Raw genomic sequence first — 72089 nt, 5'->3', positions numbered from 1 at the left:
AATAAAATTGATAAACCCCTGGTCAATTTTATTTAAAAAAAAAGAAAGAAGAAAACCAAATTGCTAGTATCATAAATGAAAAACATGAACTCACCACCAATGAGGAGGAAATTAAATTAATAATCTGAAATTATTTTCCCCAACTCTATGACAATAAATTTGATAATCTAAGTGAAATTGATGAATATTTACAAAAATATAAGTTGGCCAGGTTAAATGAAGAAGAGATTAAATACCTAAACTACCCTATGTCAGAAAAAGAAATTCAACAAGCCATCATTGAAATCCCCAAGAAAAAATCTCCAGGGCCTGATGGATTCACAAGTGAATTCTACCAAACATTTAAGGAACAATTGGTTCCAATTCTATATAAACTTTTTGGAAAAATAGGGAAAGATGGAACTCTGCCTAACTCTTTCTATGAAACCAATATGGTGCTGTTACCTAAACCAGGAAAAGTTATAACAGAAAAAGAAAATTATAGACCTATCTCCCTGATGAATATAGATGCAAAAATCTTAAATAAAATCTTAGCAAAACAATTACAACAAGTTATCACTAGGATAATACATTATGATCAAGTAGGATTTATCCCAGCAATGCAGGGTTGGTTCAATATTAGGAAAACTGTTAGTATCCTCAATCATATCAACACAAACCTATCAGAAATTAAATGATCATATCAATAGATGATGAAAAAGCTTTTGACAAAATACAACATCCATTCCTACTAAAAACACTAGAGAATGTAGGAATAAATAGACTGTTCCTTACAATAATAAGTATCTATCTGAAACCATCAACAAGCATTATATTCAATGGGGAGAGTCTAGAGGCATTCCCAATAAGATCAGGGGTGAAACAATGGTGCCCATTAGCACCACTGCTATTCAGTATTGTATTAGAAATGTTACCTTCAGCAATTAGAGAAGAAAAAGAAATTGAAGGAATTAGAATTGAGAAGGAAGAGACAAAACTCTCACTCTTTGCAGATGGCATGATGGTCTACCTAGAGAATCCCAATAAATCATCCAAAAAACTGCTGGAAACAATTAGCAATTTTAGCAAAGTTGCAGGTTATAAAATAAACCTTCAAAAATCCTCAACTTTTCTATATATGTCTAGTAAGATACAGCAGGAAGAGCTAGAAAGTGAAATCCCATTCAAAGTAACCTCAGACAATATAAAATATCTGGGAGTATATTTTCCAAGACAGACTCAGAATCTTTTTGAAAACAATTATAAAACACTACTCACACAAATTAAATCAGATTTAAATAACTGGGCAAATATCAACTGCTCATGGATAGGTAGAGCTAATATAATAAAAATGACAATTCTACCTAAACTAAAGTACCTGTTTAGTGCCCTACCAATTAAAATTACAAAAAATTACTTTAATGAGTTAGAAAAAATTGTAAGTAAATTCATATGGAAAAATAAAAAGTCAAGAATTGCCAGGAGCTTAATGAAAAAAAATGCAAAAGAAGGTGGTCTAGCCCTACCTGATCTAAAATTATATTATAAAGCATCAGTCATCAAAACTGTTTGCTACTGGCTAAGAAATAGAGTGGTGCACCAGTGGAATAGACTAGGTGCAAAAGCAGGAGACAATTAAAGTAATCTGCTGTTTGATAAACCCAAAGAGTCTGGCTATTGGGATAAAAACTCCCTCTTTGATAAAAACTGCTGGGATAATTGGAAGTTAGTATGGAAGAAACTTAAATTAGACCAACATCTAATACCCTTTACCAAGATAAGATGCAAATGGTTACAGGATTCTATAAACAAATTCTAAGATCAAGGACTAGTTTACCTGTCAGATCTATGGAAAGTGGAGCAGTTTATGACTAAGGAAGAGTCAGAGAACATCACCAAAAACCAACTAGATGATTTCGATTACATTAAATTAAAAAGCTTTTGCATAGATAAAAACCACTGTAACCAAGATCAAAAGAAATGTAATAAATTGGGAAACAATCTTTACAACTAATGATTCTGACAAAGGACTCATTTCTAAAATATACAGAGAACTGATTCATATTTTTAAAACAAAATGCCATTCCCCAAATGACAAATGATCAAAGGATATGCAAAGGCAGTTTACAGATGAGGAAATAGAAGCAATCCATAGCCATATGAAAAAATGCTCTAAATCATTAATTATTAGAGAAATGCAAATTAAAATTTCTCTGAGGTACCGCCTCACACCTCTCAGATTGGCCAATATGACCAGAAAGGATAATGATCATTGTTGGAAGGGTTGTGGGAAATCTGGGACACTATTACACTGTTGGTGGAGATGTGAACTCATCCAGCCCTGTTTGTTGTGGCAAATAATTGGAAATCAAGTAAATGTCCTGCAATTGGGGAATGGCTTAGCAAACTGTGTCATGGAACATATGTCATGGAACACTATTGTTCTATTAGAAACCAGGAGGAAAGGGATTTTAGGGAAGCCTGGAGGGATTTACATGAATTGATGCTGAGTGAGATGAGCAGAACCAGAAAAACATGTACACCCTAACAGAAACATGGGGGTGATGTTCAACCCTGAAGGATTTGCTCATTCCATCAGTGCAACAATCACAAAAAAATTTTGGGCTGTCTGCAAAGTAGAGTGCCATCTGGATCCAGATAAAGAGCCATGGAGTTTGAACAAAGTTCAAGGACTATTCCCTTTAATTTAGAAAAAAATCTGGATATTTTATTGTTTGATCATGTTACCTCTTAGACTTCTTGTCTCTTCCTTAAGGATATGAGTTCTCTCTCATCACACTGAATTTGCATCAATGTACAACATGGAAACAAAGTAAAGACTGACAGATTGCTCTCCATGGGGAGGTAGGAGGAGGGAAGTAAGATTGGGGGGAAAATTGTAAAACTCAAATATATCTTTAATAAAAAAAAATTTTTAATGTACATCTTTTACCCTGGAAGAGTAGGCTTAGCTTTGCTGGGTAGTGGGATTTCTAATCTCCCTTGTTCTTTGGAATATCTCATTCCATGTCCTTCAATTGCTTAATGTTGATGCAGCCAGGTCCTGCATAATCCTTGCTGTGGTTCCTTGATATTTATATTGTTTCTTTCTAGCTGCTTGCAGGATTTTCTCTTTTATGTGATGGTTCTGGAATTTGGCCACCACATTCCTTGGTCTTTTCATTTTAGTATCTCTTTCTGGAGGGGATTGATGTATTCTTTCAATAATTATTTTGCCCTCTGGTTCCATGATATTAGAGCAAGTTTCCATCACTAAATCCTGTAATATTAAATCTAGGCTTTTTTTTCTCTTCAATGTTTTCAGGAAGACCTATAATTTTCAGGTTTTCCCTTCTTGATCTATTCTCAAGGTCAGTGGTTTTGCTGATGAGGTATTTTACATTTTCTTCTATTTTTTTCTATTTTTTGGTTTTAACAGGCTCTTGCTGTCTCATAAAGTCATTAATTTCCACAGACTCCATTCAATTTTAGTGAAGAATTTTCTTCATTTACCTTTTGAAACTCGTTTTCCAACTGATCAATTCTATTTTTGAAAGAGTTTTCCATTTGACCAATTGAGGTTTTGAGAGAATTATTTTCTTTATGCATTCATCCAATTATATTTTCCAATGATTTGTTTTCTTGTTGCAAGGTGTTAATCTTCTCTTATGTTTCTTTTCCCAAATTTTCCAACTGATTTTTAAACTCCTTCCTTATTTCTTCAAGTAGGTCTTTCTGTGCTTGGGGAAAAGATCATATTCTCCTCAGAAGTTCTAGATCTCTCTTAATTAGGGTCTTTGCCTTCCAAGAATTTTTCTATGGACCCTCCTTTCCAATGATTTTTTTCATTTTATGAAGACCTTGTGTTGAGGAGGGTCTGGTTCACAGAGGTTTGGTGTTGGAATCCCCTAGAGGCTTTACTCATTGAATATAATATCTCCAGATAATCAGTAGGGGGTTGCTAGAGGATTTTCTCAGTGAGTGTAATATCTCCATCTGGCCAGTAAGGGGTGCTAGATGTTTTGCTCATTTAGTAAAATATCTCTAGCTGGCCAGTAGGGGGTGATGGTTGCTTTCTCTGGAGTGTCTGTGACCTTTATTGAGACCCTCTCCCTTGGCATAGAGGGAGTGGTTGAAACTGTTAAATACCTTTGTCTTTGATCAATGGTGGGCTTTACCCTGTGGTGAGGTCATCACTCTCCCTTTTGTCAGCTGTGGTGGTTCTGAAGCTCACACACCTGTGCCTGGGGCAGAAGTGGTCTGTAATTGTGTTTGTTCTGAGAAGAGGCCTCAGCTTAAATGGAGGCATGGATTCTGAGTTCCTCCTGACCAGAGGAACCTATGTATAGATGTCTGCAGCTCTCCAGCACTGGAACTCTCCCTTTAGCTCTGCAGGCAAGCTCCAGACAGTCAGGGCCACCAGCAATGCCTCTGCTCTGTAGTTGACCCAAGCCCCTGTGGTTGACCATACTGTAGCCCCAACATTGATCAATCCAGGCTCCTTCTCAGACCCTCAGGCTCCTGAGCTAATCCATGGCTAATGCAGACTCCTAGGCTTTCACTGGCCCCATGGTCCCAGCATAGTCCATCCTCTGTGCCCAGACTCATCCACAATTGCGGAACACAAATCCTGAGGTAGATGTTCTTCTCCTGGCTTTTCTTTCTGGATTTTGTTGATCCTATTTCTTTTAAGAGGTTTGTTTCATATTATTTGTGAGGGAAGATCAGGAGACTTTAGAACTGTACCTGTCTTCTCTCTGCCATCTCTTTTGGAAGTCAAGCCACTAAATCATTTTTTAAAAGAAGAGAACCAAATTATCAGTATCAAAAAATGAAATAAGTACATTCACAACCACTGAAAAAATTTCAAAATTTGACACTATTTTGCCTAATTAAATGACAGCAAAACTGTATTCTAAATGAAATAGAGGAATATTGATCAGAATATAAATTATTCAGCTTGATGAAACAGAAAACAGAGGACATAAATAGTTCAGTCTTAAAAGAATAAATTGATCAAGGTATATATGAACTCCCAAAGGAAAAACTATAATCCAGAACTAGATGAATTTACAAATTAATACTATCAAACTTATAAAGAACTAACAATTCCAGTAGAGGGATAAGATATAGGTACTGTCTTCTAGGTCACATGAGTAACAAGATGGCAGACTAGATATTTTCTCTTTTATCCCTGCCCTCTCAAATCTCTCCAAAACATAAAATATGTACCAAAGATAAAGCATCTTCAATTACTTCTATTAGACACAAAGAATTCAAAAGAAGCTATTTGAAAAAAATAATAAACAAGAATCAATGCTTACTAATCCTGAGTTCTTTTTTGTACCCCTTTATCACTTCTCATGTTCCTTGTCATAGGGTTGCATTAGCAGAACCAAGGACATAATAGGCTTTACATCAAACCCATCCCAAACCCCATTACCCTCTTCCTCTTTAAAGTACTATAGAGATCCTGTATTAAGGCTGCAAAAATTTGCTTAGACCTTTAAAGCCAGCTTGGTTAATGGCTTTAAGGAGCAAAAGCTTGCCAAGCACAGCAGCCCAGAAGCCCCAGTGCGCTGCAAAGCCCTAAAATGAAATATTGGTACCATGGAAACAGAATCTGAAATTCCAGTACTGGAGAAAGTAAGTTCTGAGTTGCCACTGATAGCCTGAAAACTGGGAAATGGAGTATGGGGGTTGGAGCAACAGAACACTTACATGAGGTGGGGGGGGGGGGGGGACACTGTGTAGCATAATCCAAAGAGTGCTGGAGAATGCAGAATTTAATTGGAGTTAGTTCTGGCTGCCCAAAAGTCAGCTAGGGCAAAGACCCAGGACAGTGAAGTTTCATTTCTAAGCTATATATGGAACTGATTCAAGTTAATAAAAACTAAAGCCATTGCCCATTTGATAAATGATTGGAAGATATTAATAGATTTTTCAGAGAAATCCTCGAAGATCTCAACAACCATATAAAAATGCTCTAAATCAGTCTCCAATTTAAAATGGAAAGAAATCCTTGGGGACATATTGATTTAGAAAACCACATTACTTATGCTGTATTTTATTTGTATTTATTTCACTGAACAATTCTCAATCACAATAAAAAACCTATCAGAAATCATATGATTATATCAATAGATGTTGAAAAAGCTTTTTGACAAAATACAGTGCCCATTCCTACTAAATACTCTAGAGAGTGTAGGAATAAATGGATTGTTCCTTAGAATAATAAACAGTATCTATCTGGAACCATCAATGAGCATTATATGCAATGGGGAAAGGCTAGAGGCATTCCCAATAAGATCAGTGGTGATATGAGATTGTCCATTATCACCACTATTACTCAATATTGTATTAAAAGAAAAAGTAACTGAAGAATTAGAATTGGGAAGAAAGAGCCAAAACTCTCACTCTTTGAAGATGACATTATGGTATATCTAGAGAATTCAAAAAAAGTCTTCTAAAAAACTGCTAGAAATAATTAGCAACTTTAGAAAAGTCACAGTATATAAAATAAACATTCATCAGTCCTCAGCATTTCTATATATGACTAGCAAGATAGAGGAGGAAGAGCTAGAAAGAGAAATCCCATTCAAAGTAACCTCAGACAAAATAAAATACCTGGGAGTCTACCTGCCAAGGCATTCTCAAAAACTTTTTGAAAATAATGGCAAAACACTTCTCACACAAATAAAATCAGACTTAAATAACTGGGCAAACATCAACTGTTCATGGATAGGTCAAGCTATTATAGTAAAAATGACAATTCTACCAAAGCTAAACTACTTGTTTTAGTGCCCTACCAATCAAAATTCCAAAAAAATTACCTTAATGAGTTAGAAAAAAATTGTAAGTTAATTCATATGGAGAAATAAAAAAGTCAAGAATTTCCAGGGATTCAATAAAAAAAGTCAAAAGAAGGAGATTTAACCTAAGCAAATCTAAAATTAAATTTTAAAGCATCAGTCATCAAAACTGGTACTGACAAAGAAACAGAGTGGTAGATCAGTGGAATAGACTAGGTGCAATAGCAGGAAATGATTATAGTGATCTGCTGTTTGATAAACCCAAAGAGTCCAGCTATTAAGATAAAAACTCTCTCTTCGATAAACCTGTTGAGAAAATTGGAAGTTAGTATGGAAGAAACTTGGATTAGACCAACACTTCACACCCTATACCAAGATAAGATAAAAATGGATACAGGATTTAGACATAAAAACAATATTAGAAGATCCAGGAATAGTATGCCTGTCAGAGCTATGTAAAGGGAAGCAGCTAATGACCAAGGAAGAAATAGAGAGCATCATTATAAACAAACTAGATAATCTTGATTACATTAAGTTAAAAAACGTTTGCACAGACAAAACTACTGCAACCAAGATGAAAAGAAATGTAGTAAATTAGGAAACAATTTTTACAACTAGTATTTCTGACAAAGGAGCCATTTCTAAAATATACAGAGAACTCAGTCATATTTTTAAAACAAAAAGCCATTCCCCAATTGACAAATGGTCAAAGGATATGCAAAGGCAATTTACAAATGAGGAACTCAAAGCAATCCATAGTCATTTGAAAAATTGCTCTAAATCACTACTTATTAAAGAAATGCAAATTAAAGCATCTCTGAGGTATCACCTCATACCTCTCAGATTGGTCAATATGACCAGAAAGAACAATAAGCAATATTGGAAAGGATGTGAGAAATCTGGGACACTAATGCATTGTCAGTGGAGTTGTTATCTCCTCCAACCTTTCTGGAGCACATTTTGGAATTATGCCCAAAGGGCAACAAAAATGTGCATACCCTTTGATCCAGCAATACCACTACTGGGTCTATACCCTGACGAGATTATGAAACAGGGTAAAAACATCACTTTTTACAAAAATATTCATAGCAGCCCTGTTTATGGTGCAAAGCATTGGAAATTAAATGTATGTCCTTCATTTGGAGTATGGCTCAACAAACTGTGGGTATATGTATGTCATGAAACACTATTGTTCTTTTAGAAACCAGGAGGGATGGGAATTCAGAGAAACCTGGAAGGATTTGCATGAACTGATGCTGAGTGAAATGAGCAGAACCAGAAAAACATTGTACTCCCTAACAGCAACATCGGCATGATGTTCAACCTTTATGGACTTGCTCATTCCATCAGTGTATCAATCAAGGACAATTTTGGGATATCTGTGATGGAGAATACCATCTGTATCCAGAGAAAGAATTGTGGAGTTTGAACAAAGACCAAAGACTATTACCTTCAATTTTGGAAAAACAAACTGTTATCTTATTATGTAATTTTTCTATCTCTTATACTTTACTTTTCTTCCTTAAGGATATGATTTCTCTCTCATCACATTCAACTGAGAACAGTGGAAACCATGGAAACAATGTAAAGACTAATAGACTGACATCTGTGGGGGGTAGGGGTAGGGAATCAAGAATAGGGGGGAAATTGCAAAACTCAAAATAAATAAAATCTTTCTTTTTTAAAAAAAGAATATTAGAACCCATCAAATCAGTATATACTAGCTGTGATAAAAATCATGGAAGAAACTCTAGGTTGTGATAACTTCTGGAAACTAAATGAAAATGCCTGCCATAATATAATAATTTGCTACTCAAGCAAAATGAGAGAAAGTTAGGAGATGGTGCTAATGTTTCCTTTTCTTAAAAGGAAGTTAACAAACATGAAGCATAGCATTAGAAAATTTTGTGAACTGGGCCACTGAAAAATGGAATCTTCTTTGAAATGCATAATATGTTTGCAATCACAAAGGATCACTAAGAAACAATTTTATTTTGCAAGGAAATTTAGAAATACAATGTGTTGCTATGTTTCAGTCATGCTGGTCACCTGTGGACTGTTAAATAGCAAACAGAGAATGTTCCAGCATAGACTACTTAACAACAAAGAAGTTTTTCTTATTTAAAATACTTTTGGGAAAGAAAATTATACCAAGGCATTATTACATATTACATGTAATTATCAAACTTGATTTCTTGATATATGACAATTGTTGGTATAATTCACCACAGAAATTTTATCCATTTTGTTATTAACCATGATTATTGTGATTGAAAATGAATAAACTTAACATTATGATTATTCATGCAGTTCTGGTCCCCTCTTTATCAGGATCAACAGAAATTCAGATGTCATTCTTGGCATATCTCAAAGAGTAATAGATTGGGGTAGATCCAGTATTCATAAAGATGGGCTTAAATTGCTTGTGGTTCACTTGAAATATCATAAAGGGTATTGGGAGACCCTAGCATAGTCAGAAAACACTTAAAAACAAATTATGCTAAATGACTGCTGAAAATCATATTCAGGAGTCATGAAGGAGAACATTTTCACAAGCTATGTGCATAAAATATGACTTTAGGAGGCTATAGTCTACTAACATTTTTAGTCATAAGAGTAATTATAAGCATATTACAAACTCTTTCAAAGAAGATATGGAAAGCTTGAGCATAATGAATAAATTGGCAGCACCATTGATTAATGAGTTTTTGTGAAAGAAAGAAATATTGTCTTGACATTTCTTTCCAGCCATGAATGAATACTTTTAGGCACCATTAGTGAGAAACATTAATACTTGTTAAGTTTCTTTGTGAGAAAGCTACTGAAATTTCCATTACCAGTAATGGGTCAGGAAAAAGAAATGGAAGCTACTATCAAAAGGAAGAATTCAATTGACCAAACATTTATTAAGCACTTATTATTTGCAAGTCCCTGAAGATACAAAGAGAGAAAGAAATGAAAGAGTTGTTCTCTGTAAGAGAGAGGGGAAGGATACATTGAGAAATATAGGTGATAAAATATAAGATATCAATAAAATGCATTTAAAATACAAAAAGTAACAAATGGAAGCAACTGAGAAGAAAGAATACAAGTAGAAAAATAATGTGGGTAAAAATAGAAGTCAAGAAAGGTGAGGTAGATTAACTATGGAAAGATTTCATAATATTAATGAATATTGATTCAAAAAATTATTTTGTATAATGTTATTGAATAAACTTTAGAAATTTATCAGAGAAATCATTCATGATGACCATGTTAGATTTAATCAGGGATGCAATAAAGGTACAAAAATAGGACAATAACATTAACAAAACAAAAACATCATAGCTTAATAGGTGCTCAATAAATTCTGCAAAAGTCTTTGATAAAATACTATAATCATTTATAATACAAATACAAAGCACAGGCAAAAGAGGATCTTTTTAATATCATAAAAACAATTACCTAAAACAAAAAGCAGTCTTCAAATCCAGTGGAAATACACTAGAAGCTTTCTCAATAAACAAAGGAATAAAGCAAGGATTCTGTTTACCCCCTTCCCTTTATTTTCTATAATTCTAGAAATGCTAGCAATGGCAATAATACAAGAGAAAGGAAAAAAAGATATCCTACCAAACTCTCAAGGCTCCTCTAAGAAGGCTTCCCTAACTTTTTCAGCAATCACTGATCTTCTAAATTTCCCAGATTCAATGAGAAATATTTCTTGAGTAGCTATGTGAAACATGCCATGGTAAATTGGGTAGAATGGAGGAATGAACATGAAGAAACCTGGGTTCAAATTTATCTTCTTTGAAAATGGCTAGGGCAAGTCATTAATTTGATTCTCATATTTTCTCAACTATAAAATGAAGGTAATAATACTTATGGTACAGGGTGTTAGTATTGTTAGGAAATTCAACTGAGCTAATGATGTAAGGCATTTTGAAAGCTTCATCCATGTATATAATGACTATTTTTTAAAAAGCAGAAAGAGAAGCAAAAGCCAAAACTATCCTTATTTGCTTGTAATACTAATTTGCTTGAATGTCATAGGAAAAATAATAGAGACAACTAAGAACTTCAGTAAAACAGTAAAAATTCAACATTTCTATTAGGTAGTAAGAAAATTCAAGAGATAATAGCAATCAAATCCCAATCAAAATAACTCTAAAATGCTTAAAATATCTGGGGATCAACCTGTCAAAGAATATTCAGTACTTATAAAGAATCAATTATAAAATATTTCTTAAAGAGAAAAAAATATCCTGAGGAGTGCTTATTGTTCATCACTAGATTGTGCTAATATAATAAAAATGGAATTACTATGGAAGTTAATTTACATATTTTTTATTATACCACTCAAACTGCCACAAGACTACTTTATAGTGTCTGATAAAATAAGAAGGAAATTCATTTGGACACGGAGAAGAAAATATATAATAAGACAAATAATAAAGATGGGTTGACCCTAAACAATCATTTGAAGCAACAATGCTCAAAATCATTTAGAATTAGGTGAAAAAAAGAGGAAAGTTGATCAATGAACAGACTAGAAAAGAGAAAAACCAGAAATAATGGAAGTCAATAAATCAATATTTGGCAACCTCAAAATATAAATAACCTAGGAAAGAATTCCCTATTTGATAAGTTCTTCTTAGAAAATCGGAAAGCAGGTTGTAGAAAGTAAATTTATACCAACACCATCTAATTTATTTTAGTGGATTTAAAATAAATAAGCAGCCTGAATGTTAAAGTATAATACCATTATAAATTAGAAGAAAAATCTATTGTATACTTTCTTTTTTTTATTTTTATATCAGTGAGCTTTATTTACAACTTTGGTGGTAAAAAAAAGGCAGAGGGAAAATTTAACAGTTTAAAATTTTTTACATTTTAAAGAGGATGCTCCAGATGATGTTGATAGTTTAAAGAACCTGAATCTTGATATCCATCTGACTAACTCTCCAAAGAAACCCAAAACTGAATCTACATAAGTAGTCTATTTATGAAGTACAGTGCTCTTGTTTTAGTCAGTCTTTTATTTTTTAGGGTTTTTTTTTTTTGCAAGGCAATGGGGTTAAGTGGCTTGCCCAAGACCACACAGCTAGGTAATTATTAAGTGTCTGAGGCTGGATTTGAACTCAGGTACTCCTGACTCCAGGGCCGGTGCTCTATCCACTGTGCCACCTAGCCGCCCCTATGTTTTAGTCAGTTTTATATACACACACATACTTATGCACATACACACATGCATACACATTACCCCCCCCACACACACAGAGGAAATCAAATCACTCATTAAAAAGATATAGCTTTAATAAGAGGTATTTTCAATATGTATGTTGAACTTTGTAATAACATATGCTCTATGAAACTCACAAGTTGGAAAAAAACAATTATACTTCCTACTTCAATTATTTAAAAAATCTTTTCTGTATTGTCCTTTATTTTTCAGGTTACTTATAACTTATTCTGAATTTACTATGATGTAGTCAAGGTTAGAATAAAAGTGATGTGGTTGGAGGAAGGGCTCCCTCCCAAAATCAGTGTGAGGAAAACATAAACATCCTGTTTAAGAATTATAGGCAGGAGAAAAAAAATTAATAGAGTCAATTTCAATTCATGTGAGCTGACAATTTTTTTTAATCTGACTTGTTTGATCATTCCTCTAAAGCAAGTGTGTTTAATGTTTTTAGCTCATTTAAATCCTTTCTAGTAAAAGAGTTTTCATCAGCAGAAGAAGCACCAATAACTATTTTCCTGTTCTCTTTATTATATTCTTCCAAGTCACATTGTTTCCATTTTTGACCCCATCTCCTGAAGTATCACTCAATTTGTTATCATCCTTCTCTACTGGAGTAGATGTACTGAATCTATCAAGAATGAACACAGTAATACCAGTCTCATCCACTTGCTTTGGGATATGCTGGCTCAAATAGGTATCTTTTACTATTTTTTTTTGCAAGGCAATGGGGCTCTTTGCCCATGATCACACAGCTAGGCAATTATTAAGTGTCAGAGGCCTCATTTGAAGGACTTGTGCTCTCTCTCCACTGTGCCACCTAGCTGCCCCTATATCATTTATTCTTACTAGATCTTCAACCTCATGACTACCTGTACCTTCAGTGTAGCATGTATCATTTGATTCTTCACCACCATCACCCACCAGCTCAAAACAAAATTCAAATATTTCATGTCTATTGATCACTAATGGTTTTTCTGCCTTAAAGTCTGCTTTTTCTTCTTTCCATTTCTTGTTCGTGTCTATTGATCCTTTTCTTGGCTTTTTCTTTTCTTTATTGCAAAAAAGGGACTGTAAAGTGATTTTGGTATCATTTGGTCCTAAAACAGAACACTCTCTTCTTATTAGATCATCTAATGAAATTTCATCTTCCTTTTCTTCTTTCTTTTTATATTTTTTAATACAATACCAGAAAGAAGAGCATGAAGGGACATACAATTATCACTACTTGCAGGGCAAACCCCAAACCAGCAATATTTGTTGTTTTCAATAGCAACCTATTTGTTGACCATATTTAACTTGATGAGTCATAGCCTTGATGAACTTATATTGACTTGCTGCTTTCTTATTCTTCAAAGCAAGTTTTATCCTCAATGATTATCTCATTCCTTTTTAGCTCCACCTTCTTGTTGCCCCCAACTGAGCCTGTTTCTTGGGAGGCATGGAGGAGAGGGTCTGAGGAATGGGATATGGGAAGAAGACCACAGCAACCACCACTGCCCAGTCAATCATATAGTCTTCGGTTATGGTTAGAGATTAATACTTAACCGAACAAAAAAATAAAAGCAATTGTAGAAGAACAAGTAGCTATTTTTGATTAAATTGAATTGAAAAGCTGTTGTCTAAACAAAATTAAAGCATCTAGGATAAAAAAGGAAGCTGCCAATTGGGAAAGCACATGGATTCTTAAAAGGTGTTAATTTGACACCAAGTAAAGGAGAAATATAGTTATTCAGGCAAATGAATCATAAAATACAACCAAACTAGATAAATCAGAGTGAATAATTTCATTAATGTTTACTGAGCAAATTAATTACACCTACTCCATTTTGTATTATGCAAATGTAACTGGCATAACAGACAAAATGGATAAAAAACTGGTCTCAGAGTTAGAAGGCTATAACTTCAAATTTCAACTCAAGCACTCATTGTCTTTGTGGCCTCAGACAGTCAGTTCATTAATCAAGCTAAGGCTTGATGTTGCAGAATTGGTGATTATTAACAATGGTTAAGAAAGTTTATGCATCTAGAGTTTTTTTGGACCAATTAAATCACATCAGGGTCAAAAGAAATGCAATCTAAGGCTAAAAACTATTATATCAAAGACAGCCAGAAGGAAAAATTATCAGATAAATATTTTATTTACACATTGATTGTTGCCTTAAATTTTCACTTTTTAGCTACATGGTTTATCAGTACATCTACATAGTTTAAAAACCTGGATCAAAAGTGGAACCCAAAGAATTTTTTTCTACACATAGTGCTTTGAAAGATTTCAAATACAGCTAAAAAGAGCTTTCAAGCATTCAAGAAAGAACTTTTTAAAAATTTAATCAGAATGTGTTATTGTGAGTTTTTGAAACCTATATTTACATTGATATGAGAAATTATTTATATTGCAGTAATGCAAACACCCACAGTTTAGACATATATTAGCTATGTGTTACAACCGAGGGAGAAAGTTTCATCCCTTAGAGAATGTATTAACTTTTTCCAAGCCATTCTTTTTTTTTAACTTTTTTATTAAAGATTTTATTTGAGTTTTACAATTTTTCTCCCAATCTTACCTCCCTTCCCCCACCCCCATGAAAATCAATCTGTCAGTCTTTATTTTGTTTATATGTTGTACATTGATCCAAATTGAGTGTGTAGAGAGAGAAATCATATTGTAGGGTTCTGGTTTTTAATCCACTCTGCTATACATTTACATTTTAAGGGAGAGTTCATCCCATTCACATTCAAAGTTATGATAACTTATTCTTCATTGCCCTACATGTTATCTTCCCTCTGTTTGTATTTCCCCCCCTTTTCCCCTCCCTTTATCCATATTCCCCAGTATTTTGTTTCTGAATATCACCCCCTTTAGTGTATTTGCCCTCCTATATCACTCCCTCCCCTTTCTTTCCCCTTTCCCTTTTCCCTTTCCTTCCTTTTGTTAGTTCCCCTTTCCCCCTCCCCCTCCCTTTCTCCATCCCCACTCCCCTTTTCCCCTTTTAATACTTGAAAGGTTAGATGTTTTTTAAGTTTATTAAGTATGTGTAAGTTGACTTTAAGCCAAGTCTGATGAGAAGATTCATGTGTTTCTCATCTCCTCCCTTCTTCCCATATATAACCATAGGTATTTTGTACCTCTCAATGTAATGAGATCATTCAGTTCTCTCCCTCCTCCCATCTCTTTCCTGTCCCCCTTTTTGGAGGTAATGTTTTTAAAAATCATGCTATCTGAGTCATAGAAAATTCTGAGTATCTGTCACTTCTAGCTAAGTACATTCTATCTAACAGAGTTAAAATGCTTGAGAGTTATTAGGGTCTTTCTCCCAAGTGGGGTTAAAGCTAGTTACATCCCATTGACTAGTGGTGTCATGGATAGGTCATGAATGTCCATCACTTCTGGCTAGGCATATTCTCTCTGTTAGAGTTACAATTCTCAAGATTTATGAGAATCTTTTTCCCCATGCTGGTATACAGCCAATTTCAAGTTGTTGGATAGCAGTTTTTTTTTCTTTTACTTTTACTGCCTCCCCCTTTTTTTTCCTTTTCATGTGTCTCTTGAACCTCCTGTTTGATGCTCAAATTTTCTATTTAGCTCTGGTCTTTTAATCAGGAATTTTTGGAATTCTTCCATTTCATTAAATGTCCATCTTTTTCCCTGGGAGAGAAGGATCAGCTTTGTGGGATAGTGGATTCTTGGCTGCATTTCAAGCTCCCTTGCTCTTCGAAATATCTTGTTCCAGTCCCTTCAATCCCTTAATGTTGATGCAGCCAGGTCCTGCATAATCCTTACAGTGGATCCTTCATATTTAAATTGTTTCTTTCTAGCTGCTTGCAGGATTTTCTCTTTTATCTGATAGTTCTGGAATTTGGCCACAGCATTCCTTGGTATTCTCATTTTAGGATCTTTTTCTGGTGGGGATCGATGTACTCTTTCAATAACTACTTTGCCCTCCAATTCCATGATATCAGGGCAGTTTTCCATCACTAGATCCTATAATATTAAGTCCAGGCTTTTTTTTCTCTTCAATGTTTTTAGGAAGTCCTATAATTTTCAGGTTGCCCCTCCTTGATCTATTCTCGAGGTCAGTGGTTTTGTTGATGAGGTATTTTACATTTGCTTCTATTTTTTCTATTTTTTGATTTTGTTTAACAGACTCTTGCTGTCTCCTGGAGTCATTAGTTTCTGTAGACTCCATTATTTTTGGGGGGGAGGAGTTTTCTTCATTAACCTTTTGCAACTCTTTTTCCAATTGGTCAATTCTACTTTTGAGAGAGCTTTCCATTTGACCAATTGAGGTTTTGAGAGTATTATTTTCTTTTTCCATTTGCCCAATTGAGAATCTGAGAGAATTATTCTCATTTTGTATTTGTCCAATTGTATTTTCAAAGGATTTGTTTTCTTGGGTTTCTTTTGCCAAATTTTCCAATTGATTTTTAAACTCTTTATTTCTTTAAGGGAGTCTTTCTGTGTTGAAGATCAGATCATATTCTCCTCAAAGGTTCTAGGTCTCTCTGAGTTAGGGTCTTTTCCTTCTAAGAATTTTTCTATGGATCCACCTTTCCACTGATCCTTCTTTGTTTTGCTAAGACCTTGATTTGAGAAGGGGCTGATTCACAGGGGTTTGGTGTTGGGATTGCTAGAGGCTTTAATCACTGAGTGCAATTTCTCTGACTGGCCAGTAGGAGGTGCTGGTTGCTTTCTTTGGCGTATCTGTGACCTTGATTGAGGCCTTCTCCCTTAGCTTGAAGGGAGGGGTTGGAGCTATTGAATCCTTTTGCCTTCAGTCAGTGGTGGGCTTTAGTCATCCTTCTCCCTATTGTCAGCTGGGTTGGTTCTTCTGCTCATACACCTGTTCCTGAAGCAGAATTAGTCTGCAATTGTTTGTTCCGGGAAGAGGCCTCAGCCACAATGGAGGAGCAGACTCAGAGTTCCTCAGACCAGAGGAGCCCAGGGATAATGTCTGCAGCTCTCCTGCACTGGAACTCTCCACCCCCAGCCCTATCAACTAGCTGCAGAGAGTCAGCATGCCTCTGCTCCCTAGTTGACTCAAGCCCCCATGATCTAGCCCCACCGCTGATCCAGCAGGTCCATCTCTTGGGCCCTCAGACTCCCTGGCTCCAATTCAGCCACTAATCTGGCTGATCCGGGGTTGATCTGCCCTCTGTGCCCGGACTTGCCCGCCCAAAGCTGCAGAAGACAAATCCTGAGGTAGATGTTTTTTCTTTTGGGTTTTGTGGGTCGGATTTCTGTTAAGAAGTTTGTTTCATACGATAGATGGGGAAAGATCAGGAGACTTTAGAACTGTGCCTGTCTTCTCTCCACCATCTTGGCTGGAAGTCACCTCGAGCCATTCTTTAAGTTGGCATGCTAGACCATAATGTAAGTGAGAGGTAGCCTAAGGCCACAAAAAAATCAAAAGACATAGGTTCAAATCTCAGTCATTTATTCGGCAAGGCCTATGGCAAGTCATATACTCTATGGACTTCAGTTTCCTAATCTGTAAAATGCAAAATTACCTCTAAACTTTCTTATCTATGCCTATGACATTATGATTATTTATGTCATAATCATTTTAGTAAGTAAATAAGGCTGAGTCTGTGTTTTCTCTCCTAAGAAGTGAAGGGTATTTACCAGTAGAGGAAGATGTTCTCTTCCAATACTTTGCTCCAAGTGCTCTGCATTGTCCCTTTCTTTCACATACTCTTCTGGTGGTCCTGTTGTAGCTCTTTTTCCTATTCAAGGTTGCTATCACTCTTCATTTTAACTTGTAGTCACCTAGATATAAATATTGAGAGATAAAGAAAGTGAATATTTTGTTTGATTTGCTCTGAGCTCAAAACCTCTAGGATAACTTTGAATAATGAGCTCTTCTAGCAATGGTCCTAGCATAACATTAGCTAAAATGACAGGTGCCTTTTTTCTCAGACTTTTGTGGGAAAGTTTGAGATAGATGGGGTAGAGCACTCCAAATCTCACTTTTTCACAATTAAAAAATTTGCCCTGTGATTATTCCATTAAAGAATATAATCTCTAAAATATTTATATAGGAAAAAAAAGAGTGTAATCTATGAGATACTTGTGTAGGTAGCAAACTAGATTTTTAATCATAGCCCTCTTTCTAAAGTACCACTTGTGCTTGAAAAACTTAGAGCAAACATGAATCTTCTCTCCCTTGCTCCATGTGTGCAGGTATGGTTTTGTTGTCCTAAATATTCCTCACAAACACAAAGATCTCTGGTGCCTCTGTGTCTTAAGATTTTCACTAAGTTGTAACCTTAAACTATTACTGCTGAGAATAAACCATCCCATCCAAATTTCACTAATAACCCTTCCTTTGATTCTTGTAAGGCAAAATTGAAAGACAATGTAGCATACTAGATGGAAAATGGGCCTTGAAGTTAAGAAACCCTGGTCTTAAGTGTCCCACCCTTAATAGGTATTAGTTCTAAAAGGACAAAGTCTTCCTGTGTTAGCTTGGCAACCTGCCAGTGCCATATGAAGTTCAGTAATATAAGATAAACAGAAGGTACCAATCTATATTAACTGAGGTAGCTTCCTTTCCATGAGTTTACTCTAACAGAAAATCAAAAGTCCCAATAAAAATTGATTATTTACTAAAAATAAGATAATTAAAATTGATTTGTAAATCTTTTGAATTCAAATATTCTTCAATAGGAAAAAAAAGTATGATTTCATAGTTTTTTTGACCTAATAAGTTCATGCTATCTAGCCTTCACAGTAGAAAGGCAATCATTTTATTCCTTCCTAATTGATTCCTTATTTTTCTCTCTCTCTTCAAAAACTCTTCTAGTCTGTCTCTTCTTTCACACACCTTCCAACATTGTCTCAGTTGATAGCCTTTTGTATCTTACCAAGAAAATTAAAATTATTTACCATCTGCTCCCTCTTCTATTCTCTTTATCTCAAAGTTCTTTGACATCATCTTCTACTGTCTTTGCCTTTTGTGGCCCTTCTTACCAAGGTTAATCCTCTATATGTTCCCTTTATTCCATTATATCCTTTTCCAACAAATTTTCCCTCACTTATCCTACCCTTCAGCTACTCCATATCTGCTGATTCCTTCCTTCCTTTCTTCAAACATACATATCTCTCCATCCTTAAAAAACCTTTCTAGCTTTTCTCCTTTTTTAGTTAAACTTAGAAAATCTGTCTTTACATGTTGCTTCTATTCCCTGCCTTTCACTCCTCAACAATCTGGTTTTCAACCTCATTACTCAACCAAAACCCACTCCCTCCAAAGTTACCAGTGGCCTCTTACCAAATATAGTGCTCAATAATTTTTTTCAGACTTCATATTATTTGAATGCTCTGCTGCATTTGACACAGTCTCTCAATTGATATGCTCTCTCTCTAAGATGTCATTGCACTGTTCTATCATGGTTCTTTTATATGTCTGACCATCCTTTCTCAATTTCTTTTACTGAGTCATCACACATATCATATCCTTTATCTTAACTTTTTCCTATGCTATTGGTGACTGCTCCCATGGATTTTATTATTGTTTTTATGCAAATAATGTATAGACCTGTATTCTAAGTTTTCCTCTCCTGAAATTCAATGTCTCCCTATTGGACATTCCAAAATGGATGCCTCACAGACAACAATATGTCTAACATGGAACTTATGTTTCCTCTCAAACTTACAACTATTCTACCAAAAGCATTACCATTCTTATAGTTTTTCAGATTCATAACCTCCACATAATCCATAACTCCTCATTCTTTTTAAAATCATGTTTTATTTGTTGCCATATTTTTTACTTCTGCAACATCTATTTCATCCAACCCCTTCTCTCCACTCCCATAGCTATTACTTAAGTTCAAACCCTCATCACCTCTTGCCTAAATTATTTCAACAGTCTACCAATTGGTCTGAAGGCTCTCCTCACTTCTATCACCCACACCCTTTTCAAATAACACTAACCATGTCATTCTGCTAATTAATAAAGACCATTGACTACATATTGGCTCTAAGAAAACAAATAAACTTCTCTTTTTGGAACTCATATTCTGACCAATCTATTTTTCCAACATTATTGTACATTATTCCCTTCCCATAACCTGCAATTCAACCAAACTGGCATCCAGTCTGTTTCTCATATGATATTTGATTTCCTGTATCAATAATTTGGCATTGCCATTTCCTATGACTGAAATATGCTTTCTCATTCCTCAACTTTGACTCATTGAAATCTTTTCTTTCTTCAAGGTGAAATTTAAGTACCCCCTTCTCCACATTCTTTCCTAATTCTCCCACCCCCAATACTATTATCCTCCTTTGCCCTACCACCCTGCATTTAATCATATTATATTTCTTTGTCTTTTTTTCCTCTTAGCACTTAGTCTGTATATATTTGATAGGTAATTTTTAACCTTATAAGCTTATAAGTTGTTTCATTCTAGGTATTTATATCTTCTATATGTCTAGTACTATTTATGCCTGACTGTAGTGGAGCTTTCCAAGATCATACTGGACATATCAGCCACAGAGGGGTATCAATAATTTCACTGATCTTCTTCAACTATGAAAGACAAATTACAACAACAACAACAACAATTTTTCACTTGGTTGCTTGATGATATTGACCAGAGAGGAAGCTTCTTATATCCCCATATGTATATATATATTTGTGTGTGTGTGTGTATATATATATATATATATATATATATATATACAAATACTTAAATGTATGTATCTCTATCTCAATTCAGTTTGGAAATGCAGGGATGATTCATGAGAGTGGCCCCATTATGATCAACACAGGAGCTTTGACCTGGGGTAGTTCACCTCTCTTTAGGCAACCTGATGGCCCATCTGATCCTAGGCACTCACCATTTTGATGTCAACTTTAGGGTGTATATTTGATTGAATTAACCTACTGAAGTTCAGAATTTTTGAACTTGAGAGATGGCAGATCCAGACTCCTTGATAGCAGGGTTACAAGATTATATCATTAGGTAGGAAGTTTCAAATATTCTGTGCTTTAAAACAAAACCAATACTATTGTCCTCCTTGGAGGACTGGAAAATGCCACTTGTTTCTGCCTTTTTCCACCTTCATCTTCTTCTATCCCTTTGCTCCCTGACTAATAATTTTTTTTGCATTTTAATAGTATTTTATTTTTTCAGTTACCTATGAAGAATTTTCAACATTCATTTCTGTGAGATTTTGAATTCTAAATGTTTCTTCCTCCCTCCAATCTTTCCCCCTCAATAGGTTATACAAATACAGTCATATTAAGCATCTTTCTATATTAGTCATGTTGTGAAAGAACTACTGTTTCCACATCTCTTCTGTCTGCTCAGTTAATCACAGGGGAAGAAAGAATGCTCAGCTCAGGGATCTATGAATTCCCTATGACCTGGCATCAAGATGCAGAAAGTATTAAAGGAATACAATATCTACTCCAGAAAAGGGTCTGTCATGGTCAGTTTTTACTGGTTTTCAGGTCTCTAGATGCAGATTCTAGGTTATAGGTTCATTAACCAGCAAGGAGAGGTGCCTTGCCAAAGGTCACCCAGATAATAAATAGGAGAATCCAAATTTGAATGTAAGTCATTTGGCTACAGATTCATTGTTCTTTCTACTATACCATTTCTATCAATAGCACAATGATTCACCTAATCTGTCATGTTACTTTTCTTGTTTAAAAAAAACTTGGCATTATCTTCGAACCATTCCTTTCTCTTACTTTTTATATCTAATCAGTTATCATTGCTTATGGACCCCCACAGGATCTCTCATTTCCATCTCCCACCTCTTTTCTTACCATACCCTCTTAGACAACTGCAATAACCTCTTAAGAGATCTTAGCCCCCCTCCCCTCAGTGTGTCATCTATTCCATTACTAGAATCATCTTTCATAGGCATTGACCTAAGCTTGTTATTTATGTACTCAAAAATCAAAAACTCTTTAGAGTCCACTAATTCAGTCTCAGACTCCTATGCTTCACTATCAAGAGTTTCCGTCATTTGGAACCAGCAATGAAGAACTTCTGTAATTTGGAACCACTATGCCTTTTTTCTTTTTTGGTCATTTTCAGTTTATTGCAGGTTTTTTTTACATTAAATTGACACATTATCTTCATTTAGTGAATGGTGTTTCATAATAAAGTAACATAGTTAAGAAAAACTAATAATATAGTGACTTCATTTAAAGTTAATGTAACATTTTACATCTTTAATTTTCCCCCAGAGAGGGTTTTTTGCTTATTCCCCATAGCATTAAGAAAAAAGATGATTTTAATAAATTTGCAAAGCCAAGCAAGATAAATCACCCCATGACTATATGCAAAAATATGTATGTATGATACCACACACTAAATCCATTATCACTCTGTCATGAATAGCATGTTTTTTATCAATCCTCTGGAATCATGGATGGATATAAATAAAAACTTTCAACATTGTTTGTTTTTATAATGCCTTTGTCAGTGTATAAATTGTTCTTTTGACTCTGCTCATTTCATTCTTCATTAGTTTAAAAAATTCACCCAAACTATGTACTTTATATTGTAGATAATATAAATTATTCTTTTGGGTCTGTTCACAATGTAACAATTCATTTAAGTCTTTTAAGACCCACCTAAAACCCCACATTCTATAGGAAAATCCTTCCCAATATTTATTTCAAGTGCCTTTCCTCTGTTGATTGTCCAATTTATCCTGCATATGTCTTGTTTGTACATACTTGTTTGCATCTTGTCTCCCCCATTAGAAGGCATGCTACTTGAAAATAGGAACTATGTCTTGTCTTTCTTTGTATCTCAAGTCTATCACATGGTAAGCTCTTTTTATTTTATTTTTTGCAATCACATGCAAAAATAGTTTTCAGTATTCATCCTTTTGTAAGCTTTTGAGTTCCACATTGGTCTAACACCCTCCCTTCCATTCCCCTCCCCATGGAAGCAAGCAATCTGATATAGGTTGTACATATACAATTATGTTTAACACATTTGTATATTAGTCATTTTGTGAAAGAAGAATTAGAATGAAGGGGAAAAACATAAGAAAGAAAAACATAAAAGAAGTTTTAAAAAGTGAACATAGTATTCTTTGCTCTGCATTCAGATTCCATAGTTTGTTTCTCTTCCCTGCCTCAGGTCTTTTAGGATTGTCCTTGATCACTGAATTGCTGAGAGATACTACATTCATCATAGTTGATCATCTCACAATATTGCTGTTAATGTGAACAATGCTCTCCTGGTTCATCAAAAAAAAGCATTGTACACCCTAACAGCAACATGGAGATGATGAACCACCTTGATGGACTTGCTCATTCCATCAGTGCAACAACTAGGGACATTTGGGCTATCTGCAATGGAGAATATCATCTGTATCCAGAGAAAGAATTGTGGACTTTGAACAAAGACCAAAGACCATCAAATTAGAAAAAAAATCCCATTATCTTATTATGTAATTTTGCTATCTCATAATTTATTGTGCTTCCTTAAGGATATGATTTCTCTCTCATCATATTCAACTGAGATCAATGTATACCATGGAAACAGTGTAAAGACTAATAATATCTTCTGTGGGGGTGGGGGGAGGGAAGCAAGAATGGGGGGAAATTGTAAAACTCAAATAAAATATTTCTAAAAAAACTACAAAAAATTGCATACTTAAAAAAAACACACAATGTTCTTCTGGTTCAGGTCACTTCACTCACCTTCAATTCCTGCAAGTCTTTTCAGACTTTTTAAAGTCTGGTAGCTCATGATTTCTTACAGAACAATAGTAATCCATCACATTCATATACCATAATTTGTTCAATCATTCCCCAATTGATAGATATCCCCTCAATTTCCACTTCTTTTTCACTACAAATATTCTTGCTCTGAGCACTTTTGTAGTAGATCTTTTCCCCTTTATTTTATGATTTCTTTGGGATATAGACCTAGTAGTGTATTTTCTGCATCAAACATTATGCAGTTTTACTGACCTTGGGCATAGTTTCAGTTTGCTTTCCAGAATGGTTGGATCAGTTCATAACTCCACCAACAGTGCACTAGTGTCCAAGTTTTCCTACATCCCCTCCAACATTCATGACTTTTTTTACCTCATTTTCATCTTTTAGTCAATCTGATTGGTAAGAAGTGGTACCTTAGAGTTGTTTTAATTTGCATTTCTCTAATCGATAATGATTTGGAGCATTTTTTCCTATGAGTTATCAGATAGCTTAATTTATTCATCTGAAAACTGCCTGTTCACAAATATCCTTCTACCATTAATCAAGTGGAGAATGACTTGAATTCTTAGAATTTTGACTCAGTTCTCTATATACTTCTGACATGAGTCCTTTATAAGAAACACTAGATGTGAAATTCATTTAGCAGCTTTCTGCATTCCTTCTAATCTTGACAACATTGATTTGATTTGTGCAAAACCTTTTTAGTTTAATGTAATCAAGAACATTCATTTTGTTTGGTCAGAACCTCCTCCCCTCTCCATAGATATAAAAATAGACTATTTCTTCTTCTCCTAATTGCTTTATGGTACCACCCTTAGGTCTAAATCATGTACCAATTTCATTGATGTCTTGTGAATGTGAGATATTGGGCTATATGTAGTTTCTGCCCTACTATTTTCCAATTTTCCCAGTAATTTTTGTCAAATGGTGAGTTCTTAGCCCAGAAGCCAGATTACTATAGTCAGTTACTATTATTGTACCTAATGTATTCCACTGATTTACTTCTCTATTTCTTAGTGAGTACTAGAGAGTTTTGATGACTGTTACTTTAAAATACAATTTTAGATCTGGTACAACTAGCCCACCTTCCTTTACATTTCTTGACCTTTTGTTTCTCTAGATAAATTTCATTGCCATTTTTGTAGCTCTGAAAAGGAGATTTTTGATTAGCTTGATTGGTTATGGCACTGAATAAGTAATTTAATTTAGGTAGAATTCTCATTATTTTGTATTAGCTCAATCTGTCCGTGAGGAATTGACGTTTTTCAAATTGTTTAGATCTGACTTTAGTTTCTGAAAAGGTTTTGTGATTGTGTTCATATAGTTTCTGAGTTTGTCCTGAGAGGTTTGTCCACACTTACTTTAAATGGAACTTTTTTTCTATTTTTTGCTATTGTGCTTTGTTGGTAATATATATAGAAATGTCAATGATTTGTGCCTACTTCTTTGCAGTTGTTGTTTCAAATAGTTTTTTAAATTAATTTCTTTGTTCTCTAAGTATATTATTATATAAACTGTAAAGAGTGAGTTTTGTTTCCTCATTGCCTATTCTGATTCATTCAATTTCTTATTCTTATCTTACTGCTAAAGCTAACATTTCTAATACAATATTGAATAATAGTGATGAAAATGGGCATCCATGTTTCACCCCTGAGTTTATTGGGAAATTTTCTATCTTATCCCCATTACATATAATGTTTGCTGAGTTTTAGATAGATACTGCTTATCATTTTAAGGAAAACCCCATTTGTTCCTATCTTCTCTAGTGTTTTTGATAGGAACATCTACATATTTTGTCAAAGGCTTTTTCAACATCTATTGAGAAAATTGTTTGATTTCTGTTAATTTTGCTATTGATGTGGTTAATTATGCTGATTATTTTCCTAATCTTGAACCATTCTTACATTCCTGGTATAAATTCTACTTTATTACAGTGAATTATTCCAGTGATAACTAGCTGCAATCAATTTGCTAATATTTTACTTTAAACTTTTTCAATAATATTCATTAGGGAGATTGTTCTATAATTCATTAATTAGTTCAGTAGTTTTCTTACCTTCAATTTTATTAATTTCTTTGATTTTTCAGAATTTCTAGTTTGGTATTTTATAGGGAATTTTTAATTTGTTCTTTCTCTAGTTTTTTAATGATATGTACAATTCACTGATCTTCTCTTTCTCTATTTTATTTGTATGAGCATTTACAGATATCAAATTCCCCAAATAACTGCTGTGACTACATTCCACAAGTTTTGGTATGATGCTTCATCATTGTAATTATCTGGAATGAAATTGTTAATTATTTCTGTGATATGATATTTGATCCACTCATTCTTTGTATTTAGATTATTTAGTTTCCAATTAATTTTTAGCTTATCTTTCCATGACTCTTTCTTAAATGTAAAGTTTATTGTATAATAATCAGGAAAGGATGCATTTAAAATTTCTGCTTTTCTGTATTTGATTGTGAGATTTTGGGGCCCTAATAAATAGCCAATTTTTGTGTAGGTGCCATATAACACAGAGAAGAAGGTATATTTCTTTCCCCATTCAATTTTCTTTAGAGGTCAATCATGTAACTTTTCTAAAATTCACCTTCTTAATCAAGGTCAGATAGCTAGTAAGTGGCAGAATCAATCGAACTCAGGACCCATGACTTCTTTTTTATTTTGTGACTAGACTTATCTAACTCTAAGAGAGGTAAGTTGAAGTCCCCCATTATTATAGTTTTGCTCTCTGTCTTACTGTAATCTGTTTAGCTTCTCCTCTATGAATTTGGATGCTATACCACTTGGTCAATATGTGGTTAATAAACATATTCCTTTATTGTCTATGGTACCGTTTAGGAAAAAATAGTTTCCTTCCTTTTCTCTTTTAATTAGATCTATTTTTGCTTTGCATGGTAGACTCTTAATGCTGACATATTTTTACATAAAAGATCTTTTCCTCTTTTTTTTGGTTATAGGTCTAACACTGGTACAACTGGATCAAAACTGGATCACACACTGTTTATTAATTATTTGTGTATATTCCAGATTATTTTCCAGAATGATTGCAACTATTCACAAGTACACCAGCAGTTCATCAATGTTTCTGTTTTCCCAAAACCCTTAAAAAAATGTCCAATATTTGAGGAATGATTGCATAAGTTGTGACATGGATGTGTGGTGGAGTACTATTGTACTGTAAGAAATGAGGAGATCATTTTTAAGACATAGGAAAGAGCATTTGAATATTTTTATTATCCTTAGTTCTGCCTTCTCAGGCCAAATAGAACAAATTTATACCTTCCTTCCCCCAAATAATGATCTTTCAAATATTCAGAGACAGATTTCATGTTCTCTCTTTCAATGTTCTTTGCTCAGGTTAAACATCTCTACTTTTTCTAGTTAAACAAACACACACTTTTTTTCTAATTCACATATACACACAAAAACACACACACATATACATACACACAAACACACACACACACACACACACACACACACACACACAGAGCATGGATTCAAGACCCTGCTAGGTAACCATTCACAGGATCCTCTCTCTTCTTTGGTAATAGTCTTCCTACAATGAGATTTCTGGACGCTACTTTGCTAGCTAGACACCATGCTCTAGATGTGTTCTGGCTAGGGCAACTTATCATTTCCTTGCTCTGTGCATGATAGTTCTATTAATGTAGCCCAAAATTGACTTAAGGTTTCTGGTATCCACATGACAGAACTGATTTACATTGATCTTACCTTTTACTAAAACTCCCAAGTGTCTTTCATATGTATTGCTGTCTACTCACATCTCTCCTACTTCCCACTTGGACTTTTAATGACTCATCCTTCAGATGCCTCCTGGGGAGTGAGTGGTCCTTTTTAGAATCTAGATATGTAATAGCAAAATGCTTTACACATACAACTTTAATAAGAATCAATACCCACACACTCTCTGGGAAGAGTCACAAGTCATTAAATGTATTTGGAATGGGGAGTGGGTTGGGGCATATCTACTCTATGGAACCCAGATTATGGTGATCAATTGTGACAATACCATGTGCCTTGATAACAGAGATGCCACTACATAGAGGCAAAATCAGGGACACCAAGAGATTCCAAAGAGATTTGAACAATTCCAAAAGATCTCTCTGCCTCACTGTTATGATAATTGAAATTTCCACCAAGGGAAATCTCAGACTTATCCACAAGTAAAACAATATATGTGCAAGTTAAGCAATGTATGAATATTTTTACCTAGGTTAGGTATGTTACTTGAGAACTAAATAATATGCAAAGAAGGTTACTGCTATATTTGGAACATACCTGACTCCCAAGTTGCTCAGAAACTTATGTCAGCTTGGGGATCCCAAATGTTTTTAGAGAGAATACAGGGAACTCTGTTCAGATCACAGATAAGCATGGTTAGAACTCTGGAGGGGAGAAGAGAGCAAAGAAAAGGAGAGCAAAAAGATTTGATTTATATAGCAAAAGGAAGGGAGGATATAAATAATACCCATGATGGAAATTATATAGTTTTTCTTGACTTCTGCAAAAATTTCTACATGTGGACTATGTCTCACTGCCCTCTGCTGGGTAGATTGGTCTAACTCCTTCATTCTGCATTGGTCTTTGGCATTGAGCTTACTAAGCCACATCAGAACTAACAAGTGAAAAAGCTACTTCTCCAGTTTCTCCCCTTTTGGGATAAAGAAGTTAGCAGAATTAATTCTTCTTGTTAGTTTTCTCTTCCTAATATACCAGAGTCCCAAAGTCCATTGGCCCGGGACTCTCACCTCTCTCCCTCTTGCCCTCTCTACTTGACCCTTCTCACTGATCTTCCCCAATAGGGAGGACAAGGTCCCATACCACTGGGCTCTGGGACATGGTTTTACTCTTAAAGCCTAAGCAGCCGAAAAGCCAAAATTAATTCCTACTCCATCCAAGAGGTCATCCCTGGAATATTCCAGCTCAAGGGATCTCTTCTTTCTTTGGACTTGTATTATATCTAGACTCAGTATTACATATTTTCACACTTAATTAATCTTTAATTGTTCCACATGAGTATCTGGTCTCCTAACTGGACTACTATAGAGAAGAAACCATACATTATATTTTTCTGTTCCCCTTAGCATTTAGGCCACAAAGTAGGTAGTGCTTGACCTCCCTTTCTGAGCTCCTATGCTCAATCCAAGCAACTCCTCTTTACACACATATATGCACATGCACGCAATACACACACACACACACACACACACACACACACAAACACACACCAGGTGATCAGTTTCCAACCCTGCAGTTGCAGAAAGCTTTACAATACAGAGCCTAACCCAAGTATGTTCATCCTAGAGAGTGGTTTATCAAGCAAATAATTCACATATACACACTTGTTTGCACTCACACTCATCTGTCCTTCCCTCAGGGCCAACGATCTCAGTTGGGTATTAGAATATAATCAGTTTTTCATTCTCATATGTAAGAGACTATGCTTTCTTTTGTCCTCATCCCAAGGGTCATTTGTATTTTTAAAAAGAATTTTTGTTAACCTCAATGAATCTCTAATTGCCAAAACTTCATGCTGTGACAGTAAAATGAAAAATCTCAAGTAGTGTGGGTGGAGATATTTTTGGACAGAGAGGGACTTCTTCAGTCACAGGATATGTTATCATCTACTCTGGAGTTATACAAGATCATCCCTGCCTAATACTAGGCATTTTAAAGAAGGCATCAAAATACTTATTGATTGATTGATTTGAAATATCTTTTTGTGAAGATCAGCCTTCTCTGAGGAAATTTAATCACATATCAGATGTTAAAGAGTCAGAGATTTTCTAAAAGTCTCTATATATCCTCCTTTCTAAAATTCTCCTGAAACAATAATTAGTGTCATTCCTATTTATAATAACTGAAAACTTAGTTTCTGATTTTGAAGTAAGCAAAAAGGGAAAAATTGGACTAGAAAGACAGAGGCAAGGCAAGGCAAAAAGTATTTATTAAGTACTATCTGCCTGACACTATGCTAATCATGGGAAACAAAAATACAAGGAAAAATAAAGACAATCTCTGCCCTCAAAGAACTTACATCCTAAAGAGGGAAGACAACAAACTAAAGAAAACTGAAAGGGAACTGAGGGTCTAGGAGGAATTATAGTTCTAGATCTGATGGAGGAGCATCATCTAGTACAATCCCCTTATTCTACAGATTGGGAAACTGAGGCCTAGAAAGGGCAAATTCTCAAGGTCATATAGCTAGTAAGTGGCAGAATGGATCAAACTCAGCACCCATGACTTCAAGTTCATCACTCTCAAATTGCTTTCATATTATGCAGGATCAGCAGCTTTGTATGTATATTTATCTGTATCTATAGCAGATGAAGAATATTACACTAACAAGAATTGTGAATTTTCAGGAAGTTAGAAGATTCTTGAGGGATGAAAAGTATATTTAAGGAATTACCACTTAGTCACTAAGGCATCATGGCTGGCACTGAATCTCCATTACTCATAATAATTCTTATGTAGCTTTGGAGAGTTGTTTCCATTATGGGTAAGTTTTGTAATAAGAAAAAAGCATATGTGTATGTGTATGTGTATAATTGCTAACATGGGGGAACTGGTAGATTTTAAATAACTCAAACCTTAAGTTTAAGATATATCAAAAGAGAATTTAGATAGCAATTAGTCAAAAGAGATATTACAGTCAAAGAATTTGTAATAGTCAGCTTTTGGTGGGGTAGGAGGGAAGGAAGAAAGCAAACTTGTGGGAGCTGTGAAAAATTTAATTAGAACATCCACAGGCATTACTACAATTTTTATCACTTCCATTGAGGAAATGACATGCAGGCCCACTAATATTGCCCTGTTATGCATGCATTATAAGGTTTCAGAGGGAAAAAATAATGCCACAGCAGTGCTCCAACTATTAGGATGTAAGGTGGTCTGTATACATGGCTACTGAAAAATGACAGATATAATGACCAAGCAACTTGTTAGTAATATTTGAAAGGTCATGGATGGTGGAGAGGTACTGTAGGCCTAAAGAAAGTCAAATGTCTTAACTTATAAAAAGAGTCAAAATGTGAATTTTGGGCTTTCAATTCCTGGAAAGATTCTAGAATATGTTATTAAAGAGGTGGTTTTTGAAGATCCAAAGAAGAAAATAAAATCACAAAAAGAAAGATGGACTTCATCTAGAAACAAGCTAAATCAGACTCACCCTTCTTTGACTGGGTTATTGTAAATATTGTTTACATAAATTTTGGTAGATAATTCAATAAATTCTCTAGGCCATTCTTTTGGAAACGGAGAGATGAGACTAAATGATACAATAATTGGATTTTATTGAATTAAAAGTTGACTAAAAGAAAGATGACATAAGGACCTGGTTACTAGGTTGATGTCCATGTAGAAAGAGGTCTATATTAACATTTAACAGTTTGATCAACATTTTACATAAAGATATAGGTAGAGTGCTTATTAACATTTCCAATTACACAAAATTAAAAGGAATAACTAAAATGTTGTTTGATAGAACTCAAAAAGATCTTGAGAGGCTAGAATGTTGGGTATGATTTAATAAAAGGTTTAATACTAACAAGATTTTATTATTTATATTAATAAAATTTAGTAATAAATCTAGGACACCTGGGCTATGCAGTGGATAGAGTACCAGATCTGGAATCAAGAAGACTCATCTTTATGAGTTCAAATCCTACCTCAGATAATTACTAGTTGTGTGATCCTGGGAAAGTCACTTAACCCTATTTGTCTCAGTTTCCTCATCTCTAAAATGAGCTAGAGAAGGAAATGGCAAAACACCAGTATTTTTGCCAAGAAAACCCCAAATGGGGACACAAAGAATTGAAAACAACTAAAGTAATTGAACAATAAATAATAAATCTAGCAATGTATGCATGTTTACAGAATTAACAAATATAGGTTTGATGTTTCTCCAGCTCATTTTATAGATGAGAAAATTAAGACAAATAGCACTGAATGACTTGACCAGGATCACTCAGTAAGTATGAAGTCAGGATTTGAACTCAGGAAGATGAATCTTCCTGAAATCCAAGCTTAGGGCTCTATCCACTGCTAGATGAAGTACTATATCCAAAGAAATGCCAGATCCTCTGATGCTCTGATTCTAAAAACCCATCCCCTATATGGCCCCATATACCTAAACACAAGCACTGACAAATAATCAGGTAATATAATGAGTAAAACACTGGAATTAGAATCAAGAAATCCTGTTCCTCTTGGTTTAATTGTCAACTGCTTCTGCTTCTAACTCATTGGTCTTGGATAAAATCCCTTCCTCATTTCTTAGTTTAAGTGCCCTATTGTGTAAAACAATGGAGTTGAATGACATCATTTTTAAGATCTACTTTATCACTAAGACTCTGACATCATATACTGCCCAAGTATCTTTGTAGCCCCAGCATTTTGTAGAGTGGCTGGCACAGAGCAGGTTCTTAATAAATACTCACTGATTGACTGAGTGGAATTCAGAAACCCTAATGTGAGAAATGTCTATTAGTGGGTATGTAAAGGATACATTGGCCAAAACCAACAAAGACCTATAAGAACACAATAAGAACATAAGAAACAACCAATGAATGGATGAAAGAAATACCTGTGATATATTGCTTTTTGGAGCCTCAATAAATTGTCTATGAAGCCAGCATCATTATATTTTGGCACACACTGCAAATACTTGATTGAAAATTTGTTGATAAAAATTCAGTTTTAAAGAATTGCTGCTTTTGGGATCTATCCTTGTTTTCTGAAGTAGAAGAGTCATACTGAGAATCTGGAAAAAAGGGGGGGGGAACCACAGAACTTAATAAAAAGCTATAAAGTTGTGACTAGATTCAGTTCCTGGTTTATTTTTTAATCTCTATGCAGGTCACATGTTTTGAAATGAAGAGCACATACTATAAATTACCACTTTTTAAAGTGTTTTCATTAAAATCTGTATATATTAGAATGATGAAAATAATAATGCAAAAGGTAAATGTAGTTGTCCATTGGACACTGAGAAAAATCAATGAGAAAAATGATTTATAATAAAAATAAGCCTCCAAGGGACTCAGACTCATTACATGGGCAATTAAAGGCACACATTCAAGTCACTAGGTTACAGTCTTGGCTTTTTAGTCATTCTAATTTATTAGTATTTAATTAACTCCAGGGGGTGGAGTCCCTGTTGTTACTCCTTGAATTTAATAAAATCACAGAGAAAATTATAAAACTAATTTGAAATGGAGAGGAAAAACCCAGTGAATGAAACTGAGCTAAATCCTCTCTCTTAGGACATCAATTTTATAATTCATTTGTGCTTAGCAAAGTTCTTCAGTTTTACACATTATTTAGATTGTTCTTTGCTCAGGGTTTTGGTGAACTCAGAACAATGAAAATGAGGTGGAATTAATCCCTTCCCACTTCTATTTAGGAGAGTCTAAAAAGTATCTTTTGTCAGACTTGCCCCCATAGGATGAATCAATCAACCAACACATATGTCCTAAGAGAATCCTGTCCAAATTTCATCTTCTATCATCACTCATTAATGATATTTCCCACCAAATGTCATTTTCTTGTATAACAGCTAAAATGATAAGTTAATGGATCTAGAATTCTCAATTTAGGAGGGGCCTCAGAGAATTTCTAGTAAAGCCAACCCCTCCCACCCACCCTTTTGTAGATAAAAAAAAAAATAAGGTAGAATAGCAAAATGCCTTTCCCAAGATCATATACTTGATAAATTATAGAATTAGGGTTGATACCTTATCTACTACTTTGTTGGATATCCTCATTAGCTGACTTGTGCATATTATACATTAATAAGAGAGTGTCAAATAAAACTGTCCCCAAGACATGTTAGATTGCATTACTTAGTAGATATATTTCTAAAAAGTCAATTTTAAATGATATTGAACTTTAAATGAATTAGGAATATCCACTATTTAAAATTGATTGTGGCCTTTGCAAATTAATTCCCTTTTCTAGGTCTCAGTTTGTCATTTCTTACATGAAATCTGAATCACCTCCAAAGTCCCTTCCTGATCCTCTGACTTCAAATTCAGAATTATTGTCTAATCACATTATTGTAACATAGATTAAAACACAGACCATTAATTCCAAATCCAGTGTTATTTGTTTTACTGCCATTTTTATACTTTCTGTTTTAATCATGTGTTTTGTTTTTATGTTATACTTACATATTACTTCCACTTTATGAGAAGTCTTGTGTAACAAAGTATAACAATTAACATAAACTAATAATATGAAGGTTTTGTGTAATGTTCATGGAACAGTTCACGTCTGTAACAGAAAGAAGGAGGAAAGAAAGGAAGGAAGGAAAGTGAGCAAGGGAGAGAGGGAGGGAGGAAGGAGGGGGAACGGAGGGAAGGAGGAAAGAGGGAAGGGGGAGGGAGAGAAGGAGGGAGGAAGGAGGGAGGGAAAGCAAATATTTTTAAATAAATATGCAATAAAGCAAAATAAATTCCCTCAAAGGCTGCACACAAAAATAGTCTTGTCTCATTCTGAATCCTATATCTATCTCTTCTCTGTAATGGATAGTCATTTTTCATCATCAGTTTTCTGGAATAACTCCAAAACCCAAAATGACATAGCCAAGGTCATACTACAAAGGAAGAGCTAGAGTCTAGTGCAGCAAAAATGTTACCTTTGTTTCAAACGTATTTCAACTGCTCCCCTTCTCCCAAAGTGTTTTATAGGACTACAACCCCTCAGAGATTTAGAGAAAAACAGGCCTAGAAGAGAATGAGAGAGAAGTCTGAGGATATTAGGAGGATATGGGCTGCACTCAGATCAGATTATTTAAACTAAGCCTATCTCCCTTCTCTATCTCCCACCTTCCAAACCTTTTCCCTTGATTACTTCACTTTACATTCCCTGATAGTACTATCTCTTCAATACCAATCCTTTTTTGTCCTCTCTTTTTACTGTGGTCTCTGGAACCCTTCTCTCTCTTATTGACAATCTCCCTCATCATCCTAGAGCTTTTCTTTTCATATTCTTTCCATTTTCTGGTAATCACTGAAATCACTCCAACTCAATGCCTTCTTCAAAGCCGGTAGCTCTGCTTCTATTCCATCTACCTCACTTAAATACAATTCCTGCCCAAGTCAAGATATGACCCTCATGATATCTTTGGTCCACTTCAAGAACAAAGGACCAAAATAAAAACAACAGTACTGAGACATGAGAAGTTAACATACTCCTTCCTTTCCACTGACACTTTCATATTATTATTTCATATTATTCTTTTATATTATATCAACCAGCTCTTTTGCTTTAAAGTTGAATCCAAACTGTCCAGATCCTTAGATGTCCAGATAACAGTCCCTTGACTTCAATGTTCAGTCTTTGACTCAAACTCTTTATTTCAATTCCTTCAAACACTTTAGCCTTCTATGTTCCTCAATGAAGGGGTCGTACCTTGAATCAAGTAGTTCTTAAAGTAGTCTCAAGTCACAAGTATGTTAGATTAAACATTCCATAAAACTATTCTCTACACACTAAGACTTCCATATTCCCCAACCCTATATCTTACTCCTTTGGGAATTGCTGTTTTTCTCTTAGGTTACCTTGAACCTTTCAATCTTGTATTATTTAATTTTTTAATTTGTTTCTGTATTATCTCCCCAACTAAACTAGAAAGTTCTTGAGACCAGGGCCATGCCTTACATCTATACTGTGAAACTCAAATACAAATAAAGGTCACTAATCAATGCATAAAGCTTAATTTTAAAAGGTAGCGTTATCAATGCTTTATATTATATTTTTATATTGTTAAATATTTTCTATCATTTAAATTGTATTCCAGTCACAGTGGGGAGCATTATCAGCCACATGTGTTTGACACTTCTGCCTTTTGCAATTTTGTATCCACTGAAGTGAGTAGTATCATAGTTTGCTTGTAACAGGGGAGGAATAAATAGTTTTAAATTTGATTGGATATCAGATATTCCTTAAATCAAATGGAGATTAAGGGAGCATCTTGAACTAGGGCCTCAGTCTACTTTTTTACGCCTAGATCCATGGTGCCTCTGCCTTTGGATACAAATTCTATTACTCCGCCACAATTGTCAGACACCATGGCAGATATCACATGGATCTTGACAAGACTCCAATGACCATGGACATCCGGGCCAGTCCTTCTCAGGGGCAGATGTGATTTAGAGTTAGTCTAGTTCATAGAAACAGATACCAAAATGAGATGAAGACTAAGGCATAGTTCTGATCAAAATCGACTTTTGCACAAGTATTTCAAAAAGTAAGCATCCTTCTGACCACAAAAAATACAAGAGATAGTTTGGATTCTAGTCTTGCCTCGACCCCAATAAGGGATATGACATGAACTTATTTAATCTCTCTAAATCTGACTATTAAAGAGGAAGGGCTGCCATGAAACTCTCATTTTTAGAAACTTTATTTTGGTATCACTATGTGATATACAATTTGGAATATGGTATGCAAATTATTGTTAAAGATGTATAGTATCTAAATTCAGAGATATAAAAATAACTTAATATCTTCTTCTCCTACTATCTCCTCACTCACCCTTTGCCCTATTAAAAAAACTAAACATTTAAAAATTGGTTTGATGTATATGTGAGGTTTTAGCTAACCTAGATACATTCTCAAATATTGTGTGCATCTTTCTGATTAGTAGGAGCAAGAGTCAACAAAAATTGCTAGTATTATGTTCTTCATGCACTTTTGATGGGGTCTTCATCTGCAGGTAGCAGCCTGGGACAAGTGGCAATGTTATTTTTTCAGAACTATCTTACTTAGTCATATTTGATGTTATAATAGAAATCTGGAAGCTAGTGCTGAAATATAAGACCAATACATAGGAAAACATAAACTATAAATGTTCTTGAAGACATTACCTGGAACCTATTACCTTCCAATTTTCTGTTTTGGAAATTGATCCTCTTAATGATGTATAAAGAGTTGTAGTTCATTACCATAGAGCACATGGCTGTATAAACATAATCAATCCAAATATGATAAAGACCTCATACAAGCACACACTCCCCAGAGAAATTCAACATACAGTCAAAAGTCTCCATGAGCATAGGAGCTGCCCTCTTTTTTGTAGAGGCAAAAAGGTAGAAGAAAAGTGGGTGCCCACAAATTGCAGAATCTAGACCAAACTATAATATATGATTGCAATGGAATATAAACATATAATAATATAAACAATAAAATGATGAATATGACAAAATCAGGGAAACTTGGGAAGCCCTGTATGAACTAAAGCAAATAAAGCAAACATTGTCCAACATGGCAAACGCATTAATACTGATTTGTTTTTTTAGATTATACTATAAAACTGATCATACCCTTTGACCCAGCAATACCATTATTAGGCCTCTATCCAAAAGAATTTTTTTTTAAATGGGGAAAGTACCACATTATCAAAAATATTTATAGTAGCAAATTTTTGTAGTGTCAAAAATTGAAAATTGAGGGGATGCCTATCAATTGAAGAATGGGTGAAGAAGCTGTGGTATATCAATGTAAAATGGAGTACTATTGCTCTATAAAAACCTTGAATCATCAGATTTTGGAGAAGCATGGAAAGAATTACAGGAACTGATGATGAATGAAAGGAGCAAAACCAACAGAATATTGTACACATTAATGTCAACATTGTGAGTTGATTAACTATGATGGATGGAGCTCCACTTAGCATTTCAGAGATCTAGAACCTGCTATGAACAATGCTATCCTCATCTAGAGGAAAACAAAAAAAACAACAAAAAATCCCCACAGAATCTGAATGTTCACTTAAAAAAAGTTCTCTTATTTTTTCCTTCCTATCCCATGGTTTTCTTTCTTTTACCTTAGTCCTAATACCTCATACACAAAATTACTAATATGTAAACATGTTAAACACAAGTGTATATGTATAACTTTTATTAGACTGTTCACTGCTAAGTGGAGAGAGGTAGGAAGAGAGTGTAATAGAAAAACATATAATTTGTAAATGTGGGGGCAGCTAGAGAGGGGCCTTAAGAGAGACTACAGGGAAGTCCATGTTTTTTTCAAAGAGTGAATTAGAGAGAAAGAAGGACCTTGGAAAGGTTGGGTTGTTGGATGTCAACCATATTTTCTACAAAGAAGCCAATAGAGAAAAAAAAGACTCAGAAACAATAGTTGGTTGATCATCTTTCATTCTCAAAGAGGACCAAAATGACATCACTATGTTGAATAAACTTGCTGTGTGTCTGACCAGGACTGATCAGACTAATACAAACTCAGAATGCTCTGTTACAGGTAAAGCACAAATAGTATATGAAAATATTTGGAGTGAGTTCTTTAACTTTGCATATCTCATGTTGCTTTTGACCTACTTCAGTACTACTTTGCTCATAAGCGTATTGCCTTCTCTGATAAGATGCACCTTTCTGGGTGGTCCTATGCCAGTGTCTCTCATGTCATACAATCAATCCCCAAAAAATTAAGAGACACTTTGAGAGTGTTCTTATGTCACTTTTTCTGAATACCATGGGAAAGCTTGCCGTGTGTGAGTTTTCCATAAAATAGTCTTTTAGGCAAGAGTATGTTTGGCATTTGAAAAACATGATCCACCCATAAGAGTTGAGTTCTCTGCAGTAGAGTTTGAATACTTGGCTATTGAGCTCAGGAAGGGATCTCAGTGTCTGGTCTAATCTGGAAAGAGATCAAATATGGAAGAGGTGTTGTCTTAAGTATCTCCCTATTCCAGTCTGCCATACTCGATACTTTAGGCAATTTCTCTTTGAGTAAAAATCAGGGGAACTCTGTTGATTGAGATATCATACTATGGTGAGAAAAGTCCAGTCATTCATTGGGTTCAGACTTTCAAGCATCTGACTTGAGATATAGATTAAGTCAGTCTGGGGCAGAGAAGGGCAAAACAAGAACTAGCATTTATATAAAACCTTAGGGTTTTCCAAGTACTTTACCAAAATTACATTATTTTAATCTTCACAACATCCATGGGAGGTGAATACTATTACTATCACTATTTTGCAGATGAGTACCTAGTCGGGGGGGGTCATACAGCTAATAAATGACTGAGGCTTGATCTGAACTCAGGCCATCCTGGCTCTATCCATTGCATTACCTAACTGCTTTAAGAAGTTCACATTCTAATGGAGAACATCATATACAAATACCCATGTATAGCTAAGATTCATTTAAGTGAAAAATTATCTTGGAGGGAAAGCATTGAGTGAAACCTCCTCAGATAGGAAATAGAACAAATAGCAACCCTAATGGAATATGACCTTTGAAATAGAAAGAGATGAGAAATCCACTCCTCTGTGCTGCAGGCAACTGATGTAATAAAAACAAATTTTCAAGGAAAAAAAGAAGGCACCCATCATTGAAGGCACATAACTGAAGATAGGATTAAGCCCAGACATTGTGGGTTCAGAAAAATAGGCAAACAATCCCAAGTTTCACTTAAAGAATCATCCTTAGCAACTTGTTGTAATATGTGCATTTGGTTTCAACATAACAATGACTGTGATTTAGGTAAATGGATAAAATTATTGAGAAATCAATCAGGGGCAGCACTATGAAGTGCAATGGGTGAGGAATAAAGGAAGAATTTAAAAGAATAAAGTAAAGCCAGGGAAAAATGTGTAGAGACCAGATAAGGAAGTGTCTTCCTTGTGCAGGGGTTGACTAAGTACCTAGAAAGGAAAAAGGAAGGAAGGAAGGAAGGAAGGAAGGAAGGAAGGAAGGAAGGAAGGAAGGAAGGAAGGAAGGAAGGAAGGAAGGAAGGTAGGAAGGAAGGAAGGAAGGAAGGAAGGAAGGAAGGAAGGAAGGAAGGAAGGAAGGAAGGAAGGAAGGAAGAACAAAAAAGAAGGAAGAGGGAGGGAGGAAAGAAAAGAGAGAATTCATTCTTTTTCATTCTTTTACTCAAAATCTTTGAGGATCTTTTCTCATAAACCTGATACCAGGTTTTTTTTTTCTTATGAAAAAAGAGAAGGATCTGAGGAAAGGGGAAAAAAAACAAATAAGGGAGGTTAAAAAAGTGGGAGGTGCAACTAGGTGGTGCAGTGGATAGAGCATGGGTCCTGAAGTCAGGAGGACCTGAGTTCAAATCCAGCCTCAGACACTTAATAATTACATAGCTGTGTGACCTTGGGCAAGCCACTTAACCCCATTGTCTTGCAAAAAAACCAACCAAACAAATAAAAGTGGGGAACAGGAGAGAAAGGAAGTAGAAAAAGAATAACTATCAGACCCCAAATTATCAAACTGCTGTTACCTTCAAGTGCTTAGGAATAAGGAAAGGTAATAATCCCTTCCTAGAGTTTACAGACTTAGAAATATTAAAATGCTTAGAGAGTTAGAGAGATAAGAGACTGGGCCTGTGATTTTATTGATTTTGAGACTCTCTCTACCAAATGCAGATTGCTACTTTCTGTGCATTTTAGAGTCATAAAGTGTTGCATAGAGGTGAAGTAACTTGCCAAGTGTCATACAGTTAGTACATGTCAGAGTCAGGACTTGAACCCAGTTCTTTCTGACTTCAAGATCTCATTTGAGTGACATAAAGACTAAAAACAATGAAAACTCTACCTTCATAGGATTCATATTCTAGTAAAAAGGATATTTAGAAGTATACAAAATATTTTTTTAATTTTATTTATGACAATGGAGTTGTGACTTGGCCAAGGTCACACAACTAGGCAATTATTAAGTGAGGCTGGATTTGAACTCAGGTTCTCCTGACTCCAGGACTGGTGATCTATCCACTATGCCACCTAACTGCCCCCTATATAAAAGATTAAAAGGGAGTACCTAACAATTATATAATGTTAAGCTTCACACAGCATTTTACATTTGCTATATCATTAGTACCTTGGGACATATGTTACAGGTGTTATTATCTCCTTTCACATATGAGAAAACTGAGATTGAGAAAAGCTGAATGATTTATCCAAAGTTACACAGATAATAAGTGTATGAGGAGAGACATTAAAGAATTTCTCACTAATAATATCAATGTTGCTTATGGTTGTCCCCACTCAAAAGTCATTTCTGGAAACATATAGCTGTGGCCTATGTTTAGCTCTTTTCTAAATTTAGTTTACCTTCAATAAACAATGGTACCAAAGAACATTTGGACCAAGAAAAAATTTATGGCAAAGTATAGAAAGAAAGCAATAGAATTCACCTCTTAATTGATCATTGAATCATCCAAGATAGAAAGAAGTCTTCATGCTGTGCCCATTCCTTTCTCAGTTTTGATTCATAGTCAGTCCTTGAAAATTCCCAACACCATTTGGTGAAGTGCCCCAGCTCTCAAGTGAAGTTGAATACTTCTTTGAAGAGACAAATCTGTGTCTGATTGCTCACCTGCTTCCCCTAGATATAATCTCCACTTTGCTCCATCATTTCTATGCTCTGTCTACATCCTATTTCTCTCAGTTCTGCTCACTTTAGATTATCTAGATTCTTTAGACCCAAGTTCAGGCTGCTGGTGAGAGTTCAACTTTGTTTAAGTTTTCTTTTTATTTACAGTCAGAGATTTTCCTGATGCTTTTCACTTATTGGGTAAGGTTTAGATTCACAACTATCTTGGAGAGAGTTTCACCTAGTTAAAAGGAAAATTGCATCTCCCTAATAGCACATGATTGTGGCAGCATCAACAGTTTCCTCATATCTCAGAAAACCTAAGTACTCACCCAACAACCAGGACCTTCTCTTCTCATCATTATAATACAGCAGCTCCAAGGCACCTTGAGGCTTCTTCTCCCCAGAAGTCCCTATAGAATTCTCACTTCTTGACCTTCTGCATAAAGGATCACAGGATAACAGATTTCAATCCAGAATAAATTGCAGAAGGCTTCTGGTTCAACTCTCTCTTGTTACAGATGAGGAAACTGAGGTATGGGGAGGTTGTGACTCACTTCAGGACCCAGCAAATTTCAGAATATCACTTCAGGAAGCAAATATCAGAAATGGTATTTGAATCTTGGTCCTCTGACTCCCCAGTCAATGCTCTTTTCACTTGATGACAGGCTATATAATTGTAAGAATAATAGATTTTTTCCTATCAATGCATGTTTTGTTTTTTGTTTTGCTTTTGGATTTTTGCAAGGCAGTGGGGTTAAATGACTTGCCTAAGGTCAAACAGCTAGGTTATTTTTAAATGTCTGAGGTCATATTTGAACTTACCTCCTAATGCTCTATCCACCTAGCTGTCTCCTACATGAGTTTTTATTTATGTATTTTCATTCTTATGACTAGCTGTTCCTAGGGTATAGAACATGGGTACAATGAAGACATAAATGCTGGTATTTTAATGCTCTCTATGGTTTATCAATTGTTACTTTGTCATTGAGTGAAATTCTATATAATCACTTTAAAAGTTTAAAGCCTTTGGTGAGCAGGAATATGCAAAGAATATGGCTTGGTGAGCAGGAATAATCAAAGAAAATAATTTTCCAATTCAGGACAGACAAAGATGGAATTTTGTCAAAATTTGTCCCAGGAATTCAGATATCTGGTTGTCCCCCACTACTACCACCACCACCACCAGCTCTGTTGTTTCTTATTACACAAACAACACAGAGTCTGTTGTAAAAAATCTGGGCAGATTTTTTTTTAATTTGTTCTAGACTTTGCCTTATTGCTTTCAAATCCAGAACCCTGCAAATTAAAAAGTGTGGCTGTCTAAAATAATTTCACCCCAGGTGAGTGACTTGGACACTATCAACTTTTGCAACTTGTAGTTGTCACTTTCAGATGCTCTCATTCTACTTTTATCAGACAGAGGTTTTCAAAAAAGGACCTCTTTTCCTATGGTTCCCAAGAATTCATTTATTTTCTTCACTGCTGTGCTGGTGATGGTGACAATATACACTTTCTGTCTCATCATATTCTACTGCTACAAAGGTCAAAGCCACACTACAGTCTCCCAGCAGGAAGGCTTTCTAGGACACTTGTAGTTCCATCCACCAGACTGTGCTGTCCCTTACTCGTGGTTAACAGGTCACTGAAAATTTCTCAATTAAAACACACAAAGCTCATCAACAATCATGGGTCCCAATTCAGGCTGCTGTTTAGCATTCAACTCTGTTTAAGTTTTATATTTCTTTGCATGCAGTTAGAGAGTTTCCTGATTTTTTTTTTATTTAGTAGATAAGTTTTAGATTCACAGCTATGTGAATAGAGTGAGTTACGTGAATGAGAGTCTCACCTAGTTAAGAGGAAAATTGGTATGGTGCCTATTTGTTATAGTTTTCAGAGTAATAGGATGGATGTTGTGGAGTCAGAATTTAAGGGGTTTACTGTAAGGTGGATCAAAATAGAAGTGGAGAGCCGAGAGAATGGGAGGGGCAAATAAAGCAGGTAGTAGATATTTCTCTTGTGCCCAGGTAGTAGATAATTCTCTCCTAAGCCTTAGGGCAACAAATACAGTACAGATATGGTCTCTATTTTCAGGAAACATATTTTAACATAAAGGGGAGGTGGGAAAAGAGTGGATACCTGTATGGAGGGAAAGTTTGCTTCTGTGGACGTGGAGAAATCCAAGGAGTGAATTAAGAGTTATGTGAGAATGGTTAGGGTCCCTTATGACAGAGTACTAACCAGTAAGGGACTCACTAATCAGATCAAGCTTCAGCAGTCTGGGCATCTCCAAGAAAACCACAATGCTAGTAGGGAAGGGGAATAGTGTAAAGAATGAATGGAGTCCTTCCCCATTTCTCTCTTATGGAAAATGTATTTCAAGGAAAATGAACAAAAACCAAACAAGAAGGTAAAAGGATAAAGAATTCTAATTCTGGTTCAGTGTATAATTTAATCTATTTATAAATCTTGGCAAATTGCCTGGGACAGAGAGAGACCATATAGCTTATATCAGGGATGAAATTCAAATTCAGATCTTCCTGATATTATTGGATCTGCTGTGTTATGTTCAATCTCCTAGCTACATTTTGATTCCAACCTCTATCATTAGTGTGAGGAATTCCCAGTGAGGATTTCTCCAGCAATTGAGATCAATAACTTCTCCAGTTATAGTCTTGAGACATGCTTATAGTTTTAAATGAGCTGCCAATGGTGATAAAATGGGTCAGAGGTAGGATTTTCTGACTCCAGAGTCAACTCTCTGTTATATCAACCTGCCTTCTATATACAGTGCTAAAAATAAACATTAGTCTTCCTCTAGAATAGCAGTTATCAAATTCTGTGATCTCAGGACCCCTTTATACCCCTAAAAGCTATTAACACAAAAAACATTCCATACCAAGAATTCTTGCATAGATAGATTGTGCCTATTGATATTTACAATAGTAGAAATTAAAACATTTGTTATTTTTTTGAAAGTCATTAACCCCCAAAAGGGTCTTAGGCTCACACTTTGAGAACAATTGCTCCAGAAAATAAGTTGGAAAGGTATATTTCCCTAAACACCTCACTATTTCAATTAGAATCTAAGAAAAAATGGGTGGGTTTAATAGAATGAATGAATGAATGAATAACATGTTGAACATTCCATCATTAAAGGAACTATTAAAATGAAAAGCATCATCAGATTATATTTTCATAGTTAATCTATATGAAAAGGATAATAAAGGAAAGTGATACTGTAGTTAATCAAGGAAGACAGGGAGGATGATTCCTTTCCAATTGTTGACAAATCTTTTTCAGATGATTGCCTGAAAGGAAACATGAACTCTTTTCTCCTTTCCCTAACTTCCCCCTCATGTATGAAAGCTCCCACTGACTACAAAAGGCACAAGTACATGGGGTGGGAAAAGGTGTCATATCATTCTCTTTAACTTTTTCAGTTGTTCTTTCATCTGATCATCAGTTAATCTTCAATTATATGTCCTCACCTGATAGGAGACACTAGAGACTCTTCGAGATACTACTTCGTAGTGTTCTTTATACCAGTGCTATACAGACAAGGAACCATAATATCCTGGGGAGTCATGAAATTACTCTTAGGAGAGTTTTAACAACCAATCAGAGGATATGAACAGTTCTTAACTTGAAACCAACCTGTTAAGATGAAAACAAAGAGACTTTACTTCTGAGTTCTGTTTTTACATTGTCTTTTATCAATATACAGAAAAATGGGACTCCTGAAAATTTTTTATGTTCATTGACAATAATGATCTAATAAAAGATTATTATATTGTGTACCTTTCCATTAAAAAACATATCTATAAAAAGAAATTTACCTGCTTGTATAGCATTTATCAAATAAAATGCATAATTCATTACTAATAATTGTTATTCTCAAGTTTGCCCTTACCTCCTAAGAAAGATGCATAATAAAGCATATTCAATCATGTTACTCATATTAAGTATCATTATTTCTATCTTATTTAGGATAAAAATAGAAGTATAATTTAAATATAATTAAAATCATTTAAAATTTTCTTTTTCTATATGTTGAATAATGTATGTCATATATGAGTTTGATAGGATATGTAACAATTCAAAGATAAATATACATATATTGGATACACTGAATTTTTTTCTGATGGGGTATGAAATTTAAACAGTTTAGAGGCCAGTGTTGCAGATCATCACATTCTAAATATAATTATAGAATCTTAGCTACTAAAAGTTTGCTGCTGAGCAGTTGTAGGCCTAAGTTAATTCATATATAAAATGAAGAGGATAGATAAGATGACCTCTCAGTTCTCTTAAGCTATAAATCTATCTTCTTTTCATTAGCAGTCAAGCCTACAGTTGTTTAATTCTATTCATCAAAAAGTGCTTTGTTTGGAAATCTGCTTCCTTTCAACTAGTATTCTTAGGTCTACTTGGCAAAGTCACACAGAATGTTCTACAAGAATTTCATTCATGTTCTACAAGAATAAAAATATAAAAATTCATTCAAATACTTCAAATCATATATTATCTGCTACTATTAACCCTCTCTTCTCCAGAATAAATAGCCTTAGTTTCAAAAATCCCATCTAAAATGGTTTCATGGGTGCTCATAATTCTGGCTGCTCTTTTCTAGGCATGTTCCAGTTTGTCAAAAATCATGGTTACCAGGAGCGAACTTAATAATACTCCTGAAATGGTCTGAAAAAATACAATAGATATTGAGACTACCAATCAGTTAATAAACATTTATTAAGCAACGATTTTGTGCCAGTCCTGGACTATTACTTTCCTTGATTTAAGACAATACTTCAGTCTTTGGGGGGGGGGGGTGGAGTGGGCATAACCAAAAGAAATTGATGGTATTTCTTAAGCTCATAATCCATGAAAAAGTCTGTTTTATATTATTTCTCCTTTTCTTTGCTTCTGTGATTGATAGTGTTTTGTTTTATTCTGTTCTATTTTACCCATTTGCTGAGACCCATTAAGTTATCCTAATTTAATCTTTTCTTTATTTTTAATTGTTTAATGGGTTGTCAAAGCTAAAGAATGCATCACCTGGTACCAAACACACTGGTGACAAGCCCTCTCCACATAAATCTGTTTTATTCACCCAACAGCAGACTAATTTTGTTTCTGGGATTGTACCCAAATCTTTTTTCAACATAACTGAAACTTCCAAAGCTTATGTTCTGCTAGCCTAGCCTTCAAAGAACCTAGGAATACCTCCATGTGGAATATTATTTTGTGTTATTTGTGATATCTTCTTGTTAGTTTAGGACTACCTTTTGGAATTTGAATTCTGTCACCCAATGTTCTTGCTCTCCCTATCAGTTTCAGGTCATCTGCAAATAAGATTAGCACAAATGTTATGCCTTTGTCTAAGTCTCTGATAAAAATATCGAACAGAACAGGATGGAGGACAGAATCCTGTTTTGTTTCATTAGACAGTGACAGCCCTCTGGCTGACAATGATCCATTAATCATTGTTCTTTGACTATTGATATTGAAGGGCAGCATAGTGGTTCAATGAATAGAGAGCTGAACCTGGTGTCAAAAGAATCATCATCCTGAATTCAAATTTGACCTCAGACACTTAGTAGTTGTGTGACCCTGGGAAAGTCACTTAAACTTGTTTACCTCAGTTCTTTGTCTGTAGTATGAATTGGTGAAGGAAATAGCAAAATAACTCCAGTATCTTTGCCAAGAAAATTCCAAATAGAGTCACAAAGAGTCAGACATGACTAAACTGATCAAAAAACATTGGTATTGATGCATCAGTAAAAATAGTAATCAGTTCAAGGAGTACAAACAAAAGGCACAGATCCAAATTGACACTTACTAATGAAATCCTGAATAATGAATTGTTCAAAGAACAACTCATAGAAACAATTAATAATTATGTAAGAGAAATTGATAATGATGAAGCAACATACAAAAAATCTGGGATGCAACTAAAGCAGTCTCTGAAGGGAAAAATTATATCTCTACAAACATAAATTAACAAAATACAAAGCCATGGGATTCATGAAATGAATTCGCACTTTTTAAAAAAACTACTAAGCCAACAAATAAGCAAATCTGAATGAATTAACCTAAAATAAACACAAAAGAAGAAATATTTAAAGATCTATGAGTCCATATATATAATTCATCTTTTTTTCATCGTATTGAGTCCCAGCTTGAGAATGTTGAATCCTGTGATGTAGTCATATATATTTAAATCCATCCTATTAGAAGTTATAATTACGTAAAATATGGTAATGGGTTCCAACCCAATAGTAGTACACAGTACAGATTCTAATAAGGCTGCTTCTTCATGGGACTCATTATTTGTATTTTGGGGACTTAGCTATAGGGGATAAAAGAAACCAGAGGAATCACATATAACCCAATCACTTCATTTTACAGATGAGAAAACTGAAGCTTGGTAAAAAGAGTCACTTATCCAGTTGCAAAGGTAACTATGTGGCAGATAATTGTTTTTTTTATTTCATTTTTTCCCCAGTTACATGCAAAAACAATTTTCAACATTCATTTCCAAAACCTTGAGTTACAAATTCTCTCCTTTCCTCCCACCACACTTCCCCTCATTGAGAGAGCAAGTTACTTGATATGGGTTAAAATGTGTTTAGACATTGTTTATTAAAACTAACTTCAGGGGCAGCTAGGACGTCCTGGAGTCAGGAGGACCTGAGTTCAAATCCAGCCTCAGACACATAATAATTACCTAGTTGTGTAACAAAAAACTAAAAAAAAAGATAACTTTAATATTCTTTATTAAAATTCTAGAAGGATGCCTATAATAAGTGTAAATGGAAAATTCATTGATTTTCCAATATAAATTATAAAAAGATAACTAATCTTCCTATTTTGCACCTTTTCTTATTGAGAATCCTCTTTTTAAAAAGAAAGGCAAAGTTATTAGGTCTGTTAATAATCAACAAAAATAAACATTACAATTTTTTAAATTCTTTTTAGGTTTTTGCAAGGCAATGGGGTTAAGTGGCTTGCCCAAGGCCACACAGCTAGGTAATTATTAAATGTCTGAGGCCAGATTTGAACTCAACTACTCCTGACTCCAGGGTCAGTGCTCTATCCACTGTGCCACCCCAATATTATAATTTTATTTTATGGGTTTTTTTGCAAGGCAAATGGGGTTAAGTGGCTTGCCCAAGGCCACACAGCTAGGTAATTATTAAGTGTCTGAGACCGGATTTGAACCCAGGTCCTCCTGACTCCAAGGCCGGTGCTTTATCCACTATGCCACCTAGCTGCCCCAAATATTATAATTTTAAATAAGATTTTCCTATGATTGTCTTTAATTCTGAAGAATATTTGAGACTCTCCTGCACATGTTAACTATACACACAAATACCCCTATCAGATCTCACAAAATTGTGCAGACTAATACCTTTTGCCTTAGACAAGTCTAACCACATATTCATTCAACCCTAAGGAAACAATTATTGGAGGGCCTACTTGGCAAAAGGTATTGTTATAGGTGCTATAGACAGGCTATTAGATGTCACCTAAGAAGTTGGTGTATAAGGAAGTGATATTGAATTGAACTATATAAAACTGAACTGAATGGAAGTGAATTAAGTTGAATGAGAATGCCTAACTGGAATGAGAAAGTATTATAGGAGATTCCCCTCCCCCCTAATTTACTGTAATAATAGAAGGAGTATTTAACTTCCCAATCCATTCTCCTACACTGGGCATGATGGGAAAGAACAGTCAGGAAATCTGAATAAACCTGTCCCATTTGACCCTAAAGAATCTATAGTTTTAAGGGTAATAGGCAGGAAATTAGGGTGTTTTCTTAGGCTTGTAGATCTGTGAGAAATGGTAATCTGAGCAGAAAGTATTCTATCTGAGAGCTGGGGGAAAAAGGACATTAGACTATGAAGTTAATCTGACCTAATTGTGTTTCAGTTATGGGGATTCACTTTGAGACCAGAATTGTGAGATGTTGTCTTCAGCAAACTCTTCTTGGATGACAGACTTGTAGAAACTATAATGGCAGAGAAAAACATTAAAGTTGGAGCACCCTAGTGTTACATGTCAGTTAAAGTGAAATATTACCACACCAAAGAATCTAGAGTATTGTCTTCTGGTATACTCAGATAAGTCCATGACAATAGACTTTCATCTTCACAAAGAGAGGTCCCTGCTGGGAATTCTGAAGAATTGCAGGCATAGTGACAAAAACTGTAAGAATAGACACCACCAGTTGGGAACTGGAAATAGCTTCGAATAGAGTGACAAAGATGATGATGATAATGATGATGATGATGACAATAATGACAATGACATCTGGCATACACAAGGTGCTAATTAATATAAGTGATGAATTCCCTGAATTGATTACATGTATTGAAATTTGCACTATTTGAAGTTGTAACAATGTAAACTATGGTTATTAGTTCCATAATGGAACTAATGGAAAATGGAAATATGCAGTGCAAAATCAAATAATGTAACTACTCAAAGGATTCATTATTTGTACTAACCAAGATCTAGTTGTAGTGCTTTGATGCTTGCAAAATGATATGTAAATATTATCTTCACAATAATTCTATGGGATGTCACATTTATTACCCACTTTTTATGGATAAGGAAAATAGGAGTAAAGGAGATTGAGATTTGCTCAGATCTTCCTGTCTCTAGGCCCAGTACTTTATCCACTGTACCTGCTGAAAGAACCTAGAGGAGCTGAAACACATGACAGGTTGAGAAACTATAAGCTGCTGATAACCATATCTAGAATGTAACTAAAAATAATTGAAATTATAAAGGTGGGGGACAGCTAGCTGGCATAGTGGATAAAGCACCGGCCCTGGAGTCAGGAGTACCTGGGTTCAAACACAGTCTCAGACACTTAATAATTACCTAGCTGTGTGGCCTTGGGCAAGCCACTTAACCGCATTTGCCTTGCAAATAAAAAAACAAACAAACAAACAAAAAAAGAAATTATACAGGTGACTGGGAGTCACTTATTAAGAGGTGTTGATGTTTTCCATGAATGTTTTTTGAATTCTATCCATTTTTTGTTTGATCTATAAGTAACGTTTTTCTTCTTTGGGCTTATAGTGTTCTGATTATAAGAGGAATTAGTGGCAATGCATTGTATCATAGAGTGAAGCTCATAGATGGGAACAACAAAGTACAGAGGTAAGAAATTTCCCAAGATTTCTTGGCTTGTGAAAAGACAATTTTGTGTACATGGATTCAGAGTCACAAAAGAGTGCACAACTACTGAATAGTAGAGGAAATAAATTGTAGGGAAAAAATCTGTACCTGGAAGTAGAAAACTAACTCTTCCTGCTTTGGGACCTGGATCAAGTCATTTAAATTTCCTGAGTTTTCATTTCTTCTTTTATAGGAAAAGAATAATAAATACTTGCACTTCCTATTTCATAGTCATGAGTAACCTACTTTACTTGATAAATTTTGAATCAGTATGTAAATGTATGTTGCTGTTGTTGGTAGGCCACAAGTTCCTACCAACTCATCAAATCTTTGCAGAGTTTGGTACCTGAAGCATTCACTAATAATGCATTCATTTCTATGAGTTAAGCATTTTCTCTACATAGCCCCTATTAAAATGTAATTAAGTTAATGAGTGTCAAGGCAAGGGGTAAAGAACTTTGTTGAAAAGTGCTAGAAGGTCTGGGTTCAAGATACCCTACTTGCTACTCTTAGATGTGTGACCCTGTTTATGTCACATAACATCTATAAAATTCAGGGGTTTTTTATCTATAAAAACAGGGTGTGGAAATGAGTTGAGCTAGATAATATAAAAGGTTCCTTCCAGTTCTTAATCTTTTTTTGTTGTATCCTTGGTTTAGGGTTTTTTTGGAAAGCTTTTGCAAAGCAATAGTGTTAAGTGACTTGCCCAAGCTCACACAACTAGCATGTATCAAGTGTCTAAAACAGGATTTGAACTTGATCCTCCTGACTCCAGGGTGGGTGCTCTATCCACTGCACCCCCTAGATGCCCTCTTCCAGCTCTAAATATAAGGAGTACTTGATTTTCTTCCATATTTTTGTCCAGGGTGGTGGATGCCACTCTATACTTCTTGGCTGAACTAGAATGTGGGCACAGGGATAAGTCACTGTATTATATGAGAGAGAATAATGAAAAAAAAAAAGAGAGGAGCTATGCTTCCACAGCAAACCTTTCAAGTATCCAGGACAACAGCAACTAATAAGATAGCATTTATTAGGTCTTTTTTATAATAAAGAAGGTGCTGAGGATACAAAAGTTAAAGTGGTGCTACCAAAACTTACATCTAGTTGGAGAAAATATCATGCAAATACACAAGGTCACACACTGAAGAGTAGCAAGTGGGGTGCCTTGAACCCAGTTGTACATATTCTACTTGAAGTACAATAACAATGTTTGTGAAATTCCCGTATAGAAAGGGGTCCCTGACATCCTTCTGGGCCCTGAGAAATTCCTTATAAATATAACTTTGACTAGGCCCCTTTAGGTCTGAAGATAGTCCAATAAGGACCCAAGGGGTCATGGATATACCATAAAATTGTCTAAAGATTTACAAAGCACCCTTGTTAGCCTAATAGTCTTGCTGTATCTGTTAAATTCTAGGACTGACTCCCCCTTCCCTAGATGTGGCTGGAACCATAAGATAGTAAATTCCTGACTCCCTCCATCTCAGACAATCATTACACAAAGACCCTGACCCCTTCTCACCCCTATCTATACTGAGCCATATGTTTACATGTTTGTATTAGTATAACTAGATGATATATGTAACTGCTGACTTTGCTTCTGTATCTTGCTTGTTCTCTATACCCCCTCCCTCAAAACACTATAAAAACCTTATCCCCTGAACAGTTAGGTACTGTCTGATTTGGGTACTCAATCCCCAGATAGTCCCTGGGAATAAAGATCTCCAACCTCATCAAACTCTGGTCTCTGTCTTGCTCTTTGGGTACAATATTTGGAGGCCCCAGCGAGATCTTGGTGTTTTGTGTCACCAAAGGAGACCACGGGAGCCTCGAGTTTAGGTTCGAACAGACTGTCTCTCCCTTTCCTAGGGGAGCCAGACCTTGAAGATGTTCCAGGGCCCCAGGACTAGGTAGACATAGTCTTAGTATGGACCTCTCCTCTACTGAAATCCCCCATTTAGCCTAAGTGGAGATCCTGGTACACCTCTGGAGGTAAGCTGGTTCTGGTTCTGGGTCTAGACTTTTGGTTGCAGGGGAATTCCATATCAGATGTGATGTCCGGGTCTCCTCTTTTGGGTACTCCTTGCGATAGCAGGGATACATTTGGTCGGCCTTTGGAAGGGTGGGCAAGATGGTTGGATGCAACACTGAAATCTCCCCTCACAGCATTCCTGAGATGTCAGGAATTTGACATTGGCCTTTGTCTGTGGATATGGGTTGAGATTGTCAGTTTGGAAAATTCTGTTGCATTTGTGTGATCTGTGCTTGTGCTTCATCTGTCTTTATGTGTTTAGATTGTCTATTTACGTGTGTGTTCGGGTTCTTCTATTGATTTGCTAGAGAGAAAAGTTCTCCTAAAATTGTCCTTCAGTTGCCACTTTTAAATTGCTGCTCTTTGTTATTTTGAGCAGCTAGATTTTTAGGCATCTAATGCCCTCACTGGCTCTCCCCTTGACCCTGTTTCCTGCCTGTGTTACAGTGGATAATCTGACCCCTTCCTCCTCACCTCTGAGTTGTCTCTTGAACAATTCCAAGAGGGATTTTTAAATTTTTATTTAAAAAAGGAATGGATTTTGGTGTTAAATTGACTGAGGCCAAACTACTCACCCTGTTATTTTACTATTATGAGAAGGGTCCCCCAATTCCTTGTTTATGTTCCCTTCTCTTTCCCATTCTCCTTGATTCTGTGCTGCCAGAATATTTCCCCCTCCCTCCCCCTTACAGGAGAGAGAGCTACATCAGGAAGAATTAGTAAAGTAAGTGTTAAAAGGGATGTTATTTTGAAGTTAAAGAAACAACAAATATTACCAAATATATTAAACAAAGAAATCATAGAAAGAAATGCTATTTTAATTTGAAAATAGGGAAAATAAATTTCAGAAAGACAAGAGAGTCAGGTTAATCCTAAAGTGTATAACGTGGTTACCAAGATATATCTGTATAGGGGAAACTAAATAGTCTTTTTGCAGAATGATATGGCATTATTAGAGCTTCAGGAGTTTATCAATATAGATTCAGATATTGTTAGTTATTACAGAAAATTATGGGACATGTAAGGGTTGAAGAATAGAAGACCAACCCCCCGCCAGAAAGAATCTAGGATGGTCTATCTATAAAAGTTATTCTTTTTACTCTATTTGAAGAAGTGGGTAGGGAATATTCTAATTAGGTAAGGGATTTTTGAATGACTGCCTTCTCCAGGATTTTAGCAGTTGTAATCAAGAAATGTTAAATATTAAAATCTTGGAATGGAAAATGTATTGTGAAAAGTGGAATCATATCTGTAGTTTATATAGCTGTATAAGCTACGTGACTCTATTTCGGAATAGTATGAATTAAAGTCAAGATCTAATGAAAAGGAATGGTGGGAAATGTGAGTTGTATAGTTTGAGTAAGAGATTCTGAAAGTACTGGAAAGAAAATGTAGACATAGAGACAATTGGGGTTTCTTTTGAACCATTTGTTAAGTATGGAAAGTGGTAAAAGTATGTAGAAAGAAGGTTTGAGCAGGGTTGACTTTGTACACCAAAGATGGATTTTGGGAACTTTGGAAAATGGTGTACAAATCATTGTAAGAAAAGGAGAAAGTATAGAACTATAAGTCTATAGGGATATATGTATCTAGATGAGGTTGGGGTGATTTAAAAATTGCATTAAATTGGTACTTTTTGCAATGTTTGGCAATGAATTGATTAGAAAAGTAATAAACCCCATAAAGTAAAAAGTTTTTTTTTTTTATGAAAGCAATTGTTAGGTAAATGTTAATTTTATTATGTTATTATTGATCCTATAGTGTGCTGATCTAAAGATACATGTAAAATGAATTAAGGGGTTTGTAAAGAATATGTTTGAGTTTGGATTCTGATGTTTTATGGCCCCTCTAGAGTCATGGGAGTCAGGACAGACTTGTGAGTTAGCTTTAGAATAACTAAACAAGAGGAAGTTAATATTTTACACTGATTGGAATGTGGATCATGCATTTGGGAAGAATCTGGAGTGAGTAATGATAAACAGTAAAGATAAAGAATTAGTACATATCACTTTGATATCTCAAATTGTGGGGAATCTCTCATTACCAGAACATAGAATGTTCTAATATTAAGAAATGGTGGTCAGTAAGGATAGAAAATTCTTATAAGTGAGAGCACTGAGAAGTTAGAATTGCACTGATGAAGATAAGAAGAATTTGCAAACTTTTTAGGCTTTTGAAAAGAAAATGATTTAAAACTAATTTGAATATGACTTTTGGAATTTAAGAGAAGTATGAAGAAAATCTTGTAGTCATAAGAAGGAATTTTTTTTTAGCAACAATTGGTCTTAAGAATTCTTTGTATTTTAAGGTTTTAGGGAATAAAGAAAACATACATGCAATTGAAATATGCTGTGTACAATTAGTAAACTTTGTTTAAGAACAATTTAAGCAATAGTTTTTGAGGTTTTAAAATTGTTTTGTAATAACAAATGAATTGAAGTTTCACTTATCACATTTGTAAAGATTTTGTTATGAAAAAAAAAAACTAGAGACTACCTTGCCAATGGGTTATAGTTCTCAAGGTCCTTTTGTCCCAGAAAATTTGTGAAAGGCTTTCTTTTTCACCTCATGTTTATGAAAGGGAATATTGATATGTGAGATCAGTGTAGTTTATTATCTGTTAAAAAGAGGAAATTATACATATAACTGTGACACTGTCATAGGTAATAAGTGTACATTGGACTTTTGAAATTATTATGTAAAACTAACATTGATAGAGGATCTTATTTTCTTTGAAAATAGAAGTGTATTTGGAAGAAGAGATAAAATGTTACAAAGCAAAAATTCAGAAGAAGTTTGCAAGTAAAAGATAATTATAGGATTAACTTTAAGAGAACCTGTTGTTTTAGGTTGCTTTAAGAGAATGAGATGTCAGCATGTTCTGTTTCATGTAGGCTAAGAATTTAATGTTTGCATTATATCTTAACTGCAAGATATCTCTTTCCAATGATATTAAATAAATGTGAGGGGCTTTGGAAAATGATTAGGAAATTAAGAATTATGTAACCCTAATTAGATGACTTATCAATAAGTAAGATTGAAAGGTGTTATCAACATGTGATCTGATTTTGAAAATATAAATCATTTTACTGTAATGATGTCAAAACTGGAATTAATGATTGTTAATGAGGGAAATTATCAAAGCATGACCCCCTGGGTTCCCTGAAAATTTTAAATGATGTATTGGACCTTACTCTAGATCTGTAGGTCCATGGAAAAACTGTAATAATGGAAAGATCATTTTGTGACATCTAGTTCTTAATGTGTTACCCTTATTACTGCTTTGTTAAATTTAGAGCCCCCAGCCCCTGAATTTCCAAACCCCATCCACCCCCCCCATCACCAGGTCCTGTCTGTTCCCCCTTGGAAGATCCCTTCACTAGATCAAAAGGGGGGAAATACAAGAGCAGAGAAGGTAATGAACTTTCCTAGACCTGTCTCCCCTTCCCCCTGAAGCAGCCTACTCCCCTCTTGGAAGATTCGTTGCATAATAAAGGGAGAAGAGGGTAGCAGGGGGATGGAGGGGAGCTGGCAGAAAAATCCTTATCTACTTAAGCCTTAAAGGGAAAGAACCCTCCACAGGTGGGATATGTGATTGGGAAAGAAGAGAAAAAAATCTAAGATCCAGGGGTTAAGAGACTCCTTTATTGAAAGGAAATCATGTTTAATGAATTATCTGCTGGCCATGTGGCCTGAGTGATGACTCTCATTGTTTTTAAAGTTTCTGAACTGGAGTTTTGGGTTTTAAAAGAGGGATACTAGTATTGTAAGATTCTGACAAAATTTGTACAGAATGGGAGGAATTAAATGACCTAGATTGTTAAATTAGTTTGGGATTAAACTATTTTAACACTATTGTAACTTTTGCAAGGAGTTATGTGGTTTGGGATTTTAAACTATTGTAACACCTTTGGGTTAAAGAAAAGTGGTATTGGGTTACTAAGAAGAGGAAACACCCAGGTTATCAGGGATGTTTACTGATGTCTTTTGGGGAAAAGCTCTAATTGGTTTTAATGTTAAGTTTAATAATGCTAACAATTGTATTTTTATTTTGGATAGAGCTTTAGGAATGTGAGGGCTGGATTATCTGTATAAGGTACTCTAAAGTTTTTATCAAACTAAGCTGTTGGGAAGTTAGTTGAATTGTAATTACATTGGGGTTTTAAATGTGTCATGTATGAGATTGGGTTCTGAGAATTTGGGTAAAGAGACAAAAGTGTAAAGAACATGGGATATTCATTCTGCTTTTGTTCTAAGGGAAATGAGATGTTTAAATAAGAATCTTAATGTTTAATGTATATTAACAATGCATGTTTAAAGAAGTCAAGAATGTGGACTTCTCTCTTGGTAACTGCAGGCAGCTGATTGGGGGCTCTGAATAAATTGAAATTGTGGACCCTATTGTAAGGTAACTTATTGATGAATAAGATGTTTTTATCAGTTATGTGATGTTCTTTTGTTACTGCAAATAGATAATATTTGCAATATTTAACTATCTATTGTGAATATGTTTTTTAATTACTGTATTGTTAAAACCTGGGATTAATGTGATTGCTTTGAAGAGCAATAAGGAAAATATGAAAAAGTATGACCCTTTCTGGGATAGACCTGTGGGTTCATGAATAAAATGTAATAATGGAGGAATTGCTTTGTATAATCTAGTAATTTGTGTGTTGCTCTGTTACTCACAGAAATTAATAACGCATGTTGGAAATTTAAGGCTACCTAAGATGTTTTAATGGTTCTAGAGAATTCTGAAAAGTAAATTGTATGTTAGGGGGCAGCTAGGTGGCTCAGTGGATAGAGCACCAGCCTCAGAGTCAGGAGACCTGGGTTCCGGTCAGGCTTCAGATACTTAGTGATTGCTTAGCTGTGTGACCTTCGACAAGTCACTTAACCCAATTGCCTTAGGAAAAATAACCCTTAGTATGTTGAGGATGGATAATAGGTAAACAAGTTTATATATAGAAGTTTCTAGCTATGTGTGCGAACTGGGAATATTTTGGATCTATATATGTATATTCCAAAGCAGTGGTTGTTTGCTTTGAACTAAAACACTATATAACATAGGAAAGATAAACACAAGATAATTTGATATTTTTCTCTGCAATCTCCTGGACAAAGGAGGTAAGATACAACAGGCTAGAAGGAAGTTTCTCTAGCCACGGGGAATATGATATACCATCTTTATATACAGATAGAGTAGATATGATTTCACACAAAGGGATGTTTCTAGTAAGAGGTAGGAGATAGGCCTGTAGGGCCAGTCATAGTTATAATATCTGGTTTTAGGCAAAGACCCAGGAAGGATAATCAAGGTAGGGGTTTCATTAATTGGGACTCCATTAAGATTATAATTGGAATTTAGTGAATTGTATTCACTGGAAGTTCTAGCTAGGAAAAACAACCATTTTAGATCACAGAAATTTTTTTTATTAATTCTTATTTTAAAGATATTATTTGAGTTTTACAATTTTCCCCCCAATCTTACTCCCCTCTACCCACTCCCCCACAGAAAGCAATCTGTCAGTCTTTATTTTGTTTCCATGTTGTACCTTGATCCAAATTGGGTGGATCATGGAACTTTTCATTGATTTTCTCTTATGTCAGTTACCAGGATGGTCAACAAAAAGGAAATGCCACTGGGTACATGTCATGTTCTTGTAGCCAAGGACCAAGATGTCAGGTGACTGGGTTGGGCAGCCAAAGGGGCAACTTCTCAGTATGGCTGAGGTTGGACTCCTTTGAATTGATTTCCCCAAAATGACATTTGGATAATATCTCACCTGGAAGAATAAATCTGGCCTAAGACATTTGACTTACCCACATGACCTCTGCCTGGACACTGACATGCAATACTTATATCTATAAAGGAATTTTCCTTTAATGTCCTGGATTTTTATAGTTAGTTACTAAGCAAACTAGAAAAAGAAATTTTAGGTGAATTGGATCTAATAGCCATAGATAGGTTAGGTGTGTTAGGTGTATGACTCTGACACATGCTAACAGCTACATGTTAAGATAGGAATTAGGTTTCTTAATTTTTAGAAGGGATATTTAGGTAATAAGAAGAAGAATGGGAATTTCTTAGGATAATTATAGTTTTAAGGCCTAGCTTAAGGAACGGAAAGTGCGTCAGATAAGTATATCAGGAAAAGGAAAATCAATGGTATATTTGAGAATATTTTGAAAAATTTCATTTTGGTTAAGGATGTTTGAGACATTATTGTAATAAGAGCAAAGGCTACGATTATTTTATTTTTAAACCATATGCTGGGTACTCTGAACTAAGATGATTGTTGAATTTGTGTTACAAGCTTAAGATAGTATGACAATTCTCATTGGGAATCGCTCCTATAGTAAAACACTAATGAAAGTTTATTTTGTTAAAATTAATTATGTGCATCAATATGGCAATAAGACAAAATGTAAATTGCATTAAGCTCCAAAATCTCATTGTCTTGTGAAGAAAATGTGTTTTGACCTAAGTAAAATGTTAAGCAGATTCTTTACCAGAAGACAAAGTTTCAACTAGTCACCTGAGCTGGAGAGGACTTTTTGAAACAGATTCAGAAGATGCAGAAGGACATCGGAGGTCTCCAGGAGAGACGAAAAGAGAGCAGAGACACTGGACCAGTTCATCTCTACCATTTCTCACCAATGTTTACATTGCATAGTCAAGGAATCTGTTTTTGTAACCTCCCCTTGATAATGTAAGTGTGACACCCTTACTTATGCCCTTCTCCCTATGAAAGGGAGGAGAGGCAGGGTGCAGATGTTCTCCAGTGAAAGAAAAGGAGGAAGACTATTGGGTGGTATGTTTATATCCTATCTAAGGAAAGTCTTATGTCTGATGTAGCTGGCCTGTACAACTTAAAGAGATAGGTGGATTGAGATGTAATGATGATACCTGGATCCTTTCTAAAGATGTTTGTAGTTCATGCTTATCCAGGTTATGAAAATGATAACTCAAGGGTTTGAGTTATTTTGAAAAAAAAAAGTGGGGAATGAAGTACAATAGCAATGTTTGTGAAATTCCTGCATAGAAAGGGGTCCCTGACATCCTTCTGGGCCCTGAGAAATTCCATAGAAATATAATTTTGGCTAGGTGCCTTTAGATCTGAAGATAGTCCTATAGGACCCAAGGGGTCATGGATATACCATAAAATTGTCTAAAGATTTACAAAGCATTATTGTTAGCCTAATTGTCTTGCTGTATCTGTTAAATTCGAGAACTGCCTCCCCCTTCCCCAGATGCAGCTGGAACCATAAGATAGTAAATTCCTGACTCCCTCCATCTCAGACAATCATTACACAAAGACCCTGACCCCTTCTCACCTCATCTATACTGAGCCATATGTTTACATGTTTGTATTAGTATAACAAGATAACATATCTAACTGCTGACTTTGCTTCTGTATCTTGCTTGTTCTCTGTACCCCCTCCTTCAAAATATAAAAACCCTATCCCCTGAACACTTAGGTACTGCCTGATTTGGGTACTCAATCCCCAGATCATCCCCAGGAATAAAGATCTCCAACCTTATCAAACTCTGGTCTCTGTCTCATTCTTTGGGTACAGCATAGTCATGAGGGAAAACTAATGCAAAAAAAATAGGAAATGGATACAAAAATAGACAATATAATTTGGATGGTGAAAGTATTGAAATCTGGGGTACTTGAGCTCAATGCTGAAGAAGCTATGGATTCCAACAGACAGAGGTGAAGAAGTGCATTCTATACTGTTGTTGTTATTCATTCATGTCCTATTCTTCATGACCTTATTTGGGGTTTTCTTGGCAAATATACTTAAGTGGTTTGCCATTTCCTATTCCAGCTCATTTGGCAGATGGGAAACTGAGGCAAACAGGGTTAAATGACTTGTCCAGGGCCACACAGTCTTCCTGGATCCAGACCTAACACTCTCCATATTTAAGTGATCAAGTTCAAACCCAGTTTTAGACACTTGACACTTACTAGTCATGAGGGAAAGTCAATGATAAGTAATGGAGATGAGAGATCAACTATCATGCAAATAATATTTTGATTAAACTGTACTTTGTGTGAGGGGGACTGACATATATATATATATATATATATATATATATATATGTAAAAATTCTGGAAAAATAAGGTGAGGTTGGTTTGTTAATGGCTTTCAATGTGAAACAAAAGAGTGTATATTTGATTCTGGAGGTAATAAAAAGGAATAGGAGTTTTTGAGTAGGGGAGTAGTGTTCACTGACAAGATCACTTTGGTAATTGAATGAAGGTTAGACTAAAATGCAGAGAGATTTGAGGCAACTGGGAGCTCTAGTCTATCTAAGAGTTAATGAGGGTCTGAAATAGAATAGTACCTGTATGAGTTGAGAGAAGAGCATGGATGTGATATATACATAGATGTGGATATAGAAAGAACAAAATTTGACAACAAATTGAATTTGTGAACTGGGAGAAGAGCAGTGTGCAGGAGACTACACCAAGATTACAAAGCTGGATGAATGGAATGATAGCATTGCTTCAGAAGAAACAGAGTTCAGTGAATCAGGTCAGTCTGAGAGAGCCAGTAAATTTTGTTTACAACCTTTCTGGAGAGCAATTTGGAATTATGCTCAAAAGGACAACAAAAATGTGCATACCTTTTGATCCAGCAATACTACTACTGGGTCTATAACCTGAAGAGATTATGAAAAAGGGCAAAAACATCACTTGTACAAAAATATTCATAGCAGCCCAGGAGGAATGGAATTCAGGGAAGCCTGGAAGGATTTGCATGAGCTGATGCTGAGCAAGATGAGCAGAAACCAGAAGATCATTGTACACCCTAACAGCAACACGGGGGTGATGATCAACCTTGATGGACTCGCTCATTCCATCAGTGCAACAATGAGGGACAATTTGGGGCTATCTGCAATGGAGAATACCATCTGTATCCAGAGAAAGAATTGTGGAGTCTGAACAAAGATTTAAGGGAAAAAAGTTATCTTATTATGTAATTTTGCTATCTCTTATACTTCATGTTTCTTCCTTAAGTATATGATCTCTCTCCCATCACATTCAACTGATATCAATGTATATCACAGAAACAATGTAAAGACTGACAGACTACCTTCTGTGGAGGGGGGGAGGGAAGCAAGAATGGGGAAAAATTGTAAAACTCAAAATAAATAAAAATCTTTCTTAAAAAAAACAGGTTTAGCCTGGATTTACTAGGATTTGAACCTTGCCTTCTGTGTGGTCACTATACTGGTTTTATTTCCAGTTAGCATCAAGATCAGAAAAAGCAACTTCTTCCCCAACAAGCTTTTAGCAGCTCCAAATTCTACAAATATCTGAAGGTACACAAACTCTCAATCTTAACAAGATAGTATTTCTTTTCAATTAAATAAATATTAGATTTGTTTTGTTGTAGACTACTTGTGCCTGTTTGTGTCCTACCTTTCTTTCTCCTTTCACTAAGACAGAGCATATAGAGAAAAGGGAGGAAGGAGGCATGTGCCTTGGGACATATGCATCATCACAGGACAGGTCAAAATGCTGCAAAGAAGATTGAGAAGAAGCTGTCAGGCATCTAGAGTAGTGTCTCAAAAAAAATCAGAAGGGACAGTAAGCAAGAGGAAAGGGCCCTCAATAATGTCAAATATAACAAAGAGAAGTATGAAGATTAACAATATGCTATCTTGTTTGTTGTTTAAGAGATCATTGGTATTTTTGGAAAGAAGTTTTTATTGAGTCATGATGTGGGAAACCAGATTGCAAAAGGTTGGCAAATAAATGAGAGGAGAGGAAGTGGAGGTAGTTAAGGTGAACAACTTTTTGTTAAGAGTTTGGCTAGAGGGTAGCTAGGTGGCATAGTGGATAAAGCACTGGCCCTGGAGTCAGGAGTACCTGGGTTCAAATCCAGCCTCAGATACTTCATAATTACCTAGCTGTGTGGCCTTGGGCAAGCCACTTAACCCCATTGCCTTGCAAAAAAAAAGAGTTTAGCTAAAAAAGGAAGAAAAGCCCTATACTGGACATTACAACTGGAATCATTGTCTTTTCTTTTCTCATTGGAGGTCATCTAGCCCAACTCTCTCATTTTTCATATCTTAACTTCTGAAATTAGACTTAAATTAATTTACTCAGGGGCATTTAACTAGATAAGAGCCAAGTCAGAGCCATAACACAGCTGTCCAAACTCTAACATAAGCAATATCTTCAGAATTTTTTAACTGACTACCTTTTATTAATGACCAAATAACCATTTCTTCAACACAAAGCACATACCTTCTTGCCCACCCACCCCCATTTCTATAGGTTTTTCCTTCTGAAATAGTCATTTGGATAGTGTTTACTCTTCTTGCCTTTTCTCTAAGGACCTATTTTCCAGTCCATTCAAACTTCCTAGACACGTGTTTACCGGAAGCTACAGGGCCTCCCCAAGGAATGCTACAACACCAGGGAATTTTACTTCCATTTTATCCTAAAGAAGATTCTGAGCTCATTCTGAAAGACCATTTGCTCCCCACAGTATCAGAAGCTTTTTTCCTCCATTATCGTGCAGTTGGCTTCATTAATGAGGCTCTAGGGTAAGAGTTCACAGTTGATGATGCCTCTTTAGCTACAGCTGCTAATTACAACCCCACACCAAAGCTCCTGAGGATTTGTTACCTCAAGCTCCTTTCCCTTTTTAGCACAGCTTTGGCTCTAGTGCTGAGATAGGATACTTCTAGCATGAGATTGTGGTAGTTTTTGGATGGCAACTTTAGTTATATCATATTTATTGAGTAAACTAGAATCAAAAGATCAACACATAAAGACACCCACCTAGACATACCCCAAACAAAGACTGTGATTATGCAAATTATAAGAATTCTGGCTAATTTGATGCATTGTTTGACTGATGGAGAAGTGATAAAGACTCTTTCCTACTCTCAAGATCTCTGTGGAATTTCTGAAAGGGAATTATCCTTTGAACCATCAAGCTTGGTGACTGTGTAACTGTGCAACTTGGCTTTGCTTAAATGTTTTCCTTTGTTCTATGTCAGATTCAAGTGGTAGGACAGAATTAAATGGAAATTGGTTCCAAAAACAAAAAAGGAAAAATAAAACTTAAAAAAATAAACTAAATGTTAAACAACAAATGCTAAACAACAAAATTATCATCTCCAAGAAATGAAATTGAATGTTAAGAGGTTGGCAACTATGAGTTAGAGAAATGAACATTAGACTACAAGTCAAGAGACCTTGGTTCTTAGATGAGATCCTGCCACTAACTAGCTTTGTGACCTTGGGCATATAAACTCACTTCTCTGCACCCATCTAAAAAAATGAGAAGATAGAACTATATCTTCAAAATGCCTTCTAGTTCTCAGCTACCTATCATCCTATGGCATATGATCTTATAAATCCCTTCCATTTGTGACAAGTCATGATAAAGCAAAAATATATATATACATTCACACAGAGGCTACAACAACATCCACGCAGCAATCATTTCATCAGCCATCAATTTACCTTTCAAATTGTCAGCTGCCATATTTTTATTAAAACCTGACAGGATTTGAAGGAAATTTCAACATGTCATTATAATTCTTTGGTGTTAGAGCCAAAACCACCTTTGTCAAATTAACCTCTTCTTTACTTTTTTGGGAGATGTATTTCCAATAGTATTAGAAGGAGAAATTTTTTTTTAGGTTTTTTGCAAGGCAAATGGGTTTAAGTGGCTTGCCCAAGGCCACACAACTAGGTAATTATTAAGTGTCTGAGGCTGGATTTGAACTCAGGTACCCCTGACTCCAGGACCAATGTTCCATCCACTGCATCACCTAGCTACCCCTGGAAGGAGAAATATTAACAAAGACTTTCCTCCACTCTTCATTTCCTGAATTTAAAAAGGAACTGATCCTGGGAACTAAAATATTTCCTGGAGTGTTTTCCCTTAGCAGACTATTTCTTTTCCTCCTTAAAAAATTTTACAAAATATTTTATATGTCATTACTATTTCTATTTCATACCTAGACCATACTACTTATTCTTAGACCAATATTTCTTTATTTTGATTCAGTATAATCAAACCAACAGAAAAATTACCTTACAAAACAGTATTTATACCATAGAGAAGAATAAACCATAGAGTAAACTATATTATAAACTATTAATTCCAAAAGAGGAATGCAATTTAAAGTAGTATATCTTAGCTAGTTTTCACTTCCTAAAATACTGATTATGTATGTTCTTGGTTTATCATGATTCCCAAAAGGAAATCCTAAAGCAGCTGCTAGTTTCCTTAGCAACTGAATCTGGTGTTAACTGTATTCCTGTATTTCCAAACATCTATATCTAAGCAACATGCTAAACTGTGTAACCAGCTGATGTATGTACAGTCAGTAAGGTGGATGTAAGAAAGGGAAGACAAGAAGAAAGAGGTAAAGTAGGAAAAAACTAAGAAACCAAGCACAATTTTTTTGCAATAATTGTGATTTTATCTGTATTATAAACTCCAATTGTGGAAACTCCCTCTACCAATGGCAACCTGAGTGTAACTGAAAATACCCTCCTGTAAAAAATTATTTTTCTTTGTTTTGTATATATAAGGAGTCTCCAGTGATTAAAAGCTTAAAACTACACCAAGACTTGGGGGACATTGAGAGATTGAGAGTTACTTGACCATGGTCACACAAGTTATATACTCCAAAGAATTAAATACAGGTGTTCCTGGTAGGTAAGTAGTGTAGCCAATACCACATGGACTTGTAATTAGGAAGAGTCATCTTCTCGAGTTCAAATATGCCTTCACTCTCTTACTAAATGTGTGACCCTGGGAAAGTCACTTAACCGTATTTGCTTCAGTTCCACATATGTAAAATGAGCTGGAGAAGGAAATGGCAAACCAACCCACTATCTTTGCCAGGAAAACCCCAAATGAGTTTACAGAGACTTGAACAAGACTGAAAAAAGACTAAACAAAATTATTGGCACCAAAATTGGCCCCTATAGATTATGCTAACCTCTTATACACATACACACATAGACACACACATGCACATAGAGACACACACACACACGTGCACACACATACATTCAATATTTTTGTTTGTAAAACTGTCCTCAGTTTGTAGAAGGGTAGAGAAGTCTGATTAGACTAATACTGTATTTTTAAACTTTTTTTCTGAGATTTAGACACTCTGAATCTGTTTCATTTATGTCTTCTGTAAGATGATGTACCTGGATTAGTCACCAATGTCTCTTCCTATTCTAAATTTTATGTTACATAAACCTCATAGCATGAAAACAATGAAAATATTTGTCATGTTTTTCTTTATTGATCATCCTCTCCTGCAAATTAAGTCCAGAGAAGTGTGTTGTTTCTTTTACAAGAGAAGTATTTTATGACAACAATAACAACAAAATAGAACTTCACAAATCAATACTGTGCAAACCTTGTTCACTAGTGCTAAGGACTGTGAAGCAATAAAGTGGTTCAGGAGGTGGAAAACATAGTTTCTTGTTCTTAAAAGGTCTCTGAACTCCATTTCAAGCTCTGGCTTATATTCATGGCCTTAATTCAACCTGCTTCTGTGACTTTCTTCTCTGTCCAATGAGTAGACTTGGCAGACCCACATTTATTTTTAATGCATTTCTTGAAATTGGAATTAATTATACATTGAGACTTTCTTTCTATATCTACATTGGAGGTACTCTAGTCATAGATACCAATATCAGTATACTAATATAAATTGACTCAACTAGACAACTCTACAATTGTCTTATGCTTCTGATACAACTACAAAACATGCAGAACATTAGTTAAAGGTGAAAGCCACCCTTAAGATCACCCAGACTAGTTCTTAACTTTTCATTGTTTGTGTCAAGGGCCTCTTTAGCAATCTGGTGAATCAAATGAACCCATTCTAAGACTAATGTTCTTAAATACATAAAAATAGATAGGGTTATAAAAAGTAATTATATTGAAGTATAGTTATAAAAAATTATGAAGTAGAAGTTTGATGCTATTCAGTTGTCAAAACAAGCACAAGCCACACTGCTTTTTCTTAATATTCAGAGGAAAAAAAAAGAAACTGTAGCTGTGACACCAAATGAGAACAGGACTTGTCCGGAGCAGTTTTAGCAATGCATAGAATACTAAGGAATCAACACCTCTGACCAAAGTATTTAAATCCAATAAAGGATAAATTGTGTCTCTATGCATTGCAAAATATACATACAATGCCATATGTTTAACCATTTGAGACAAAGATAAGATCTTACTCTTTGGTATAGATTTATGATAGTCTTAAAATGCATGCTTCATTCTAGTATATATCTTGGATTTTCCTTGCTAGAAATAAATGAGTGAATAGCTACCATAAGATGAAAAATTCAAAGAGGACCTTCTTTATTAGTCCAAAGGAGGCCATTCAGCCTCTAGAGAATTCCTGGATTAGAATCTCTCAGAGGAAAGAAGAGATGCACAAGAAATTGAAATGGTCTTCAAAAGATTTTTTGAAAACAAGTTTACAGATAGATCCCAGTTTATGAATTCCTGATCTGGTCCATACCCTTATTTTACACAAGAGGGAACCAAATCCAGAGTGAAGTGACTTTTCCACGTTCACAAACCTTGTTAATGACAAAACTTGGAAAAGATCTCAGGTCTGCAGAGACCAAATCCAATTTTGTTTTAAGCATGACCAGCAGCAGCCCTTTATTTCCTCAAGATATAAAGTGATATTATCTATTCTATTAAAATAATTTATGCTATTAAAGAGCTCAGTTTCTAAAAAAGTATGTTTTAACTATAGATTTTGAAAGACAATGCACAATACAGTTTAGCTATCACAATTCTAATGGAGGTGGGATGGAAAGAGGGGAAGGGGAAAAGAAGGCATTTAGAAAAGGAAGAGGCATCCCAATGAGCCCATAGGACTTCATTAAAAACAGATAACCCAGAATAATCTCAAACAATCTTACTAGCCTGGAAGTTCAATCAACAAACATGCATTAAGCATCCACTATGTGCTAAGGACTATATTAAGCAATATTTCTCAGAAATGCTATAGATTTTCCTACATTTTTTTCAGAGGATTTGGCAAAGTCATGCCATTCTTGTGAAATAAGTCGAGAGTATACAAGTTTACCATTAGCTGAATTGACCCCACTTCAATGATAGTAGTCATGAATGATTTGATATAAACTTGGAAAGAGGTCTCTAATGCAACTATCTTCAAGTATTACAGTTGTTGCATAAAAATAGAATCAAACTTATCTTTCCTGGCCCAAGAGGACAGATCTAGGATCAGTGAATGGATAAAAGTTGTAGAGAGAAATTTGATATTAGAGAAATAGTCCCAATGATCAGAATTACATGAAAGTGTAAGGGTAGGGAGCATGAATGATGGGGGAAATCCTTTTTCATTTACGGATTGAAACAGATGTCCCAAAAGGTTCCTTCCAATTTAGAATACTAAGATTATGTAAATCTCAAGCCAAACAGAAGAAAACAGGACCACTGGGGTAGGTTTTTATGGGAGTGAATTTCAAGGAATTTTTTAATCATCAAATCATATCATGTAAGAATTGCACTGTACTATATAATTTGAATGATTAGATGATAATGGATTTTGTCACTCAATTATCTGGATTTTTCTAATCTTATTGATGTTGGTACTTCTAATATTCTTGTATTCCCATTCATCAACCTTCAAAGTTCCTAGGATATGTATCTTCATTCCACCTTAGCCACAGAGGGATAGTCATACCATGATTTCCTTACCTACAATTATTCCACCATAACAATAACTCTGTAAATAATTTCCCTTCTTTCTATTTTTCCCTGTACTTTGCCCAATTCATTCGCTGTCTTTATCATACGGTTTCATCATTCCTTTATACAGCACCTCCCCACACACACACTTTCCCAAATCATTCCTACAGTGACTTCACTTGCATACTTCAAAAATATCCCCTCTTTTGGTTCATCAGTTTAACTTTATGGTCTCCTCAATCTTTGAAATCCTTGTCTCATGATTTATTATTATTTATCCTTTTCTAGACTACTATATGGACCCCATCTTCTTCCTCCTCTGCTCCTGCTCAGGCGCTGCCAGACACTACTAAAGAAAATCACATACCTGTACTGACTGAGTTGTCTACAAATTTTGTTTAATTTAATCTCAGATAAAACCATAATTGCCCATCTTTTTACTCTTCCCTCAGTTGTAATTGACATATTAGCTAAACCTTCTCTCTTCTACAGACACTTGCTCCACCTACTTCCCCTCTCACTCTCAGTGGGGGACCTTTCCTCATGATTCACAGAAAGGAATGAAAGCCTTATGACTTCAGTTCTTTACAGAAACATATACATATGAGGATGAACACATACACGCTTTTATACTATAATCACTCTTAGAACATCCATTTTTTGTTTTTAAAAAACCTTGTTTGTCCCTGCCATCATCTTTAACTACAATTTTATATCATCCATTTTATACTCAAGCCTCAGAGCTGAGGTCACCAGCAATCTCTTTTGCACTGTTAAATCCAATGGTCACTTCTCAGTCTTTCTTTCTAGTCTTAGTCTCTTCGGTGAATATTGAATGCACCACCCCACCCCCCAATTCCTGTACACATTCTTTTCTCTGGATTTTCATGACATTGTTCTCTTATTCTTCCACCTATTCTATTAATCTTTCCATGTCCTTTGCATTTTCATACTATTTCCTATATTGAATATGTATATCAAGGTTCTATTCTACACCCTCTCCTCTTCTGTCTCTATATTCTTCTTGATTTCTTGACCTATTAATTTAAATAAACAGTCCATACATATATATATATATATATATATATATATATATATATATATATATATATATATACATCCCCAGATATATCCCCAGTATTTTTCCCAAACTCCATTTTCACATTAATAATAGCCTGCTTGACATTGCTATCTGGATGTTCCCAAGATATTTCAAATGCAACCAGTTCAAAGTTGAGTTCTTTACTTCTTTCCTAAAAAAATACATCTCCTCTTAAGTTATCTTTTTCTATTAAAGGCAACGTTATTTGTTTTGTTCACTCAGATTCAAAATATAAGAAGTATCCTTGCTGCTTTATTCTCCCTCACATTCCATATTCAATCAGTGGTCAAGTGTGCCAAATTCTATTTGCATATGTCTCTTATGCATCCCCTTCTTTCTATACATATAACTATCATTCTGGTTCAGGCCAGCACTCCCTTCTCTTTCTCCCTCTTCCAGTTCCTCTCCCCTTTCCTCTATCCTTTTCTCTCTCCCCCAATATATAAGAATATATAAGAATGTGAGCCATTCCCTAATTGATAAATGGTCAAATAATATGAACTGACAATTTTCCAATGAAGAAATAAAAACAATTTACAGCCATATGAAATGTTTTAACTCACTATTGATTAAAGAAATGCAGATTAAAGAACCTTGAGCGATTATTTTACATCTACCAGCTTGGCTAAATTGAGAGGAGGAGCAAGTGACAAATATTAGAGAAAATACAGAATTTTGAGACATATCCATTGTTTGTAGAATTATGAAATGAATCAATCATTTTGGAGAGTAATCTGAAATTATACTCAGAGACTTATTAAACTACCCCTACCCTTTGACTTAGCAATATCACTATTTGATCTATTTCCAAAGATGATTGAGGGGAAAGGAGGAAATATTTATTTTTCTAGAATCTTTATAGTCATTTTCTTTGTGGTGGCAAAAAACTGGAAATTACAGGGATGTCCATCAATTGAGAAATGACTAAACAAGTTGAGGTATATGATTGAGATAGAATCCGACTTACTTTATTATAAGAAATGATGAACCTGATGATTTTAGAAAGACATGAGACTTGCACAAGAAATGAAGAGCAAGATGAGCAGAACAAAGAGAATATAGTATGGAGTAATGGCAATCTTTTTAAAAAAACAACTTGGAGAAAATAAATTATTTTGTCTATTTTAAATCCCCAAAATAACTATGAAGAACTTATGAAGAAATACACTATCTGCATTGAGAAAAACTGATAGATATATGTATAGAGTAATTATATATGTATTTGTGTTTAATGCTAACAATTTCTAGGGTGGGGGGGAGAAGAGAAGCAAAAAAAGAAATTTACATATGATTTTGTTGTATAGTTGAAAGGAAAAGCAAGTAGTACATAGTAGATTTGCCGTTTCATGTACAATCATCTTTTTATTGTACTAAGTTATGGAAATGCTTGTTTTATGTCATTAATTAAAACCAAAAAAAAATAATAAAAGTAGACCAGCCTTCCACAAACCCTTGAAGCTAGGTCAACATGACATACAGAAATTTAATTGTGGTACATTTGTGCTTAGAAATGGAAACCACTTGACTCATTTCATTGATTTTGATGGAAAATCATTGCTAACTAATAAATGCATTTCTCCTTTCTCCACAGACACACCTTATCCTTCCCTGACCTAGAAAGAGTAATCATTTCTGTCCAGGAACTTCCTAGCATTCTAAAAACAATTCCCCCCAAAAGTAGGGTCTCCCTTTTATCAGAACTAAAAGTTCTACTTTCTTTCAGAACCTAGCCCAGCACTCTCTACTTGATAAATATTGGACTAATGACTTTATGTCTTTCATTTATTCCAGCCAAATCAACAGCAGAAGCAACTGCAGTTTTTAGTAAAGACAAGTTTGCTAGCTATGAAGGATGGTGAAATGGAAAAAGAGATGGACTTAGAATCACAGGACCAAGTTGAAATCTTGCGTTACCTTGAACTACTCACTCAGTATCTCTTAGTCTTGGTTTCCTTCTCTAAAAATCAGGGGCTTTAACTGGATCTAACTTCTAAGGTTATATCTAGCTCTAAATCTGATTCAAAGACTGAGGAAATTTGGCAACAAGGGGTTTTGCAGAAAAAAATGTTAGGAAGTTTCATGCACGGAGATATATAAGCTAACTAAACAAAGAGTTAGCTAATAGTTTGTCACCTCACCATGCATTTCACCTTCTTCCAGGTATGTGTTTATCTGCTATCTGTTTTCAGGTGAGAAAAAAGACGGAACAAAAAAGAATGAAGAATTTCTGCAAAGTTAGATACTAAGGGGCTCTTGGCTAATCTCTCTTGCAAAGGCATATATTCCCCAAAATGCTTAGTGGCTAATAGAGTGATCAAGTTCTTTGAAATAATAAACATTTCCTTTCCAAAAGAGTATTTTTCTTGATCTTAATCTACACTTAAAGATGAAGACTTTGCACTCTTTGAAGCTGGGAAAGATAAAAAAAATGGGGGGGGGGCGAAAGTTTGATCCTCTGTGTCTTTTGCTCCATCCAAAGAAAGTTTATTAAGAAGATGAACTATAAACACTTAATATTTTTTCTAGCTCTTTCAGCTACTTCTTTTTTTATTAGATTTTATTTGAGTTTTACAATTTTTCCCCCAATCTTATTTCCCTCCCCCTCATCCCACCACAGAAAGCAATCTGTCAGTCTTTACTTTGTTTCCATGTTGTACAATGATCCAAATTGAGCGTGATGAGAGAGAATTTATATCCTTAAGGAAGAAAAAAAAAAGTATGAGATAACAAGATGAGATAATAAGATATCTGTTTTTTTCCCTAAATTAACTTTGTTCAAACTCCAAGGCTCTTTATCTGGATACAGATGATATTCTCCATTGTAGACAGCCCAAAATTGTCCCTGGGTTGTTGCACTGATGAGATGAGAAAGTCCATCTAGGTTGATCATCACCACCATGTTGCTGTTAGGGTGTACAATGT

The 72089-nt window shown here is 35.1% G+C and overlaps 1 pseudogene; it reads right to left on the bottom strand.

Annotated features, from left to right (window-relative positions):
* Nucleotides 1-12430: 12430 nt before the first annotated feature.
* Nucleotides 12431-52389, bottom strand: LOC141499038 (zinc finger CCCH domain-containing protein 15-like; annotated as a pseudogene).
* Nucleotides 52390-72089: the final 19700 nt, after the last annotated feature.

The sequence above is a fragment of the Macrotis lagotis genome, chromosome X, assembly GCF_037893015.1.
Source record: "Macrotis lagotis isolate mMagLag1 chromosome X, bilby.v1.9.chrom.fasta, whole genome shotgun sequence".
In the NCBI taxonomy this organism is placed as follows: domain Eukaryota; kingdom Metazoa; phylum Chordata; class Mammalia; order Peramelemorphia; family Peramelidae; genus Macrotis; species Macrotis lagotis.
This window is presented reverse-complemented; position numbering and strand designations above follow the sequence as displayed.